Source organism: Balaenoptera physalus, assembly GCF_965194825.1.
Source record: "Balaenoptera physalus genome assembly, chromosome: 1".
Lineage (NCBI taxonomy): Eukaryota > Metazoa > Chordata > Mammalia > Artiodactyla > Balaenopteridae > Balaenoptera > Balaenoptera physalus.
Window position 1 is genome coordinate 55,438,352 of NC_138882.1, and position 72,089 is coordinate 55,510,440.

Here is a 72,089-nt window from a genome sequence, read left to right on the forward strand (position 1 = left end):
TTACAAAACAGAAACAGACTCACAGACTTAGAAATCAAACTTATAGTTACCAAAGGGGAAAGGTGAGGGGAAGAGATAAATTAGGAGGTTGGGATTAACATATACACACTACTATATATAAAATAGATAATCAACAAGGACTTACTGTATGGCACAGGGAACTCTACTCAGTACTCTGTAATAACCTATATGGGAAAAGAATCTGAAAAGGAATACACATATGAATATGTATAACTGAATCACTTTGCTGTACACCTGAAACTAACACAACATTGTAAATCAACTATACTCCAATATAAAATAAAACTTTTTTTTTAAATGAGTTAACACCTATCCTTTTGAAACCATTCCAAAAAAACCTCAGAGGAAGAGACACTTCCAAACTCATTCTATTAAGCCACCATCACCCTGATACCAAAACCAAAGATAGCACACACACACACACACAAATCACAGGCCAATATCACTGATGAATGTAGATGTAAAAATCATCAACAGAATACCAGCAAACTGAATCCAATGATACATAAAGATGATCATACACCATGATCAAGTGGGATTTATCCCAGAGATGCAAGGATTTTTCAGTATCTGCAAATAAATCAATGTGATACACCACATTAACACATTGAAGAATAAAAACAATATGATCATCTCAATAGATGCAGAAAAATCTTTTAATAATATTCAACATATATTTATGATAAAAACTCTCTAGAAAGAGGGCATAGAGGGAACATACCTCAACATAATGAGGGCCATATATGACAAACCCACAGCTAACACCATCTCAATGGTGAAAAGCTGAAAGCATTCCCTGTAAGATGAAGAATAAGACAAGAATGTCTGCTCTCACCCCTTTTATTCAACATAGTTTTGGAAGTCCTAGCTGCAGAAATCAGAGAAGAAAAAGAAATAAAAGCACTCCTAATTGCAAAGGAAGAAGTAAAACTGTCATGGTTTGCAGATGACATGATATGTCCAGGTCCTTTTATGGCTTGATAGCTGATGTATTTTTCACACCGAATAATATTCTGTTGTTTGGATGCACCACAGTTTGTTTATCCATTCACCTACTGAAGGACATCTTGGTTGCTTCCAAGTTTTAGCAGTTATAAATAATGCTGCTATAGACATCTGTGTGTAGGTTTTTGTGTGCACATAAGTTTTCAACTCCTTTGGGTAAATACCAAGAGCATGATTGCTGGATTGTCTGTAAGAGGATGTTTAATTTTTTAAGAAATGGTGAACGTGTCTTCCAAAGTGGCTGCACCATTTTGCGTTCTCACCAGCCATGAATGAGTGTTGCTCCTGTTGTTCTGCATCCTCACCAGCATTTAGTGTTGTCAGTGTTCTTGATTTTGGCCATCCTAACTGATGTGTACTGGTGTCTAATTTTTCTTTTAATTTTCATTTTGTTGATGACATACGTGGAGCATCTTTTCGTGTACTTATTTCCCATCTTTGTGTCTTCTTTGGTGAGGTGTCTGTTAAGGTTCTTATTGTCGAATTTTTAGAGTACTTTATATATTTTACATAACAGTCCTTTATCTGATGTGTCTTTTGAGAATATTTTTTTCCCAGTCTGTGGCTTGTCTTTTCATTCTCTTGATAGTGCTTTTGCAAAGCATACATTTTAAATTTTAATAAAGTCAAGTTCATCATTTCTTTCTTTCATGGTTCATGCCTTTGATATTTTATCTAAAGAGTCATCACCAAACCTAGGTCATCTATATCTTCTCCTATGTTATCTTCTAAAAGTTTTATAGTTTTGCTTTTTACATTTAGGTTTGTGATCCATTTTGAGTTAATTTTTGTGAATGTTGTAAGGTCTGTGTCTAGATTCAGTTTTTTAATATGGATGTCCAGTCATTTCAGCACCATTTGTTGAAAAAGCTATCTTTTCTCCATTGTATGGGTTTGAACCTTTGTCAAAAATCGGTTGAATATACAGCTGACCCTTGAACAACGTAGGTTTAAACTGTGGGAGTCCACTTCTACTACAGTACTACACAATCGTTGGCTGTTTAGATGCAGATGGGGAACTACAAATATGGAGGACTGCCTTTGGGACTTGAGCATCTGTGGATTTTGGTACACTCAGTGGTCCTGGAACCAGTCCCTCTCAGATACCAAGGGATGACTGTATTTGTGTGAATCTATTGCTGGGCTCTCTATTCTTTTCTGTTTTTTTAACATCTTTATTGGAGTATAATTGCTTTATAATGTAGTGTTAGTTTCTGCTGTACAACAACATGAATCAGCTACATGTATACATATATCCCCATTTCCCCTCCCTCTTGAGCCTCCCTCCCCCTCCCTATATCCCACCTCTCTAGGTCGTCAGAAAGTATTGAGTTGATCTCCCTGTGCTATGCAGCAGCTTCCCACTAGCTAGCTATTTTACATTTGGTAGTGTATATATATCAATGCTACTCTCTCACTTCGTCCCAGCTTCCTCTTACCCCTCTGTGCCCTCAAGTCCGTTCTCTACATCTGCATCTTTATTCCTGCCCTGCCACTAGGTTCATCAGTACCATATTTCTGAGATTCCATATATATGCATTAGCATACAGTATTTATTTTTCTCTTTCTGACTTACTTCACTCTGTAGGACAGACTCTAGGTGCATCCACCTCACTACAAATAACAATTTCATTCATTTTTATGGCAGAGTAATATTCCATTGTGTATATATCTATTCTTTTTTTTTAAATTTATTTATTTTATGTATTTATTTTTGGCTGCATTGGGTCTTCGTTGCTGCATGTGGGCTTTCTCTAGTTGTGGTGAGCAGGGGCTACTCTTCATTGTGGTGCACAGGCTTCTCATTGCAGTGGCTTCTCTCATTGCGGAGCATGGGCTCTAGGCCTGTGGGCATCAGTAGTTGTGGCACGTGGGCTCAGTAGTTGTGGCCTGCAGGCTCTAGAGCACAGACTCAGTAGTTTTGGTGCACAGGCTTAGTTGCTCTGTGGCAGGTGGGATCTCCCGGGACCAGGTCTCAAACTCACGTCCCCTGCATTGGCAGGCGGATTCTTAACCACCGCACCATCAGGGAAGTCCCTATGTCTATTCTTTTTATTTATCTGTTCTTTCACCAGTGCCACACTGTCTTGATTACTATAGCCTTTTAGTAAGTTTTGAAGTAGAGTAGTGTCAGTCCTCCAACTTTTTTCTTGTTTTACAATATTTTGTTGCTGTTTTGGGTCTTTTGCCTCTCCATATGAAATTTAGAACAGGTTTGTCAAATCCACAAAATAACTTACTGGAATTTTGATTTGGATTGTTTTGGTTTGGATCAAGTGGGAAGACCTGGTGTCTTGACAATATTGAGTCTTCTTATCCATGGACATTTATCTAGTTCTTAATTTCTTTCATCAGAGTTTTGTAGATTTTCTCATACAGATCTTGTGTATATAATTGTTACATTTATACCTAAATATTTCATTTTTAGGAGTGCTAAAGTAGATATTATCGTGTTTTAAATTTCAAATTTCACTTGTTCATTGCTGATGTATAGGAGTGCACTTTTGTATACTAACCTTGTATTCTGTAACCTTGTTATAATCACTTATTAGTTCCAGGAATTTTTTTGTTGATCATTCCAGATTTTCTACATAGATGATCATGTCACCTTTTATTGCTTACATTCCAATCTGTATGCTTTTTATTTCTTTTTCTTATTTTATTGCATTATCTAGGACTTCCTGTATAATGTTAAAAAGCAATGGTAAGAGGGGACAGCCTTGCCTTGTTTCTGATCTTAGTGGGAATGCTTTGAGCTTCTCACAATTGATTATAATGTTATCTGCAATTTTTTTTGTAGATTTTTAAAATCAAGTTGAGGAAGTTCCTCTCTATTCTTAGCTTACTGAGAGTTTTTATCATGAATTGGTGTTGAATTTTGTCAAGTGCTTTTTTTTGGCACATGTTGAAGTGATCTTTCGATTTTTCCTCTATAGTTTTTTGATGTGATGGAGTACAGTAATTGATTTTCAAATGCTGAACCATCTTTGTATACCTGGGATAAAACTCAATTACTTGTGATGTACAGCTTTTTTGCTACATTGTTGGATTCAATTTGCTAATATTTAATTGAGAACTTTTACACCTGTGTTCATGAGAGTTATTGTTGTGTAGTTTTCTTGAAATTTCTTTGTCTTGTTTGAGTATTATGATAATGCTGGCCTCATAAAATGAGTTAGGAAGTATCCCCTCTGTGGTCTATCTTGGCAAATATTCACAAATGTTTAAAAAGACTGTGTATTTGGCTATTCTTGGGTGAAATGGTCTTTAGATATTCATCATATTCAATTGAGTATTGGTGTTATTGAGTTCAACAGTGTCCTTACTGAATTTCTGCCTGCTGGATCTGTCCACTTTTGATAGCTGTGTTGAAATCTCCAGCTATAATAATTAATCTATTTCTCCTTGCTGTTCTATTGGTTTTTGCCTCATGTATTTTGATGCTCTATCTTTAGGTCCATACACATTAAGGATTGTTATGTCTTCTTGGTGAATTGACCCCTTTATCATTATGTAATGCCCCTCTTTATCCTTGGTAACTTCCTTTGCTCTGAAATCTGCTTTGTGTGATATTAATGTAGGTACTCTTATGTCTCTATCCATTTACTTTTAATCTGTATGTGTCTTTATATCTAAAGTGCATTTCTTGTAGACAACATATAGTGAGTCCTATCTCTGATAATTTGTGTCTTTTAATTGATACACCTAGACCATTGACATTGAAAATGACTGTTGATATAGTTGGGGTAATATCTGCCATATTTTTTGCTGTTCCTACTTTTTGCCCTCATTCTTTGTTCCTGTTTTTGTCTTCCACTCTTTTCCTGCCTTTTGTGATTTTAATTGTGCATTTTATATAATTCCATTTTCTTCCCTTTATAACATATTAGTTATACTTTTTTCTTTCTTTTTTGTTTTAGCAGTTGCCCTAGAGATTGTAATATATATATATTTACAACTAATCCAAGTCCACTTTCAAATAACACTATACCATTTCACAGTTAGTACTTAATAATAACAAAATAATCCTAATTTCCTCCTTCTCATTTCTTCTGTCATTCATTTTACTTACACATAATCATACACATCTCTCTCTTTCTCTCTCTTTATACATAATATTTAATGTGTATTTATATATACACAATTTGTTATTTATGTTTGTTATATATATTATATATAAAGCATACATAATCAAATACATTGATGCTATTATTTTGAAAAAAAACTGTTATCTGTTATGGTGATTAAGAAGCAAAGCTTTTATTATCCTCACTTATTCCTTCTTTTATGCTCTTCCTTTCTTTATGTAGATACAAATTTCTGACCTTTATCACTTTCCTTCTCTCTAAAAACTCCTTTTAACATTTCTTGCAAGAAAGTCTTTATTTCTCCTTCACTTGTGAAGCATAATTTCTCAGGGTACAGAATTCTAGATTGGTGTTTATTTTTCCTCTCAACTATTTAATTATTTTACTTCACTCTCTTCTTTCTTGTATAGTTTCTGAGGAGAAGTCAAATGAATTAAAAGGTTCTCCTCCTCTATAGGTTAGGTGTTTTTAATCCACTGGATTCTTTCAGGATTTTCTTCTTCTTTTTGATATTCTGTCTTTTGAAAATTTAATGCTTAGGTATAGTGTTTTTGGTATTTATCCTACTTGGTATTCTCTTAGCTTCCTGGATTTGTGGTTGTTGTCTGACATAAATTTGAGAAAACTCTCAGTCACTATTGTTTCAAATATTTTTTCTGTTCTTTTCTTTCTCTTTTCTCCTTCTGATATTCCCATTACATATATGTTACACCTTTGGTAGTTGTCCCACAGTTCTTGCCCACAGTTCTTGGATATTCTTTCCTGCTTTATTCAGTTTGCTTTTTAGTTTTGAAGGATTCTATTGAGATATTCTCAAACTCAGAGTTTCTTTCCTCAGCTATGTCCAATCTACTAATAAGTCCATTGAATGTATTCTTCATTTCTGTTACAGTGTTTTTAGTGTCTAGTATCTCTTTTTGGTTCTTTCTTAGAATGTCCATCTCTCTGTTTACATTGCTCATCCGTTCTTACATGCTGTCTGCTTTATCTGTTAGAGCCCTTAGCATATTAATCATCGTTGTTTTAAATTCCTGACCTGATCATTCCAAAGTTTCTGTCATATTTGATTAAGGTTCTGATGATTGCTCTGTCTCTTAAAAACTGTGCTTTTTTTTTTTTTTTGCCTTTTAGTATGTCTTGTATTTTTTTCTTGATAGCCAGGCATGATGTACTGGGTAAATGAGGATGCTGTAAATAGGCTTTTAGTAATATGGTGTTGGGGGAGGAAAAGCATTCTGTAGTCCTATGATTAGATCTCAGCCTTTTAGGAGTTTTAGTTCCTCTGGACTGAGAACTTCAAATGTGTTTCTCAGCCTTCCCCCACCCCCCACTGCCCTTAGGTGGGACATAGTAGTTAGAATGTGCTGGAGATGGATACTTCCCTTCTCTCATGAAAAAGATTAGAGGGGGATGGTGTTGAGTATTTCCTCTCCTCCATGTGGCAGGTTAGAGCTGGCTGCTTTTTAAATATTTCCCTTCCACCCGATCAGTTAGGCTCTGATAAAATCCCAATAGGTTAGGCTCTTGTTAAATAATTTCTCCCAAGAGCAGGCCTTGTCAAGTAGAACAGAATGCTCCGCCATTTTCCAAAATGGTTCCTTTCCCCTTCACTCTGCTGGAAGCTTGAGGAGTTCTGTCTCTTATATTCACTGTGAAAACCAAGTTGACCTCCTGGAGGTAAAACTCATAAATATGTGTGGTCCCCCATGAATGTGTTCCCCTGGTGTTTTTAACTCTCAGAGTTGTGCACACTAAGCCTCCAGCAGTTGTCAATTACAGTTCAGGTTTTCCTATCTGAGCATTGGTCCTTTTGGAGGTTTAAGCTCTTGGATAATCGCTCAGGTAAGTTGTAATTCTCTGATTCCACCTGTCAATTTCTGCAAGTTTTGAGGGCAGTGGTTTGTCCTATCACCTCACTCCTCTTATGGATCTAAGGAGACTTGTTGATTTTCCAGTTTGTTAAGCTTTTTTACTTGTTGGGATGTGGTGACAGCTTAAAAGGTTATTACATGCTGGACCAGAAACCAGAAGTCAAAGGTTTTTGGGGGTTCTTTTTTTTTTAACATTCTTGATAATATTCTTTGTTGCAGAAGTTTTGAAATTTTGATGCAGACCTGTTTATCTATTTTTTATTTTGTTTCTTATGCTTTGTGTGTCATAAATAATAATCCATTGCCAAATTCAAGGTCATTAATATTTACGTCTCTGTTTTCTTCTAAGAGTTTTATGGTACTGGTTCTTAAATTTAGGTTGTCTATCCATTTTGAGTCAATTTTTGTATGAGGTGAGAGGTAGGGGATCAAACTTCATTTTTTAGCATGTGAAAATCCAGTTGCCCTAGCATCATTTGTTGAAGACACTGTTTCCTCATTAAATGGTTTTGGCACCCTTGTCAAAAATCAATTGGCCTTAGATATACGGCTTTATTTCTGGACCCAATTGGTCTATATAGCTATCCTTATGCAAGTACCACTCTGTTTATTTAGTGTAGGTTTGTATTAATTTTGAAATTAAGAAGTGTGAGTACTCTTTGATTTTCAAGATTGGCTACTCAACCTCTTTTGTAATTCCATATGAATTTGAAGATAGACTTTTTGATTTCTGCAAAAAAAAAAAAAAGCCATTGGAACTTTGAAAGCAATTATGTTCAATTTGTGGATTACTTTGGGTAGTATTGACATCTTAACAATACTAAATATTCCAGTTCACGAATAGATATAGCCTGTCTTTTTATTTATTTAAGTTCTTTTAAAATTTCTTTCAGCAACGTTCTGCAATTTTTAAGGTACAAGTCTTTTATTTCCCTGCTTAAATTTATTTGTAGGTATTTTATTCTATTGGATGCTATTGTAATGGAATTATTTTCTTAATTTCCTCTTTGGATTGTTTATTGCTGGTCTGTAACAGCACAACTAATTTTTGTGTGTTGATCTTGTACCCTGCAATTTTGTTGAGTTCATTTTATTAACTCTAGTAGCTTTCTTGTGGATTCTTAGGGATTTTTTATATATAGTATTATGTTATCTGCAAATACAGTTTTACTTCTTCCTTTACAATTTGGATGCCTCTTACTTATTTTTCTTGCCTAATTGCTTTCACTAGAACTTCTAGTACAATGTAAAATAGCAGAGGTGAAAGTGGACATCCTTGTCTTCATCCTGACCTTAGAAGGAAATCTTTTAGTCTTTTACCATTGAGCATGATGTTAGTTGCAGGTTTTTCATGAAGCCCTTGACCTTGTTGTGTAGGTTCCTTTCCTTCCCTAGTTTTCTGAGAATTTTTATCATGAGACAGTGCTGGATTTTGTCAAATGCTTTTCCTTCAACAATTGAGGTGATTATCTGTTTTGTTTTCTTTCAGTTGTATTAATGTGGTGCATTACATTGATTGATTTTCTTATGTTGAGCCACCCTTGCATTCCTATGATAAATCACACTTGTGATTTAGCTAAGTCATGTCACACTTCTGTTAGTTTTTTGAATTGGCAAGTTTATGTTCTTTGCCTAATTTGTAAAGTTTTTAACTATTCTTTCCCTGAATATTTTTTCAGTCCTACTCTTTTTCTCATCTCCTGAGACTCCAATCACATGGATACTTTATATATATGGCCCCAAAGGTCCCTAAGTCTCTGTTCTATTTCTTTCAGTCTATTTTCTCTCTCATCAGAATATGTAATTTCTATTGTTCTATGTTCCAGTTCACTGATTCTTTCCTCTGCCTCATTCATTCTGCTGTTGAATTTTTAAATTTGGTTATTGTATTTTTCAGTTCTAAAATTTTCAGTTGGTTCTTCTTTATATCTTCTATTTATTTGTTATTTATTACTATTCTTTGTATAGATTTTATATTTTTTCATTTGTTTCAAGCATGCTTATATTTGATAATTGAAGCATTTTTATGATGGCTGGTTTAAAATATTTGTCAGATAATGATTCTAACATTTCTATCATGTTAATAATGGTACAAATTATGTTTATTCATTCAGTTCAGTATCTTCCTGTTTCTTGATATGTATGATGGTGATTTTTGACTTAAACCTGGGTCTTTTGGGTGTTATGTTATGGGACTCTAGATTTTATTTAAACTCTTGGTTTTAATTATTTTCCTATGAAACCCCTCTGGAATGGAATGGCAGTTCACCAGCTCATTACTTCCATATGGGAGTAGAAGTTCAGGTGCCCCACTAAACCACCACTGACAGTTGAGGGGAAGGCTTCTTGTTAATTCTGGGCAGGGGTAGGTATTCTAGCTTCTATCTATACCTCTCTGGTTGTGAGGACTAGAAGTTTATCATTACTGCTCCTCACATGGTCTCTACTACACAGTGGGGGTCACCTTGTTACAACTGGGCAGTGGTACAAGTCCTTATTCTCCAATAGACCTACACCAGTGGTGAAGTGGAGGCTTGCCTTGGTGGTACTGGGTGGAGGTGGAAGCCCAGACTCCTCACAATGTCTCTGATGATACTGTGGACAGGGGTGAGAAGAACTCATTACCACCCAACAGGGATGGAAGTTTCAGCTCCTTACTAATCCTTCTCTGACATCAGAACATTGGGTGAGTTAGGGCACCTCATTATAGCCTCGTCTAGGCTTTTCCACTTGACCTTTGCTGGCATGGGTATAGTTTTACCTGTTGTGTTTGGCATATAGTGTTTATTGTCTAAAAGGTTTATATCTTCATGGGCTTCCCCTTTCTTGGTCCTTTGTTTAGAGAGAGTTGACTTTTGTCTATATTTATTGGTATTTCCAGGTTGACAGCTTCTTCAGTTCCAAGTCTGAGATATATGAGGCAAAAAGAAAAGCCACGAAATCAGTAGTACATCATTCCTTGGGTCGCCTAGTCCCTAACCCGTCTTACTTCTTTGTCTTAACCTTTCATAGTCTTTATGTTTATTTAAATATAATTCCTAGAGTTTTTAGTTTTACTTAGTAGGTGGAATAGGATAAAGTACATGTTTTCTATCTTATCAGAACTCTACATATACTTTTAACAGAACTTAAACCTCCCATATACTTTAAAGTATGAACCTCATTTACTCCTTTTCTAGATTAGGGGCTCCTTATTAAAAATCTGGCTCAGTGTTTTTAAAACAATAAGCTGTGACCCATTAGAGTCATAAAATCCATTTTAAAGGTCATGACTAGCATTAAAAAGTGAAATATAATAGGGTGGAAATCAAGTACATAGTAAGGGCAAGAATTGTTGCATAACATTTTTGATAGTCTGTGTGTGTGTGCACGCATGTGCATGTATGTTTGAATACTGAGTTGCAAATTTAAATGTATTTTTTAAACTGTGGATTACAGTCAACAGAGTTTGAAAGACGCTCACTTATGTGGCAAAGAATGGTGAGAGGGAGAGAAGAGAAGAGGCATTTAAGCTGACTTAGATGAAGCCCCCTGCCACCCACAAGCATTAGTTGAGCTAGGGGATTGTATGTCAGCTAGGTTCAGATTGTACTAAAGGCTCACGTTTGCTACTTAAATATGCTTTTTCCCCCAGAAGCACTTGCCTGTAGGTTGAAAGGGGGAGACCTCAATGTCACTATTGGCTGTAAACCTGAGGTGTTCCTTCCAGCCCATGAGCTTGGCAGCAAGTAGGTTCTTATAAGGAATGTTTGGAGGAGACTCCTTTGTATTCCAGACACAGATTCCTCCAGGAAAATTCTCTTAGGAATAAAAAGTAAATTAGTGCCATCCTCATCTCAGCCCCTAATGCATCTCTGAGTTAAAAGCAAGGTTTTACTCCATAACTTTTGTGCTCTGTTGGCACTGAGTGAGGAAGAGGCAGTAGATAGTGACAGGAAACCAGAACTCTTGTGGGGAATCCACAGGACTATTCCTTGGTGGAGAGGGTAAAAATAAAATTTCAAAACAAAATAGTTGCAAGTTGAACTGTAGGACCTGTATTACCAAAGGATAAGCACCGGAGGTAGGAAATAAATCAGGTAAATCTTAAATGGCCAGAACACCTTAAATTGCCATGGAGTTCTCCATATTACTTCACACTAGAAGACTCCATGTAAATTATTAATTCATGTGATCTCATGCTATATAAATTGTGTGTGCCCTGAAGATTCTAATAATGAATCTTGATTGCCTATTTTGGGCAGGGCTCAGTGCTAGGCACATTTACATGGGTACCGCTGCATTGTCTCCTTAGAATAACTCTGTGGATAAGTATTATTAGCCCTAATTCACAGATGAGGGTGATGAGGCTCATAGAAGTTAAGTGATTTGCCCAAAATTATAGAGTTTGCAAGTGGCAGAGTCAGGATTTAGACCCAGGTAAACTGAGTCCAGGTTCAGCATGCCTCCCACTCTACTACAATTGCTTTTGTGAAATGAGGCCATGAGAGAATGCAACTAACCTCTATGAAAATTAAGAGGCCCAAATATATTTTTAAAGGTCTGCAGGACACACTGTTGCAATTTAGGTCCATTAAAAAATTTCATGATATAGGACTCTTTCTGCAACCTTACTGTTTAAAGGTATCTTTTACTCTAAAACAAGTTTTACTGGTTAAAAAGAGATCACTGTGAAATCTACCAAAGCATAAAACAAAATGTGAAATATGACAGGGGGCATAAGCTGTTTCATCTAACACTGAATGGTGCATTTTCAGAAACAGCTATAAATTAAATAAAGGAGAACACATTTGAAACTGTTTAAGCCTTTAACAAATATTTGGGATAGTGATGTTTTTAGAGGAACTTACTGCCAGTGATAAAAGAACCAGTAGAGATAAATTCTGGTTAATAAATCCTGTCATTTTATCAATGATGTAGAAAATACTTCCAGTACTTTCAACAAGAGGTTCATGATGCAGGAGACATTCCAGTGACCCTCTCTTCAGTATCTGCTCTAGGTGGCATGGTCTAAATCCAAACATCAGTTGTAGCTACCATTTCTGTTCTCCTCCAATGTTAAGCAACCAAAGAAAATCCAAACAGACACCTCAACAAACCCTATCCCAGCATCAGAAAAACAAAGTGGTTCCTGAGCAGATTAACAAGGATAGTATTGGAGGAAAGAGCAGACTGAGCAATACAGGTAGAAACCTTAATAATTGACTCTTTCCTGACTCTGAGTGGCTATAAAGGATTCTTTGGGGACAGTATTTTATAAGGCAACACAATTGCCTGAATCAGCTAGATGGGCTCTCTTAGCTGAGTTGGGAAGTTCTGGAAAGATTTGAATGTCTAAATAAGGTGCTTTATTCACTGTGCAGAGGTTTAATTAAGAAAGAAAAAAATTCATATGTCAGCTTTATGTAGGAAAAATGTCTTAAAAAAAATCACTCCAGTGACACCTGGATCATTACAGCAAAGAAGAATTTAGAATCTAATTACCTACAGGGTGTTTACATATGTTATCACAGGAGCTTAGAGAGCAAATTAAGAGAGACCTAGGCACTTTTTATTTAACCGGCAGTCAGTCCTCTCTTTTCAGTTCTCAGATGTAAATACAATATCATTAAAGAGTTGACCCAATTTACACAGATGTATTCCGAAAAACCAGATGTGCTGTGTGAAAACCAAATGGTTGTGGAGCAAATATTGTTTTATATCATTAGGGAACTTGTTATTTAAGCACCTGTGATGTTTGCTATGACTTAAAGGATTGTCATTTATAGGCCAAATGGTTACCTCTGCTAAGATGGTGTGTCTGTGTTGTAGTCAGGATCATGTTATGCTATGCTGTGGGGGAAAAAAATAGGTGTCAGTGACTTAATACAATGAAGATTTTTAAATTTTATTTTATGTTTTTATACAGCAGGTTCTTATTACTTACCTACTTTATGCATATTAGTGTATATGTGTCAATCCCTATCTCCTAATTCATTCTCCCTTCCCCTCCCACTTTCCCCCCTTGGTGTCCATATGTTTGTTCTCTATATCTGTGTCTCTATTTCTGCCTTTCAAACCTGTTCATCTGTACCATTTTTCTAGATTCCACATACATGCATTATTTTACTGTATTTATTTTTCTCTTCCTGACTTACTTCACTCTGTATGACAGTCTCTAGGTCCATCCACATCTGTACAAATGACCTAATTTCATTCCTTTTATGGCTGAGTAATATTCCGCTATAACATGTTGGTGTCCATATGTTTGTTCTCTATATCTGTGTCTCTGTTTCTGCCTTGCAAACTGGTTCATCTGTACCATTTTTCTAGATTCCACATATATACATTACTATACGATATTTATTTTTCTCTTCCTGACTTACTTCACTCTACATGACAGTCTCTAAATCCATCCACGTCTCTACAAATGACCCAACTTCATTCTTTTTTATGGCTGAGTAATATTCCATTGTATATACGTACCACATTTCTTTATCCATTCATCTGTTGATGGACACTTAGTTTGCTTCCATGACCTGGCTATTGTAAATAGTGCTGCATTGAACATTGGGGTGCATGTGTCTTTTTGAATTATGGATTATTCAGGGTATATGCCCAGTAGTGGTATTGCTGGGTTGTATGGTAGTTCTACTTTTAGTTTTTTAAGAAACTTCCATGCTGTTCTCCATAGTGGCTGTATCAATTTACATTCCCACCAACAATGAAAGAGGGTTCCCTTTTCTCCACACTCTCTCCAGCATTTATTGTTTCTAGATTTTTTGATGATGGCCGTTCTGACTAGTGTAAGATGATATCTCACTGTAGATTTGATTTGCATTTCTCTAATGATTAATGATGTTGAGCATTCTTTCATGTGTTTGTTGGTAATCTGTATATCTTCTTTGGAGAAATGTCTCTTTAGGTCTTCTGCTCATTTTTGGATTGGGTTGTTTGTTTTTTTGATATTGAGCTGCATGAGCTGCTTGTAAATTTTTGAGATTAATCCTTTGTCAGTTGCTTCCTTTGCAAATATTTTCTCCCATTCTGAGGGTTGTTTTTTCATCTTGTTTATGGTTTCTTTGCTGGGAAAAGCTTTTAAGTTTCATTAGGTCCCATTTGTTTATTTTTGTTTTTATTTCCATTTCTCTAGGAGGTGTGTCAAAAAGGATCTTGCTGTGATTCATGTCATAGAGTGTTCTGCCTATGTTTTCCTCTAAGAGTTTTATAGTGTCTGGCCTTACATTTAGATCTTTTATCCATTTTGAGTTTATTTTTGTGTATGGTGTTAGGAAGTGTTCTAAGTTCATTCTTTTACATGTAGCTGCCCAGTTTTCACAGCACCAGTTATTGAAGAGGCTGTTTTTTCTCCACTATATATTCTTGCCTCCTTTATCAAAGATAAGGTGACCATATGTGCTTGGGTTTATCTCTGGGTTTCCTATCCTGTTCCACTGATCTATATTTCTGTTTTTGTGCCAGTACCATACTGTCTTGATTACTGTAGCTTTCTAGAATAGTCTGAAGTCAGGAAGTCTGATTCCTCCAGCTCCGTTTTTCTTTCTCAAGATTGCTTTGGCTATTCGGGGTCTTTTCTGTTTCCATACAAATTGTGAAATTTTTTGTTCTAGTTCTGTGAAAAATGCCAGTGGTAGTTTCATAGGGATTGCATTGAATATGTAGATTACTTTGGGTAGTATAGTCATTTTCACAATGTTGATTTTTCCAATCCAAGAACATGGTATATCTCTCCATCTGTTTATATCATCTTTAATTTCTTTCATCAGTGTCATATAATTTTCTGCATACAGATCTTTTGTCTCCTTAAGTAGGTTTATTCCTAGATATTTTATTCTTTTTGTTGCCATGGTAAAAGGGAGTGTTTTCTTAATATCACTTTCAGATTTTTCATCATTAGTGTATAGGAATGCAAGAGATTCCACGCAATAGTTTTGTATCCTGCTACTTTCCCAAATTCATTGATTACCTCTAGTAGTTTTCAGGTAGCATCTTTGGGATTCTCTATGTATAGGATCATGTCATCTGCAAACACTGACAGCTTTACTTCTTCTTTTCAGATTTGGATAACTTTTATTTCTTTTACTTCTCTGATTACTGTGGCTAAAATTTCCAAAACTATGTTGAATAATAGTGCTGAGAGTGGGCAACCTTGTCTTGTTCCTGATCTTAGGGGAAATGGTTTCAGTTTTTCACCATTGAGGACATTGTTGGCTGTGGGTTTGTCATATATGGCCTTTATTGTGTTGAGGTAAGTTCCCTCTATGCCTACTTTCTGAAGGTTTTTTATCATAAATTTGTGTTGAATTTTGTCAAAAGCTTTCTCTGCATCTATTGTGATGATCATATGGTTTTTCTCCTTCATTTTGTTAATATGATGTATCACATTGATTGATTTGCATATACTGAAGAATCCTTGCATTCCTGGGATAAACCCCACTTGATCATGGTGTATGATCCTTTTAGTGTGCTGCTGGATTCTGTTTGCTAGTATTTTGTTGAGGATTTTTGCATCTATGTTCATCAGTGATATTGGCCTGTAGTTTTCTTTCCTTGTGACATCTTTGTCTGGTTTTGGTATCAGGGTAATGGTGGCCTTGTAGAATGAGTTTGGGAGTGTTCTTCCCTCTGCTATATTTTGGAAGAGTTTGAGAAGGATAGGTATTAGCTCTTCTCTAAAAGTTTGATAGAATTCGACTGTGAAGCCATCTGATCCTGGGCTTTTGTTTGTTGGAAGATTTTAAATCAGAGTTTCAATTTCAGTGCTTGTGTTTGGTCTGTTCATATTTTCTATTTCTTCCTGGTTCAGTCTCGGAAGGTTGTGCATTTCTAAGAATTTGTCCATTTCTTCTAGGTTGTCCATTTTATTGGCATATAGTTGCTTGTAGTAATCTCTCATGATCCTTTGTATTTCTGCAGTGACAGTTGTTACTTCTCCTTTTCCATTTCTAATTCTATTGGTTTGAGTCTTCTCCCTTTTTTTCTTGATGAGTCTCGCTAATGGTTTATCAATTTTGTTTATCTCTTCAAAGAGCCAGCTTTTAGTTTTATTGATCTTTGCTATTGTTTCCTTCAATTCTTTTTCATTTATTTCTGATCTGATATTTATGATTTCTTTCCTTCTGCTAACTTTGGGGTTTTTTGGTTCTTCTTTCTCTAATTGCATTAGGTGTATGGTTAAGTTTTTATTTGAGATGTTTCTTGTTTCTTAAGGTAGGATTGTACTGCTATAAACTTCCCTCTTAGAACTGCTTTTGCTGTATCTCATAGGTTTTGGGTCATCGTGTTTTCATTGTCATTTTTTTCTAGGTATATTTTGATTTCCTCTTTGATTTCTTCAGTGATCTCTTGGTTATTATGTGTTGTATTGTTTAGCCTCCATGTGTTTGTATTTTTTACAGTTTTTTTTCCTGTAATTGATATCTAGTCTCATAGCATTGTGGTCAGAAAACATACTTGATACGATTTCCATTTTCTGAAATTTAGCAAGGCTTGATTTGTGACCCAAGATATGATCTATCCTGGAGAATGTTCCATGAGCACTTGAGAAGAATGTGTATTCTGTTATTTTTGGATGGAATGTCTTATAAATATCAATTAAGTCCATCTTGTTTAATGTATCCTTTAAAGCTTGTGTTTCCTTATTTATTTTCATTTTGGATGATCTCTCCATTGGTGAAAATGGGGTGTTAAAGTCCCCTACTATGATTGTGTTACTGTCGATTTCCCCTTTTATGGCTATTAGCATTTGCCTTATGTGTGAGGTGCTCCTATGTTGGGTGCATAAGTATTTACAATTGTTATATCTTCTTGGATTGATCCCTTGATGATTATGTAGTGTCCTTCTTTGTCTCTTGTAATACTCTTTGTTTTAAAGTCTATTTTGTCTGATATGAGAATTGCTATTCCAGCTTTCTTTTGATTTCCATTTGCATGGAATATCTTTTTCCATCCCCTCACTTTCAGTCTGTATGTGTCCCTAGGTCTGAAGTGGGTCTCTTGTAGACAGCATATATACAGGTCTTGGTTTTGTATCCATTCAGCCAGTCTATGTCTTTTGGTTGGAGCATTTAATCCATTTACATTTAAGGTAATTATTGATATGTATGTTCCTATTACCATTTTCTTAATTGTTTTGGGTTTGTTATTTTAGGTATTTTCCTCCTCTTGTGTTTCCTGCCTAGAGAAGTTCCTTTAGCATTTGTTGTAAAGCTGCTTTGGTGGTGCTGAATTCTCTTAGCTTTTGCTGTCTGTAAAGATTTTAATTTATCTGTCATATCTGAATGAGATCCTTCTGGGTAGAATAAACGTGGTTGTAGGTTTTTCTCCTTTATCACTTTAAATATGTCCTGCCACTCCCTTCTGTCTTGCAGAGTTTCAGCTGAAAGATTAGCTGTTAACCTTATGGGGATTCCCTTGTGTATTATTTTTTTGTTTTTCCCTTGCTACATTTCATATTTTTTCTTTGTATTTAATTTTTGATAGCAAGATTAATATGTGTCTTGGCGTGTTTCTCCTTGATTTATCCTGAATGGGACTCTCTGTGCTACCTTAAGTTGACTGACTATTTCTTTTCCCATATTAGGGAAGTTTTCAACTATAATCTCTTCAAATATTTTCTCAGTCCCTTTCTTTTTCTCTTCTTCTTCTGGGACCCCTATAACTCGAATGTTGGTGTGTTTAATGTTGTCCCAGAGGTCTCTGAGACTGTCCTCAATTCTTTTCATTCTGTTTTCTTTATTCTGCTTTGCAGTAGTTATTTCCACTATTTTATCTTCCAGGTCACTTATCTGTTCTTCTGCTTCAGTTATTCTGCTATTGATCCCTTCTAGAGAATTTTTAATTTCATTTATTGTGTTGTTCATCACTGTTTGTTTGCTCTTTAGTTCTTCTTGTTCCTTGTTAAATGTTTCTTGCATTTTCTCCATTCTCTTTCCAAGATTTTGGATCATCTTTACTATCATTATTCTGAATTCTTTTTCAGGTAGACTGCCTCTTTCCTCTTCATTTGTTTGGTCTGGTGGGTTTTTTCCTTGCTCCTTCATCTGCTGTGTGTTTCTCTGTCTTCTCATTTTGCTTAACTTACTGTGTTTGGGGTCTCCTTTTCACAGACTGCAGGTTCGTAGTTCCCATTGTTTTTGATGTCTGCCCCCAGTGGGTAAGGTTTCTTCAGTGGGTTGTGTAGGCTTCCTCGTCGAAGGGAACACTGGTGCCTGTGTTCTGGTGGATGAGGCTGGATCTTGTCTTTCTGGTGGGCCGGTCCAAGTCTGGTGTTGTGTTTTGGGGTGTTTGTGTACTTAGTATGATTTTAGGCAGCCTCTCTTCTAATGGGTGTGGTTGTGTTCCTGTCTTGCTAGTTGTTTGGCATAAGGTGTCCAGCACTGTAGCTTGCTGGTCTTTGAGTGGAGCTGGGTCTTGGCATTGAGATGGAGATCTCTGGGAGAGCTTTTGCTGTTTGATACTACATGGAGCTGGGAGGTCTCTTGTGGACCAGTGTCCTGAACTTGGCTCTCCCACCTCAGAGGCACAGCCCTGATGCCTGGCTGGAGCACCAAGAGCCTGTCATCCACACTGCTCAGAATAAAAGGGAGAAAGAAAACAAAAGAAAGAACGAAGAAGATAAAATAAAATAAAATAAAGTTATTAAAAAAAAACAATAATTATTTTTTAAAAAAATTTTTTAAGTAAAAAAAAGAAAGAGAGAGCAACCAAACCAAAAAACAAATCCACCAATGGTAACAAGCACTAAAAACTGTACAAAAAAAAAAAGAAAGAAAACAGACAGACAGAACCCTAGGACAAATGGTAAAAGCAAAGCTGTATAGACAAAGTCACACACAGAAGCATATACATACACACTCACCAAAAGAGAAAAAGGGAAAAATATATATATATCGTTGCTCCCAAAGTCCACCTCCTCAATTTGGGATGATTCGTTGTCTATTCAGATATTCCACCAATGCAGGGTACATCAAGTTGATTGTGGAGATTTAATCCGCTGCTCCCAAGGCTGCCGGGAGAGATTTCCCTTTCTCTTCTTTGTTCGCACATCTCCTGGGGTTCAGCTTTGGATTTGGCTCCGCCTCTGCATGTAGGTTACCTGAGGGCATCTGTTCTTCGCTCAGACAGGACGGGGTTAAAGGAGCAGCTGATTCGGGGGCTCTGGTTCACTCAGGCCAGGGGGAGGGAGGGGTACGGATGCGGGGCGAGACAGCGGCAGCAGAAGCCGGGGTCAGCATGAAGTTGCACCAGCCTGATGCATGCCATGCTTTCTCCCGGGGAAGTTGTCCCTGGATCACGGGACTCTGGCAGTGGCGTGCTGCACAGGTTCCCGGGAGGGGAGGTGTGGATAGTGACCTGTGCTTGCACACAGGCTTCTTGGTGGCGGCAGCAGCAGCCTTAACGTCTCATGCCCATCTCTGGGGTCCCCACTGATAGCCGTGGGGACCCCAGCCATCTCGCGCCCATCTCTGGAGCTCCTTTAAGCGGCGCCCTGAATCCCCTCTCCTTGTGCACCGGGAAACAAAGAGGCAAGAAAAAGTCTCTTGCCTCTTCGGCAGATCCAGACATTTTCCCGGATTCCCTCCTGGCTAGCTGTGGTGCACTAGCCCCCTTCAGGCTGTGTTCACGCAGCCAACCCCAGTTCTCTCCCTGGGATCCAACCTCTGAAGCCCAAGCCTTAGCTCCCAGTCCCCGCCCGCCCCGGCGGGTGAGCAGACAAGCCTCTCGGGCTGGTGAGTCCTGGTCAGCACTGATCCTCTGTGCGGGAATCTCTCTGTTTGCCTTCTGCACCCCTGTTGCTGTGGTCTCCTCCGCTGCTCCAGAGCTCCCCCTTCTGCCACCCACAGTCTCCGCCCGCGAAGGGGCTTCCTAGTGTGTGGAAACCTTTCCTCCTTCACAGCTCCCTCTCACTGGTGCAGGTCCCGTCCCTATTCTTTTGTTTCTGTTTTTTCTTTTTTCTTTTGCCCTACCCAGGTTCGTGGGGAGTTTCTTGCCTTTTGGGAGGTCTGAGGTCTTCTGCCAGCATTCAGTAGGTGTTCTGTAGGAGTTGTTCCACCAGTAGATGTATTTCTGATGTATTTGTGGGGAGGAAGGTGATCTCCACATCTTACTCTTCTGCCATCTTGAAGCTCCCCCTTAAATTTCTTTAATTGCTTTAATTTCTCTCCTCCATCCTCACTTACATCTACCCCAGTTAAGCCTTCACCAGCATTACTCTTTTGAAACTGCACTTGTCAAGGTCACCCTTGATTTCCATGTTGCTAAATTCAATGGTTATTCTGCATCTTCATCTTACTTAAATTCACAACAGCACTTGACACACAGGTGTTCTGTTATTCTCTGTGAAACGCTTTCTCTTCTTGGCTTCCAGGTTACCACACTTGCCTGGTTTTCCTCCTACCTTTTAAAATGTTTCTTCTCAGTCTTTTTTTTTTTTTTTTCTGGTTTCTCCTCATTTCACCATTTCTTAAATATTAGAGTACCCCAGTGCTCAGCTCTTGGACCTCTTTTTTTTATTCTATCTATAATCACTCTGTAGTTGATCTAGTCCAGATTCATAGCTTTAAATAGCATCCATCTGCTGATATCATCCCAATTCTTACCTCCAATCCAGATGACTTCCCTGATTCATACCTATATATCTTTTAGCCTACTGGACATCACCACTTGGATGTCTAATCGGGCCTGCAAACTTAACATTTCTAAAGCTAAGCTCTGGATCTTTCTCCAGACTAGCTTCTCTTATGCTTTTTTCCATTTCAGTTAGTGTAGTTTCAGTCCTTAAACTGCTAGAATAAAAATACATTGACCTCAGCCTTAACTCTTCATTTCTCTTACAACGTTTATCTGAGCCATCAGAAAATCCTGACAAATTCTTCTAAAATTTCACTATTTCTCATCTCTCCGATCATGTCTCACCTGTGTCATTGCAGTAACTTCCTAATTGGTGTCTTGCTTCTGTCTTTGTCCCCCTTGCCTCCCTCAAATCTATCTTATCACAGCAGCCAGAGGGACCCTATAAAAATATAAATTAGATCATATCACTCTCTGAGTATTATTCTCACTGGAGTCCCATCTTATCAGACTACAACCCAAAGGCCTCACCTACAGGGCTCTATGGGACCTGGCTCCTGGTTATTTGTCTTCCCACCCCTAATCTTCCCACTTCAGCTACATTGCCTAACTGCTGTCCTTGGACATACCAGGCAGTCTTCTCTTCTCAGCATTGATCTTGCTCTTTCCTCTGTCTGTCATGCTAGCTTCCCAGCTATTCACATGGCTCAATTATTCACTTCCTTCATATTTTTACTCTAGTGCACCACCTCTGTGAGACCTTTCCTCATCGCTTTATCTGAAAATTGCAAGCATTTCCCCTGATATTTTTCTACCCCTCTATCTACGAAGATTTATTTTTTCCTTTACTATTGTCAATTTTCAACATACCTTATTTTTAAGCTTATTTTATCTTTTTATTTTATCTTCACCATTAGAATATAAGCTCCCAGAAGGCAATATATTTGACTGATTTGATTAATGTTGTATCTCGTGTGGCTCAAACAATGCCTGACATACAGTAAATGTTCAAGAATCTTTTGTTGAATAAAAGAATGAATCAGTGGTAGGATTGAGTCCCAAAGTTAATTTAAAATTCTGCTGTTTAGAACACTGTAACATTTGCTCAACATCTCAGTTCTACAATATGCAAGAAACTGAGCATTACTTGAGTTATCATACAATGTTTCCTAGCTAGCTACTGCCAGTGAGACACACTTGGAAACAATTGATTATGATACAACATTGTGAGGGCTCTAAAAGAGGAATTACATAATCCAGTGGGGGAACTCAGAAGAAGGAGTAGTGATTTTGGAATTGGAGTTAATTTCACAGAAGAAATGATATTTGCATTGAGTCTATAAGAATGAATGAAAGTATACCACAGAGAGAAAAGGGGAGAAGTATTAATAGGCAGAAGGATTAGCATATCAGATGACACAAGTATAAAATAATATGGTGTGTTTGTGGAAAGGAGAACAAGTTTTATGTGACTGGAATATTGGTGAGAGAGGCAGATGGGTCAAAGTAGTGAAAAATCCTATAAGCACAGTTAGGGAACTGAGAATTATTTTGTCAGTGCTAAGAAAGTTTTCTGAATTGAATGGAGGCCTGGAGACTGGTAAAGATGCAAAAGCTCATTTCTTCTCTGAGAAATTTTCTTAATGCTTTGTGGATTATAAATTGTGGTTTTCAAATGTTGCTTGGTTTCTAAGCAATTTCAAAATGGATTGGGCTACTTCAAAGTTTTGGTAATTTCTCTCTCTCTCTCTCTCCCATTTATTTTCAAAATGTCTGACCTCTGGACATTGACACTGTAATTTACTGTTTTACCCAAACATTACATTTATGATATCCATATACACCCTGACTAAATATTGCCAGGTTATATCTCTAGCCATAACCACTCAATAAAGTCAAGCTTGATCTTTAAGAAGAGACTGGTGACCTGGAAGAAGGCACAGGAAGTTTGCTTATCAAAAATGCAGGTGCCAGAGTCCTGGGAAAAGAAATTATAAGGGAAAAGATGACAGAATCAAGATTCAAAATTATCTTGAGCCTGAATCCTGAATGCTCAGTCCATATTAAGAAAAAATTTAAATATAGAAAAGCTTAATGTCCTGAATTTAGGTTCAAAAATATAATTATGTAAATCAAATTTTGGGGAGGCTTGAGCTGGCAGCTGATATGAGGCTGAGTACCAGGTATTATTCTAAGGGCTCTGAGTGTGTTAAATCATTTAATCATCATAGCATCCCTCTGAAGTAAAGGCAGTTATTCTCCTCATTCTACAGATGAGGAAACAGGCACTGAAACTTCCCTAACATCATATATCTGTAGCATAGTAGAGCTGGGATTTGAACTAACGTTGGTAACCACTATGCTACATGCCATGACAACATTTCATATGAAAAACTGTGGGTTTTTTTGTTTGTTTGTTTTTAGTGAGAATTTTAGAATTTTAGGGCTTGAAGGAAAATGAGAGATCAAGGTATCCATAGACTCCTAGGGTTTTCTGGACAAGGCCTTAATAACAACCCTCAGAGAGCAATAGGGTGGGGTACTGAGTAGGCAGGGATAAAATGGGCAGAGTACAACCAGCACACTTCTATTTGTTCTGTTTCCTTGTTGGAGATCCATATATGGTTTAATTTGAAGTAAGAGTTCATACAACTGAAAAAAAAGAATAGCTAAACAGTCTTGAGAAAGAACAGAGCTGGAGGAATCACACTCCCTGACTTCAGACTATACTACAAAGCTACAGTCATCAAAACAGTATGGTACTGGCACAAAATGACACATAGATCAATGGAACAGAAATAAACCCATGCACTTATGGTCAATTAATATATGACAAAGGAGGCAAGAATATACAATGGAGGAAAGACTGTGCTGGGAAAATTGGACAGCTACATGTAAAAGAATGAAATTAGAACATTCTCTAACACCATATACAAAAATAAACTCAAAATGGATTAAAGACCTAAATGTAAGACCGGATACTATAAAACTCCTAGAGGAATATATACACAGAACACTCTTTGACATAAATCTCAGCAATATAATTTTGGATCCATCTCCTAAAGTAAAGGAAATAAAAACAAAAATAAGCAAGAGAGACCTAATTAAACTTAAAAGCTTTTGCACAACAAAGGAAATAATCAACAAAACAAAAATGAATGGGAGAAAATATTTGCAATTGATATGACCAATAAGGGACTGACATCCAACATATACTAACAGCTCATACAATTCAACATCAAAAAAACAAACACCTCGGTTACAAAATAAACATAAGAAAATAAACATCAAAAAACCAAACACCTTGGTTAAAAAATAAGCATAAGAAATGAATAGACATTTTTCCAAAGAGCAAATGCAGATGACCAACTGGCACATGAAAAGATGTTCAACATCACTAATCATCAGGGAAATGCAAATCAAAACCACAATGAGATATCACCTCACACCTGTCAGAATGGCTATGATTAAAAAGAACACAAATGACACGTATTGGTGAGGATGAAGAGAAAAGGGAACCTTTGTGTACTGTTGGTGGGAATGTAAATTGGTGCAACCACTGTGGAAAACAGTATGGACGTTTCCATAAAACTAAAAATAGAACTTACCATATGACCCAGCAGTTCCACTCCTGGGTATATGTATGAAAAAAACAAAAACACTAATTCAAAAAGATACATGCACCCCAATGTTCATAGCAACATTATTTACAGTTGCCAAGACATGGAAGCAACCTAGGTGTCCATTCACAGGTGAGTAGATAAAGAAGATATGATACACACACACACACACTGGAATACTACTCGGCCATGAAAAGAATGAAATTTTGCCATTTACAGCAACATGGATGGACTTGGAGGGCATTATGCTAATTGAAATAAGTCAAACAGAGAAAGACAAATACTGTATGTTATAACTTATATGTAGAATCTAAAAAATACAACAAACTAGTAAATAAAAAAAAAAGAAGCAAATTCACAGATATAGAGAACAAACTAGTGGTTACCAGTGGGTGGTTGGGGGGCAATATAGGGATAGGAGAGTGGGAGGTACAAACTGTTGGGTGTATTATACAACAATTGTTGGGTGTATTATACAACACGGGGAATATAGCCAATATTTTGTAATAACTGTAAATGGAAAGTAATCTGAAAAATTGTATAAATTTTTTTAAAAAATCATTGATCTTGTAGCCTCAGCTCTTGTTTTGTAGATGAGGACACCATGGCCAAAGTAATGAGTATAATAAGAGCCAACAATGAAGTGGGGCTTCACAAACATAAATCCTATTTTTTTTATTTTTATCATTCCATAAAAATTATTTTATTGTGGTAAGAACAAAACATGAGATCTACTCTCTTTACAAATTTTTAAGTGTAAAGTACATTATTGTTGATGATAGGTAGAATGTTATACAGCATATCTTTAGAACTTATTTATCTTTAGAACTTATTTAACTGAAACTTTATGCCCATTGTTTAGTAACTCCCCATTTCCCTCTCCCTAGCCACATTCCACTCTTTGATTCTCTGAATTTGACTCTTTTAGATACCTCATGTAAGTGCAATCATACAGTATTTGTCTTTCTGTGACTGCCTTATTTTACTTAGCATAATGTCCTCAAGGTTCATATGTGTTGTCTCATATTACAGAATTTTATTCTTTAAAACTAAATATGTATTTATACACCACGTTTCCACTGTATGTATACACCACATTTTCTTTATGTATTCATCTGTCAATGGACATTTAGATTATTTATGCATCTTGGTGATTGTGAGTAATGCTGCAATGAGCATAGGAATGCTATTATCTGTTTGAGATCCTGATTTCAATTCTTTTGGATAAATACTCAGAAGTGGGATTGCTGGATCATATGATAGTTATATTTTTAATTTTTTGAGAAACCTCCATACTGTTTACCAAAGCAGCTGCACCATTTTTCATTCCCACCAGCAGTACAAAAATGTTCCAGTTTCTCCACATTCTTGCCAACCCTTGTTGTCTTTTGTTTTTGTTGGTAATAACCATCCTGATATGTATGAAGTAATGTCTTACTGTGGTTTTGATTTGCATTTCCCTGATGATTAGTGACTATGAGCATTTTCCCATATACCTGTTGGCCATTTATATGTCTTCTTTGGAGAAATGTCTGTTTAAGTCGGTCAAATGTCAGTCTTTGGAATTAAGAAGGACATCATGTGCCACCTACTGGGGGTGAGTGTTCCCTATTGCACCATTTTTGGAGTACTGTACTTAATTCAGGGACTACATTTTAACTGAGCTACAAAGTGGCCCCAGAGAATGAAGTCAGGATATTGCGGGGTCCAGAAATTTATATGGAGAATGACTGAAGTGATTAAGGTTGTATAGCATGGAAGAGAGATAAGAGGATGCTTGATAGTTGCTTCAAATATGAAGGGCCATTGTATTCAAGAAGAAAAATTGGGGGCTTAAAAATTTTTGGCTTCAAAATAAACATAAAAGAGTGCTTTAATATTAGAATTCCAAAAATGGAAAAGGTATCTTGTGAGGCAGTGAGGTCCCTGTCATGAGATATATTCAAACCAGGTTGTGAAAATTGTGGAGATACAGTAGAAGGGGTTCCTCCAATGGTTGGAAGATTTGACAAGTTGGCTTCTAAGATTCTTTTAAACTGTAAGAATATATGCATCTAAGAGGTCCTCAGTCCAAAGGGTAAGCCATTAAATCTTTACATTCCATTTGATGTTACAAAAACCATTTTAGATTATATTCTTTACCCAAGGTAATTTACCATAACCCTTTATATAAATCAATAGATGATATGATTTTAGCAATTCCCACCTGATCTGACAATATATCAATTTTAAACATAGAATACACATTAGATTTGGTTCATAGATCAAAGAGTTTTAGAGCTATGAGCTATAAGGTCCTTAGAGATTGTCTGGTTAAATCCTTTTATTGTAGAAATGACAAAATTGAAGCTAAGTGGCACTAAATTTACTACTGCCTTGCCTAGCTCCCTACAGGGGCATAAGGAATTCCTTTCCCTTACAGGCTCAACCCTGTTAACTTATGAGCCAATACAAGCTAGGGCAGGGCACTTAGCAGGACTCTGGCTCACATATGATGAAGCATAAAATTTGTTGAATAATGATAATTACAATTTATTAAGCACCAACTCTGTACCAAACACTGATATGGGTGTCTCTCAAACAATATAAAACTTAATTCTGTGAAAGCAGGATTACTATCTTTATTTTACAGGTGAGGAAAGTGATTTATCCAAGGTCATACAGCAAGTAAGGTAGCTGACTTCAGATTCAAATCTACAAAGGTTTGACCCAAAACCCTGTGTTCTTAGCCACTTTACATTGCCATTCAGTCATAGCCTGTACTTTTCTTACCTCACCTGGAACATTTCCTTTACTCAATAGATTGATTCTTCCTGATACAAGCATTCTCTCGGATCATGCCTCATCCTAGTACTCTTTTGGGGTATAGGGTATAGAATCATCGACCTGCTCCTCAGGGCCGGTCTTGGCAGCCAGAGCATCACCATGACTTTGAGATTGTGATTTCCACATAGTTTTCACCTCGAGTTAGGACAAGTGAAGTAACTTACTCAAGGATATGGAGGTTTTAAAGGGGAGATCTGGGACCTGGATCCCAGAATTCTAATACCCAGCATAGTTCATGTTGCTCTATACTTCATTCTGTTTCCCCATAAAGCCATAAATAAGATATATTTAAAATTCTTTTATATCAATCTTCACAAACTAATACAAAGTAAAAAGCCATGAGTCATTCTCCATTGTCTTCTGGCACTGACTGCTGCTGTGAAAGTATCTGGGATAGTGTGGGTTTCTAATCCCCTTATAGACAACTCAATATTTTTCTCCCCGTATAATGTCAATGTGCAGGTTCAAGTGTTTCTCATTCATGAAGGATTTTTTTAAGTATTTGTTCTGGACCATTTGGTGCATTCTAATTTATTATGAACACAAATTATGTATACGTTGGATATCCTTTTTCTTCCATATCTATCAGCTTCTCTTGAATCATTTTTATAAAAGATTTCTCTTCATTTTTCTCTCAGTTTCTTTATTTATATTTAGAAGCTGTTTAAAACTTAATTATACAGTGTGGAAGTCTCCAACTCTAATTTTGGGTTTGTGTATTTCTCCTTTCAGTTCTGTCAGTTATTACCTCAAGAATTTTGAAGTGCTGTTATTAGGTTCATGCATGGTTAGGATTGTTCTGTCTTCCTGAAGAAGTTATTATCATTAAAAAATGTCTCTCCTAATTCATGATAATAACCCTTATTCTGAAGTTCCCTTTTCTGATAGTAACATAATTATTTTTGATATTTTATCCTGAGTGATGCATATCTTTTTTCATTGTTTTACTTTAACCCAATTTACTTTGATTAACATTGGCCTGATATATCTTTTTCTATTATCTTACTTTCAACCTACCTGTATTGTTTTGTTTAAAGTGAATTTCCTATATGCAGCATGTAGTTGGGTAATTCTTTTCTTAACTCCACTCTGTTCATTTCTGTCTTTTAGTTAGTGTATTTGGACCACTTATATTTAAATTAATTATATAGGACAACTGGTATTTTCATGGTAGAGAGTATCCTTATCTATGAATATGGTATAAATTTCCATTTACATAGTTCTCTACATATTCTTTCACTTTAGGCTTATATTTTCTCCATGAAAATATTGCCCATGTTTTAATATATTTATGTCTAGGTACCTCATATATTTTATGGTATTTAAAATAATACATTTAAAAATATTTTCTGTTTATTGATGTTAAATAGAGGCACAATATTTGTATATGAATTTTAGTCTAGCCACTGCCAAATTTTCTTATTAATTCTAGTAATTAGTCTGGAAAATCATTTGGGTTTTCTATGTAGATAATTATATCATCTCTGAATAATGACAAATTTGTTTCTATCATTCTAATCTTTTTAGATTCTATTTTCATTAATACTATTTTCTGGCTATATTTGCCTCCAGTGCTGAATAAGAAGTTCTTTTATTGGGAAAGCTTATCCTGTTACTAAGTTTACAGAAAATAATTCTAACAATTCTCCATTGAGATGATGTTTCTTCCAGGTTTCTGGTAAGATGCTGTTTACTAGGTTTAGGGATATATTGTGTGTATATACTGTTCAGGTCTGTTTTCAGAATTAAGTTGACACCAATCCCATTAAGTGAACAGAAAGTCTACTATAGGTCAAAAATTGCTCTAAAGATTGGAGACATAGTGCAGAACAAAACAGATAAAAATCCTGTCCTTTGTATCTTACTGTTTCTTAAATATTTGGTAGAATTTATCTATAAAGAAGTTTGAGACCATTGTTTTCTTTGTGAAACATTGAAAAATTACTGACCCAATGTCATTTATGGTAATTATTTTTATATTCTTTTAAAGCTAGTTTTGATAAGTTATATTTATCCAAGAATTTGTTAATTTTCTCTATATTTGAACACATATTGGAACAAAATTAGTGATAACAATCTATATTGTTTACCTCTTTTCTGTATCGGTAGTTGTATCCCTTTTTTATTTCAAATATTACTGATTTTTCTGTTAATATCTTCTTTGTCTTGCTGTTTGAATTTTATTTTGCACATTTTTACATGGTAATATATTTACATGATTAAAATTCAGAAGGTAGAGAAAGATATGTAGCGGAAAATCTCTCTCTCATTCTTGCTTTCCTGACATTGCTACCCTCTAATAACTAATATTATCAATTTCTTGTTTATCCTTCTAGATAAGGTACAAATATATAAGTAAACATGAGTATATATAAGTGAATAATTTTACATTTTCTTAAATGGTAGCATATTATACATGCTTCTGTTCTCCTAACCTTTTGCACTGAATATTACCTGTTGGAGATCTTTCCATATCAGGAAGTAATGAGTTTTTTTCGATCTCTTTTGTGGGTGCATGGTGTAGTCCTGTATGGATATATATAATTTATTTTACCAGTTTTCTAAAAAAGAGGACATAAAATTATATCCAGTGTTTTACTGCTAAAACTTTAACTGCAGCAAATAACTTTGTGCATGTATCAGTTTGCATATTTGCAGTTGTATCTTGGGATAAATTCCTGGAAGTGAAATTATTGGATCAAATGGTGTAGGAAATTTATTTTACTCATTTTGGTTATGCTATATGTACATATGTTATAAAATTCAAAAGAAACAAAAGGTAAGTGGTGGAAAATAAGTTTTCCTCATATTCCTTTCACCAAGTTCCCCTTACCAGTGGCAATCAGATGTATCTTTCCAGAGATATTCTATGCATATACAACTATACTTGCATATATAGGATAAATTCATATATGTTTCAGATTTTGTTTCAGTCTGTGGGTATCAAAGTTCTTGCTAATTTGTTGGCTCAAATAAAAATCACCAGGTTTAGCAAATCCACTCATTTTAGGAATATATACTTTGTGTCTCAGTTCTCAGACTCATCCTTATGCCAGCATCCTTCAGATCTCATCAGGACAAATGATGTCTCTCCATTGACCTTAATCATGCCCATTTGTATATGTTAGAAGGAAGGGTGCCTATTTTTATGGGATCCTGAATTTTTCTTGTCCAAACATCTCAAACATGATCAAATTTGGATAGTTTGTGTCAGTATCATCTTGGGGATACCTTGCATCTTTCTTCTGCATTAAACTTTCATTTCTTGTATTTCTCTTTCTTGCTTTACTTCCTAGTTTTGAAGCAACACACTCTTTGGTAACTTTCTGAGAAAATGTATATAGCAGGGAAAAGTTTTAGATTATCTATTTCTGGAAATATCTATACTTTTTTCCCTCTATTTAATTGGTATTGGGTGGGTACAGAAATCTAACTTAGAAAATATTTTCCTTCATAATTTTGAAGGCATTGCTCATTTTCTACTAGTTTTCTGTATTGGTGTGGAAATATCTGAAGCCACTGTGGTTCTTGATCTCATCTATGTCACCTGTTTTATCCCTCTGTCATTTAAGGAACTTTTTTTGTCCTCAGTGGTCAGAAAGTTTACAATAATACGCCTTAGAGTGGGTTTATTTTAATCCATTGTGCTCTACACTTTTAATCTAGAAAATCATGTCTTTCATTTCTGATAAATCTTGAATTATTTCATATGATATCCTCCTTTATTTTATCTGTTCTCTCTTGGATGCTGGACACAGTGAAATTATTCTCTAATTTGATGAACTTTTTTTCTACTGTGATCAACTTACCCTCTTTTTACTTTATGGTTAATTTATCTACCTTCTTGATTTTTAAAATTCTGCCATCATACATTCAATTTTGTTCCCTATATATTGCTTTTATTCTAGCATTCTGTTATTGCATCATTAAAGCCTTGTCTTTCCTTAAATCTCTTGAGGATATTAATGATAACTTTTTCTGAAGTTCTTTTTTTGTCTCCTTTCTGAGTAATCTCCACATTATCCAAATTGCTTTTCCATTCGCCTTCCCCCCATTTGCTCAGTTTTATTTGCCTGTCATGTTAGAGGCTTTCCTTTTATATCTGACAATCCTTGGTTGTATGTTAATGACTGAGAGCTAGAGCCTAAACATTTATTTGGAAGCTCTGAACGCATAGGTGGGGTTGTCAGTTTAGAGCATCTCTATGGGCCAAACTGTCTGTGTGTGAAACTCTTGTTAATAACTTTGTTTCTATTTTCACTAACTCTACTTAAAAAAAAAAAAAAAACAATTACGTCCTTATACCTTATATGGGTGTATTTCTTCTTTTTATTTCTGGCTTGTTAAGTGGTTTTCTTATTAAGTTTCACCCTTTCCACTTTCCTATCCTAAGTATTTAAATCTATAATATTTTCTTTAAGAATCACCTTGCCTATGTCCTACAAGATTTAATGCCTGTAAGTCTCATTGCTATTCAGTTCTAAGTATTCTATAATTTCCATTAGGGGTTCTTCCTTCTTTACACATGAATTATTTAGAAATGTATATATGTGTGCATATGCATGTACACACCCTTGTTTTCCATTCATATGCAATTTTTAAAATTGCATCGTGCTCAGAAAAATTTGGTCTTTATGATAGTAATTCTTGAAAATAGTTGGAATTTGCATTATGGCTTAGTAACTGATCGTTTTCATAAATGTTCCCTGTGTGTTTGTTAAAAAATATGTTACAATATGCAACCAAATTGTTGGTTGCATATTCTATATATGTCTTAAAGAACCCAAGTTTGTTCACTATGTTGCACAAATATTTATTTTAATATCTTTATTGCAGTATAATTACTTTACAATGGTGTGTTAGTTTCTGCTTTATAACAAAGTGAATCAGCTATACATATACATATATCTCCAGATCTCCTCCCTCTTGCGTCTCCCACCCACCCTCTCTATCCCACCCCTCTAGGTGGTCACAAAGCATGAGATGATCTCTCTGTGCTATGCGGCTGCTTCCCAAGCTATCTATTTTACATTTGGTATTAAATATAAGTCCATGCCACTCTCTCACTTTGTCCCAGCTTACTCTTCCCCCTCCCCATGTCCTCAAGTCCATTCTCTACATCTGCATCTTTATTCCTGTCCTGCCCATAGGTTCTTCAGAACTATTTTTTTTTTAGATTCCATATATATATGTTAGCATATGGTATTAATTTTTCTCTTTCTGACTTACTTCACTCTATATGACAGTCTCTAGATCCATCCACCTCACTACAAATAACTCAATTTCATTTCTTTTTATGGCTGAGTAATATTCCATTGCATATATGTGCCACATCTTCTTTATCCATTCATCTGTCGATGGACACTTAGGTTGCTTCCATGTCCTGGATATTGTAAATAGAGTTGCACTGAACATTGTGGTACATGACTCTTTTTGAATTATGGTTTTCTCAGGGTATATGCCCAATAATGGGATTGCTGGGTCATATGGTAGTTCTATTTTTAGTTTTTTAAGGAGCCTCCATACTGTTCCCCATAGTGGCTGTATCAATTTACATTCCCACCAACAGTTCAAGAAGGTCCCCTTTTCTCCACATTTATAGTTTGTAGATTTTTTGATGATGGCCATTCTGACTGGTGTGAGGTGATACCTCATTGTTGTTTTGATTTGAATTTCTCTAATGATTAATGATGTTGAGCATCCTTTCATGTGTTTGTTGGCAATCTGTATATCTTCTTTGGAGAAATGGCTGCTTAGGTCTTCTGCCCATTTTTGGATTGAGTTGGGTTTTTTTTTTTTTGATATTACACTGCATGAGCCGCTTGTACATTTTGGAGATTAATCCTTTGTCAGTTGCTTCATTTGCAAATATTTTCTCCCATTCTGAGGGTTGTCTTATCGTCTTATTTATGGTTTCCTTTGCTATGCAATAGTTTTTAAGTTTCATTAGGTCCCATTACTTTATTTTTGTTTTTATTTCTATTTCTCTAGGAGGTGGGTCAAAAAGGATCTTGCTGTGATGTATGTCATAAAGTGTTCTGCCTATGTTTTCCTCTAAGAGTTTTATAGTGTCTGGCCTTACATTTAGGTCTTTAGTCCATTTAGAGTTTATTTTTGTGTATGGTGTTAGGGAGTGTTTTAAGTTCATTCTTTTACATGTAGCTGGCCAGTTTTCCCAGCACCACTTATTGAAGAGGCTGTCTTTTCTCCACTGTATATGCTTGCCTCCTTTATCAAAGATAAGGTGACCATATGTGTGTGGGTTTATCTCTGGGCTTTCTATCCTGTTCCATTGATCTATATTTCTGTTTTTGTGCCAGTACCATACTGTCTTGATTACTGTATCTTTGTAGTATAGTCTGAAGTCTGGGAGCCTGATTCCTTCAGCTCCGTTTTTCTTTCTCAAGATTGCTTTAGCTCTTCGGGGTCTTTTGTGTTTCCATACAAATTGTGAAATTTTTTGTTCTAGTTCTGTGAAAAATGCCAGTGGTAGTTTGATAGGGATTGCATTGAATCTGTAGATTGCTTTGGGTAGTACAGTCACTTTTACAGTGTTGATTCTTCCAGTCCAGGAACATGGTATATCTCTCCATCTGTTGGTATCATCTTTAATTTCTTTCATCAGTGTCATAGTTTTCTGCATACAGGTCTTTTGTCTCCTTGGGTAGGTTTATTCCTAGGTATTTTATTCTTTATTTGCAATGTTAAATAGAAGTGTTTCCATAAATTCTCTTTCAAGTTTTTCATCATTAGTGTATAGGAATGCAAGAGATTTCTGTGCATTAATTTTGTATCCTGCTACTTTTCCAAATTCACCGATTAGCTCTAGTAGTTTTCTGGTAGCACTTTTAGGATTCTCTATGTATAGAATCATGTCATCTGCAAACAGTGACAGCTTTACTTCTTCTTTTCCAATTTGGATTCCTTTTATTTCTTTTTCTTCTCTGATTGTTGTGGCTAAAACATTCCAAAACTATGTTGAATAATAGTGCTGAGAGCGGGCAACCTTGTCTTGTTCCTGATCTTAGTGGAAATATTTTCAGTTTTTCACCATTGAGAACAATGTTGACTGTGGGTTTGTCATATATGGCATTTATTATGTTGAGGTAAGTTCCCTCTATGCCTACTTTCTGGAGGGTTTTTACCATAAGCGGGTGTTGAATTTTGTCAAAAGCTTTTTTTGCATCTATTGAGATGATCGTATGGTTTTTCTCCTTCAGTTTGTTAATATGGTGTAGCACACTGATTGATTTGCATATATTGAAGAATCCTTGCATTCCTGGGATAAACCTCACTTGATCATGGTGTATGATCCTTTTAATGTATTATTGGATTCTGTTTGCTAGTATTTTGTTGAGGACTTTTGCATCTATGTTCATCAGTGATATTGGCCTGTAGTTTTCTTTCTTTGTGACCTCTTTGTCTGGTTTTGGTATCAGGGTGATGATGGCCTCGTAAATTGAGTTTGGGAGTGTTCCTCCCTCTGCTATATTTTGGAAGAGTTTGAGAAGGATAAGTATTAGCTCTTCTCTAAATATTTGATAGAATTCGGCTGTGAAGTCATCTGGTCCTGGACTTTTGTTTGTTGGAAGAATTTTAATCACAATCTTAATTTCAGTGTTTGTGATTGGTCTGTTTATATTTTCTATTTCTTCCTGTTTCAGCCTCAGAAGCTTGTGCTTTTCTAAGAATTTGTCCATTTCTTCCAGGTTGTCCATTTTATTGGCATATAGTTGCTTGTAGTAATCTCTCATGATCCTTTGTATTTCTGCAGCGTCATTGTTACTTCTCCTTTTTCATTTCTAATTCCATTGATTTAAGTTTTCTCTCTTTTCTTCTTGATGAGTCTGGCTAATGGTTTAACAGTTTTGCTTACCTTCTCAAAGAACCAGCTTTTAATTTTATTCATCTTTGTTATCGTTTCCTTCATTTCTTTCTCATTTACTTCTGATCTGATCGTTATGATTTCTTTCCTTCTGCTAACTTTGGGGTTTCTTCGTTCTTCTTTCTCTAATTGCTTTAGGTGTAAGGTTAGGTTGTTTATTTGAGAGGTTTCTTGTTTCTTGAGGAAGGATTGTATTGCTATAAACTTCCCTCTTAGAACTGCTTTTGCTGCATCTCTTAGATTTTGGGTCATTGAGTTTTCATTGTCATTTTTTTCTAGGTATTTCTTGATTTCCTCTTTGATTTCTTCAGAGATCTCTTCGCTATTAAGTAGTGTATTGTTTAGCCTCCATGTGTTTTTATTTTTACAGATTTTTTTCCTGTAATTGATATCTAGTCTCATAGTGTTGTAGTTGGAAAAGGTACTTGATACGATTTCAGTTTTCTTAAATTTACCAAGGCTTGATTTGTGACCCAAGATATGATCTATCCTGGAGAATGTTCCATGAGCACTTGAGAAGAAAGTTTATTCTGTTGTTTTAGGATGGGATATCCTATAAATATCAATTAAGTCCATCTTGTTTAATGTATCCTTTAAAGCTTGTGTTTCCTTATTTATTTTCATTTTGGATGATCTGTCCATTGATGAAAGTGGGGTGTTAAAGTCCCCTACTATGATTGTGTTACTGTCAATTTCCCCGTTCATGGCTGTTAGCATTTGCGTTATGTATTGAGGTGTTCCTTTGCTGGGTGCATAAATATTTACAATTGTTATGTCTTCTTGGATTGATCCCTTGATCATTATGTAGTGTCCTTCTTTGTCTCTTGTAATAGTCTTTGTTTTAAAGTCTATTTTGTCTGATATGAGAATTGCTATTCCAGCTTTCTTTTGATTTCCATTTGCATGGAATATCTTTTTCCATACCCTCAGTTTCAGTCTGTATGTGTCTCTAGGTCTGAAGTGGGTCTCTTGTAGACAGCATATATACGGGTCTTGTTTTTGTATCCATTCAGCCAGTCTGTGTCTTTTGGTGGGAGCATTTAATCCACTTATATGTAAGGTAATTATTGATATGCATGTTCCTATTTCCATTTTCTTAAATATTTTGGGTTTGTTATTGTAGGTGTTTTCCTTCTCTTGTGTTTCCTGTCTAGAGAAGTTCCTTTAGCATTTGTTGTAAAGCTGGTTTTGTGGTGCTGAATTCTCTTAGCTTTTGCTTGTCTGTAAAGGTTTTAATTTTCCCATCGAATCTGAATGAGATCCTTGCTGGGTAGAGTAATCTTGGTTGTAGGTTTTTCCCTTTCATCACTTTAAATATGTTCTGCCGCTGCCTTCTGGCTTGCAGAGTTTCTGCTGAAAGATCAGCTCTTAACCTTATGGGGATTCCCTTGTATGTTGTTTTTTTTTTTTCCCTTGCTGCTTTTAATATTTTTTCTTTGTATTTAATTTTTGATAGTTTGATTAATATATGTCTTGGCGTGTTTCTCCTTGATTTATCCTGAATGGGGCTCTCTGCGCTACCTGGACTTGACTATTTCTTTTCCCATATTAGGGAAGTTTTCAACTATAATCTCTTCAAATATTTTCTCAGTCCCTTTCTTTTTCTCTTCTTCTTCTGAGATCCCTATAATTCAAATGTTGGTGCATTTAATGTTTTCCCAGAGGTCTCTAAGACTTTCCTCAATTCTTTTCATTCTTTTTTCTTTATTCTGCTCTGCAGTAGTTATTTCCACCATTTTATCTTCCAGGTCACTTATCCGTTCTGTTGTGTGTTCCTGTCTTTCTAGTTGTTTGGCATAGGGTGTCTAGCACTGTAGCTTGCTGGTTGTTAAGTGGAGCTGGGTCTTAGCATTGAGATGGAGATCTCTGGGAGACCTTTCACCATTTGATATTACGTGGATCTTGGAGGTCTCAGGTGGACCAATGTCCTGACCTCGGCTCTCCCACATCAGAGGCACAGGCCTGACACCTGGCCAGAGCACATATACTCTGTCAGCCACACGGCTTTCTCTTGTGTGTCATAGTCTAGAGGAAAATGGTGTGACAATAGATGTCATTATGGTGTTCCAGATCCCCTCTTCTGAGTCAAGGGCAATGAGAAAGAGGAAAATCCGTAGCATCCATGGTGTCGCTGGCAAAGCCCACGGTGTCCCCAGGAAAAATATGATGGAATCTACGTAATAAAGTCTACCTTCTTTTGTGCCTAAATATTTCATACCCTTACTATCAGTTTCTGAGAGAGGTGTGTTAAAATTTCCCAGTAACATTGTAGATTTTTTTTTCCTTGTGGTTCTTTTATTTTTTTACTTTATGAATTTTAAACTATTTTATTGCATATATTCAAATGTAAAATTATATCTTTCTGGAGAGGTGAACAGTTTTACCATTATGAAATGATTCTCTTTTTCTCTGGTAATGCCTTTGCTTTAAAGTTTATTTTTGCCTGATATGAACATAGTTATGCTATTTTTCTTCTCCTTAATGCTTGTATCTTATATATAAGTTTTCTGTGTTTTTACTTTCAACATTTTTTGTGTCTTTATGTTTTTTGTATATCTCTTATAATCACCACAGAGCTTAAAAATCCTGTCTGACAATCTATGCCTTTTAACCAGATAGGCTAATTTTATTTATTGTAATCACTGATATATTTAGCTTTATTCTCTTTTATTTTATGCTTCCTGTTTTTTTAGGGGGTAGATATTGTGTCCTTGTACCCTCTTTTCTTTCCTTTATTTGAATTGATTCAACTTTTTTTTTCTTTTTACTGGTTTCAGAGATATTAATTTTATTCCATTTTTTCAGTGGTTACCTTTGAAATTTTTATACTGTATTCATAACACAATATAAAGTTAATTAATAGTTTTACTTTTCTTCCCTCCAAATATAAGACCTTAGAATTGTTCATTTCTAACCACCGCTAACAAGTGTCTACATGACCATCCTTTCAGTGTCTATTAGATCATAAATTAGACACTTTATTATTGTTTTATAGATTCAGCTTTTATTTAAATTTATCTATATAATTACTTCTTTAAAATTTTTATTTATTTATTTATTTGGCTACATTGTGTCTCAGTTGCAATGTGCGGGATCTTTCATTGCGGCATGTGGAATCTTCATTGCGGCGCACAGTCTTCTCTCCAGTTGTGGTGCACAGGCTCTCTATTTTTGGTACACAGGCTCCAGATTGCATGGGCTCAGTAGTTGTGACATGCGGGCTCTCTAGTTGTGGCACACAGGCTCTAGAGTGGGCGGGCTCAGTAGTTGCAGTGCACAGCCTCAGTTGTTTTGGCGCATGGGCTTAGTTGCCCCATGGCTTGTGGGATCTTTGTTCCCTGACCAGGGATCGAACCCACATCCCCTGCATTGGAAGGCAGATTCTTAGCCACTGGATCACCAGGGAAGTCCCTATATTTACTATTTATTTCACTCCTATTCCTTCCTGAATGTCAGAGCTCCTTTCTGCTATTTTCCTTCTTCTTGAGATACATATTTTAAATTTTCTTTATTACAGGTCTAATAGTGGTAAACTCAGAATTTTATAGCTGAAAATATCTTTATCTCATCTTTGTTCCTGAGATATAGCTTAATATTAATGTACAAATTTAGGTTAATACAGTAAAACCCTAACATAATACAATAAGCCTGAGCCCAAATATTCATATTTATAAAATGCAAGTTCACATTATTTTAGGGTTGAAATGACTTGGTTGAACCTAGCTGCCTGGGAGTTCCCAAGTTTTAGCCATATGACCAAAATCTATCTGTATTCCAACATTAGTTAGGCACAGTCTTGTGGCCTTTATGTGTATTTCAGCTTAAAAATTGATGGGCACAGTTCTGGGTTCAAAGTCTGGCTGAGATTTCCAAGAGAGTAACAGTGTTTCTAATGATCTCCTAGTTAGTTGGGGAGATTGGGATTCATCTTTTTTCCACTCTCCCCACCTCTTTAACCTTTAATCTATATAAGGTAAGAAACTGAGCCAGAGAAGGAGCCTATCTTCCATTGTATTACTTATGTATTACACTATATGAAGAAATGCATTATTGCATGAGATTTTACTGTACTTATTTTTTGTCATTACTTAAGGAAAACTGAAATATTATACTGTCTTCTGGCTTCACTGCTGCTGTTGAGATGTTAGCTGTCAATTTAATTATTATGACTATGCAAGTAATTACTCTCGTCTCTGATTGCTTTTGAGGTCTACAATTTATCTTTGGTGTCCTGCAGTTTTACTATGATGAATCTTGGAATTGTTGAGATTCCTAAAATGAGTTTTTTTTCTTTCAGCCATTCTGGAGAATTCTCATCCATTGGCTTTTAAATGTTGTCTCTTTTACTTTCTAGTTTCAGTGTCCTTCTGAAACTTTGATTAAATCTATATTTGACCCTCTGACTCTATACTCTTGAATTTATTAGTTTTCCTTAATATTTTTAAAATATCTCTGAGCAGAATTCTCCATTTTTCTTATTCTCCTATTCTTTCTTGGATGCATTTCAATTCTTTCATTGATTTATTTTTAAATTGAGGTATAATTAACATACAATAAAGTGCACAATTCTTATGTATTTAGTTTATGAGTTTAGGCAATACAGCCATCTAACAGCCAACCGTAATAAACTAGAAAACATTGCCATTACCCCAGGAAGTTTCCTGGTGCCTCTTTCTAGTCACTTGCATTGAGCTTTTCAGTTATTTCATTGTTTATTTCAATAAATTGTATTTGGTTGTTCTTCAAATCCACCTGTTCATGTTTGATAGTCTATTGTCCCTTATTTTATAAATTATTTTCTCTAATTCTTTAAACATACTAAAAATAGTTATTTCATAATACTCTGTATGATAATTCCAATATCTGGAGTCTGTTTTATTGTTGTCACTATTGTTTCTAGCTGATTTTCACAAAAATCTTAACCCTGAGTTTTGTGACTTTTATTGTGAACTCATATTTATTGGGACACACTTTGTGGGAGATTTATTTATTTATTTATTTATTTTGGGGGGGGATATGTTTACATGTGTTTTTTTCCACCCATGAATTTGGGGATTTGTGTGTGTCTAATGATGGATTTGGAAGGATTATCTGCATATGCATAAGGGCAATGTCAGGAAAAGTAGTGGTGTACATTACTTTGGGTGTTCAGTCTGTTTACTTTGTATATTTGGGGAATGTAGGATGATCATTTGTGTATTCACGACATGTTGTGTGGTTATGGGGTGTTTGTATGTGTGCATTTTCAGGAGCTGTCTATGTATTTTTTTTTAACATCTTTATTGGAGTATAATTGCTTTACAATGGTGTGTTAGTTTCTGCTTTATAACAAAGTGAATCAGTTATACATATACTTATGTTCCCATATCTCTTCCCTCTTGCATCTCCCTCCCTCCCACCCTCCCTATCCCACCTCTCTAGGTGGTCACAAAACACAGAGCTGATCTCCCTGTGCTATGCGGTTGCTTCCCACTAGCTATCTATTTTATGTTTGATAGTGTATATATGTCCATGCCACTCTCTCACTTTGTCACAGCTTACCCTTCCCCCTCCCCATATCCTCAAGTCCATTCTCTAGTAGGTCTGTGTCTTTATTCCTATCTTGCCACTAGGTTCTTCATGACCCTTTTTTTTTTTCCTAAGACTCCATATATATGTGTTAGCATACTGTATTTGTTTTTCTCTTTCTGACTTACTTCACTCTGTATGACAGACTGTAACTCCATCCACCTCATTACAAATACCTCCATTTCATTTCTTTTTATGGCTGAGTAATATTCCATTGTATATATGTGCCACATCTTCTTTATCCATTCATCCGATGATGGACACTTAGGTTGCTTCCATGTCCTGGCTATTGTAAATAGAGCTGCAATGAACGTTTTGGTACATGACTCCTTTTGAATTATGGTTTTCTCAGGGTATATGCCCAGTAGTGGGATTGCTGGGTCGTATGGTAGTTCTATTTTTAGTTTTTTAAGGAGCCTCCATACTGTTCTCCATAGTGGCTGTATCAATTTACATTCCCACCAACAGTGCAGGAGGGTCCTCTTTTCTCCACACCCTCTCCAACATTTATTGTTTCTAGATTGTCTGATGATGGCCATTCTGACTGGTGTCTCTGGGAGATTTATGAGGCCTGAATTGAGGACCTTTTTTCCCCCAGAACATTTTGTTTGCTTTTATTGTTTTATAGTATTTTTTTGAACTCTTTTCTCCTTTGAACATATGTATCAAAAATTTAATTATTATTTAGCAAGAGACAGATTAGTTGTGTATAAGTTTTTGAAGATAAGTAGAAGAATTACTTATTTAAAATAACATTTCCTCTCTTTTGGTGACTCCTCTTTGAATGCATAATATAATCTTCACATGTTTTTGTTCATACTCCTTTACTTAATTCTTTATTTTGCTCCGGGAATCATAGCTGCCCACATTTTTCAGCTTTTAAGACGTTGGTTTGGCTTAGAATAAGTTCTCAGTAAGTTCTGGTGATCATGTCATCTTCACCTTGTTTCACCCCAGTGATCTCCCTTGGCTAGGGGTTAAGGTCCGAGATTTCAGCATTGTTTCTTCTTAAATTTTTCCTCCCCTGAGTACTTTAACATTCATCTGCTTCTCCCCAAAATTGTTGTGCAGTGGTTTATTAACCAGCCTTTCCTAGATACTTGCTTTTAAGGATCTTATAGAAGAACTGAGGAGCTATGTCAGCTCCTAGATTCTTCCTTCATCTTAGTCCAGATTTCTCAATATTAGGCAATATGCCTCATTGTTTATAGCTATTTGCTTATTTTGTAGACAAAGTTTTTATAAATTCCCTTTTTGTTGTTCTTGTGACTTTAGAAAGAGCCTTGTGGTGTATAAATGCCCTTACTCTGCCAGCTTTACGTGGAGATCCCCTTATAATGTTTACCAGCTCAAAAGTTAATCAAAATGAAGTAACCAGTTTGGGAACAAGAACCATGGGAAAAGCCAAAGGATTAAAGTTTGTTGGATTATTTTAATAGCTGTCTTACCTCTTCCCTGAAGTCACTTATCTCCTCTTAACTAACAAACAATAATTGATAACATGTTGACCACCCTATGTGTAGACTGACCAAGTCAGATCATCCTGGTTTGCTTTGGTATATATCTCTGAGGCAGAGATGGCAAACTTTAAACCAAAATTCATGCCTGTCCTTCCATATTATTGAGTTGTCCCTGTAAAGCAGGTTCATATCTAGAAATTCTAGTTCCCAGTTCTTCTGCACCTAGGGAGGCCATGTGGCTAGTGCTCTCCAACTGGAGTATAAACAGAAATAATGATGTCACTTCTAGGCCAAGGATATTAAGAAGAAGTGTGGCTTTTGTGCCTCCTATTTTTCCCATCTGCCAGAGTAGAACATATGGCTTCAAGTTTCCAAAGAATTAACAAAGCCATAAGATGGGTCTTTCAATCACCAAATGGAGAAAAGCAGCTTATCTACCAGGAACACCCACATTGGAATGCTATTTAAGTGAGAAATATACATACTTTTATTTTTTAAGGGTACTGAAATTTTGGAATTGGTTTGTTAAAGGTGCTTGCATTACCCTAACTTATATAATCTAGGTATTCATTTGAAAAGCTCTATTCCCTTTCTTGGAGAGTCAAAAACACTAGGAAATCACACTAGATATTTCATACTGCATGTTTCTAAGTATATCAAGGCCTTCCATCATCTTTTTTTTTTTTTTAAACATCTTTATTGGAGTATAATTGCTTTACAATGGTGTGTTAGTTTCTGCTTTATAACAAAGTGAATCAGTTATACATATACATATGTTCCCATATCTCTTCCCTCTTGCATCTCCCTCCCTCCCACCCTCCCTATCCCACCCCTCTAGGTGGTCACAAAGCACCGAGCTGATCTCCCTGTGCTATGCGGCTGCTTCCCACTAGCTATCTATTTTACATTTGGTAGTGTATATATGTCCATGACACTCTCTCACCCTGTCACATCTCACCCCTCCCCCTCCCCCTCCCCATATCCTCAAGTCCATTCTCTAGTAGGTCTGTGTCTTTATTCCCGTCTTGCCACATCATCTTTAATGCTCATCCAATTTTGAGTCCTTGAATGAATGGCTTTATATAATGACATGTACCTCTTTAAGGTTTTATTTTATTTTATTTTATTTTATTTTATTTTATTTTATTTTATTTTATTTTTATATTGCCTGGGAGATGTTTTCCTAATATAGTAGTTAAGGAAGTACATTCCTATAGAGTCCACAATATTTCTGTGTAAGTGCAGGAATGCAGCTTATCTTCCACTTGAAACATTTTACAAAATACATTTTTAAAATCTCAGAACTCCTAGATATTTTGTCTGCTAAACTTCTTTGTACCAAAAGTTCTTTTTCTTTCATTTCTTCCTGAGACTTGACCCATGGTCTAGAGCTATGATCTTGAATCCTGCAGTGTTCTCTTCCAAGGGTTTTGCTGAAACGTGATGTTTTTCTTACTTTCATCCCAGTTCTGAAGTGAGTGCATGGTGGATCCCTGGCAAAGATCTTTCTACCCATATAATAATAGCTTATCATGACAATTTTAAGAGAGGATAATCTGACAATTAGTCAATTGTGGACTCTTGCTGTAATTGGATATAAATAAAGGGTTTCATAGAGCTGGTCAGATCCCAGGCTCACAAATTAGTGCAGGTAGGAAGGAAGGGGAGCTAGAAACCTCACTAGCTGTTGGAGGTGGGAGGGCCACTGGACTCTATCTGACATTCCAGACTCTTCCTGCAGTCACTGCTCACATAAGACTCTGTGCCCTAGAAAGCGAAGCACAAAATGGATTGTGTGACAGCAGCCAAGAATTTTCTTATATGCCTTTACGAGGTGACTAAGTAAGCGTGGTTTACTGTTCTTGGCACAAAGACTTAGCAGGTGCAAATAGATGAAACTGGGGAATTTGTCCTGAGAATGACAGAGGGGACTGGCAGTGCTTGGCACAGACAGACTTAGAGGGCTAGTGGTTCCGCTGTGCCCTGGCAGTTTGTCTTGATGGCTCTCCTTGGAGCAGCTAAAATGACATGAGTGCTCCCTAGAACTGGTGCGAAGGAAGTCTATGCTCTTTCCTGCCTCCTTCAGGTTTATGGAGGGGCTACCCATTCCTTCATTTTAAAGTTTCAACTGTTCAATTCATGTATCTCTCATCTTGAAGCGTTTCCCACTGGTTTGACAAGGCACGAGGGTTAATTAAAGCTGCAGAAAGAGACAGGCTTTTTGGCTGTTCCTCACAGCTGGGCTGGGAGGCCGCAGTCTGGCCAGTTTGAGCACAAACTTGGAGAGCCTCCCAACTGGAATGGAATCAAAGACTTCTGTGGCCTCAGGTTTGTTTACTTTTGGTATTATCCAAGGTTTTCTGGCCCTCTGGTTGTTTGAGAGACAAGAGGCTCTGAATGGCTCTGACCCAGAGTCAGTTTTAGCACTGGGAAGAATTACATGCAAGTGCGATGAGCAACATACTGGTTCTTTACCCTGAAACACACAGGGTTTGAGGGCTGGGCCAGCTGTCTGAGACATCCCCTGAAACCCCCAGTGCAGCTGGATTTTCCCCTCCCTTGTGCCAAGCAGGCCTATCATTACTAGACCGTACTGCTCTGGGCCATGTGACAAGCATACTATGAAGCAAATAATACAGTAAAGAAGAATGATGTAAAAGGAGCTGCATTTTCCTTTCTTTCATTCTCTTTGCAGAAAGCCTGCAATGTTATTCTAAAATCTGCCTATTGATTTGAATATAAATAGACCCCTTTTTCTAATCCAGATGCAGCCATGTGCCCCTCTGTATAGGGTTGGAGATTCTCTGTTGTGTCTTGGGAGTAATAAGAAGATTCCACTGGAAAGAATGTAGGCAAATCAGCCCAGCTGAGATTACATAATAGGAGAAGGAAAATTGGAAAAAGTATGTAATAAACTTCAATATCTAGTTGAGTGTGATTCTTAACAAAAGGCTCTTGCATTTAGCTCAATGACTTAAGATCTTTATATAGTAGCTAAATGCATTTTATTCAAACTTCTCCAGCCCTGGGCAGGAGCCATTTCAGTAGGTAAGTTAATTCTTCTGGAAAGGCATAAGCTGCTAAAATCAGAGGCTTAGGGGTGGATTTCTGCTCCTTGGTGATTTGTATTTAGAACTTCAGAGGATTGGGCCCTGCTAATGAACAACTAGGCATCTTATGGGGGAAGTTCCACTTTCCAGATCTAGGAGAGAGGCCTCTTGTCTTGAAAGATCTGGTGAATCTTTGATTCATGCTTATGTTTTTACTATTCCATAGCTCCACTGTTCTTGGACTTCTGTGACTCCTTTTTTTTTTTTTTTTTTTGGTATTTATCTTAGTTCCTGCTTTTTTTCTCCAATGCTACGCATAGCTCTTTCCCTCCTACCCTTAGATATTTTGGCCCTGTAGAGAAGTATTTCCCAAAGATGTTCTCATCAGATCTATGAGATGCTTCACAGTAAAAGGTTTCATGGTCAATTTAGATTCAGAAATGATGCATACTATACACCTCTCTTGGAAATGTGTAATGAACTTTTTAAAAGACACGGAAGGAAAGTTATTTACATTTGTTTATGTAAATATATACATACTTATTTATTTAATATCAAAGTGTCTATTAGCCTCCGAAGAATTACTAGTTTTCAGAATTTGCTTTAGGCATTGCTACTATAATGTCCACAGGCTAAAAATTCTGTCTAGACCACTAGACATTCAAGTTACTGAGACATGGCCATGGATCATAAAACCCTCCGAAAAGGCTTACTTTTGAAGGTAAAGGATGAGCACTGGCTAATCATGTAAATAGAATTGAAAGGAATCAAATGTTCACTAAAGCATAGACTAGCTAGAATAAACTGGATTGGCTGCTGTCCATGTGCAGAGGTGCTGAAACAGGAATACACTGTGAAAAATGGATCACTGACAGAGCCCTTAAAAAGGAACTGTTCAGAGAGTGAATTTTTGGTGCTACATGGAACACCTAGGCACAAAACCTGTGTAGTAAAACTGCACAGAGACAGAATTGGGAAAAAGACGCACATACTGGGTAGGAAAATAACAGAGATGGGATTTGATTTCACTGCTCCAACTAATTGGGCATGTGAGCCTGGGTAAGCCATTTAATCTCCCATGCCTTATTTTCAAATAAGATGATTGGACAGGATGCGAGTTCATTCCCAGTTCTAAAAGTTATAATATATAATAACTCTTCAAGTTGGTCTTCATATGAGCACGGGAGAAATCAAACTGATGCATATTTGCCCCAGGTCTCTGGGGTTCTCTAGTCCCCTTTTATTCTTAGGAGATGATATGCTTCTAAACCATATGTGTTGCACTAATTGGTAAGAACGTTCAATCTTGAGTCAGTAACAAACCACAAGTTTGGGAAAGTAGAGAATGCCTGAAACAAATGTTACAAGCATCTTACAAATTTCAGTTACTGTTATTGAGAAGAAAAGTTCTCCTCCTTCTGACTTCTAAAAGGAGACCGTTTTTAATAATGTATTTAATTATTAAATACCTATTAAGTACCAGGCTCTGTTCTAGGCACTTGGGTTACTCTGTGTGTGTGTGTGTGCGTGTGCGTGTGTGTGTGTGTGTGTGTGTGAATGTGTAAGGGAGACAAAAAAGACAAAATTTCCTACCCTCAAGAAGTTTATATTTTAGTAGAAGGAGACAGATAATAAACAGTACACCCAATAAATAAGTAAAGTATATAGCAAAAAGTAAATTATATAGTATGTGAAAAGATGATGATTCTATGGACAGGGGTAAGGGAGCATGAAGGGTTGTAATTATAAATAGGGTAGTTAGGGTTAGCCTCATTGAGAAAGGAACCTTTGAGTTAAGACCTGAAGGAGGTAAAGGAGTGAAACACATGCCTATTTGGAGGAAGAAGGATGCAGGCAGAGGAAACATGGCAGAGGCAAGAGTGTGTCTGACAGGTTCCAGGAATAGCAAGGCAGGCTGTGAAGCTGGAGTGGTGTGAGTATGCAGGTGTGTTATAAAGATGGGGTCTGGGCTGCTTTGTCTGGCTGGAAGAAAGACATTGAACCTACGAGAGCAACTTCCATGCCTAATAGCAGCATGGTCTGACCTCAGTCTTCTTTTCCTTGTAGGAAGTCCTGTAGGAGTCCCAGTGTGATGAGACTCCGTGCCTGGCCTGAGACACCCAGTTGGCGCCTGCGAATCAGGATTTCCTCTCCCAGCAATAAAACATCCAGGCTTTGCATCTGTAACAGCCTCCCCTGTAATTTATGCATTCTATGGTGAGTTTACATGCTGACTCTGTCATTATCTGAGTTTTAATACCATTGCCATTTGCATATGTTTGATGGGGATGGGGTGGGCAGGATACCTCTGGACAGATTCCAAGTTGGAAGTCTGCATGTCTCTTCTCACCCTTACTTCTTCCCCAGTCCTATGCCTTTTGCAGGGCCTCAGCCAAGGCCAACGTTACATATTGCTAGGAAATAGGTGAGTGTTCTCAGTAGCCATGTTGCCCTCTTCTGTGTCTGCCTCATTTCTTGTCCCTACTGTGCCTCACTCCCAACATTCCTGACTTCTCAGTACCCAGCACAGTACGGTGAACCTGCCTCCCTCCCCACCCGCATCAACCACCAACACTGACTCTCAACGAGGAACTGATACATTTGCTCAAATTAACATAAGCCTGGGGGTTACCTCTTGGGGGGCAGGATCCTCCTTTTTGACAGAGAATAACAGAATTTCTCTTTCATTATGCCATTTCATCTATCATCAAGTTAGAATGGAGAGGGTTTGGGGGTGTTGGGGAGGCTTCTCAGCATCCCGGAACCCTGAAAATTATTACCAAACGGTAGGCAGTCACCTACTCCAACTTTGGTTTCTGCTGCCCACTTACCCCTAGCTCAGCTCTTCCTGTTTTCCCTAAATCACTTTTCTGCACAGAAGTTTGCTGACATTTTTTTGGGGGGTGGGGGGCTAGGAAACCTTCTGTAGATAGTAAGATATACAGGCATACCTCATTTTATTGCGCTTCGCAGATACTGCATTTTTTACAAATTGAAGGTTTGTGGCAACCCTGTGTCAAGCAAGTCTATCGGTACCATTTTTTCAATAGCATTTGCTCACTTCGTGTCTGTGTGTCACATTTTGATAATTCTCATAATATTTCAAACTTTTCATTATTATTATATTTGTTATGGTGATCTGTGATCAATGATCTTTGATGTTACCCTTGCAAAAAAATTAGTACTTATTGAAGTCACAGGTGATGATTAGCATTTTTTAGCAAAAAAACATTTTTAATAAAGGTATGTACATTGTTTTTTAGACATAATGCTATTACACACTTAATAGATTACAGTATAATATAAACAACTTTTATATGCAGTGGGATACCAAACAATTTGACCTGCTTTTGGTGGTGGTCTAGAACCAAACCTATAATATCTCCCAGGTGTGCCTGTATAGTGAAATGTTTATGTGAGCCTCTGAATTGCTCTTAGGAGCCAGGAAGCAGTTCAAGCCATAAGGAGGGGGTGGAAGGAATTGTTGCCCAATGACAAGCAATTAGGTTTATTTTACAAGATTGTGTTTTCCATGTTGCTTGCATTGTGAAATAGTGTGCACAGGTGCCCCCATTAGATTCAATTTCAACTCTCATCATGATTGATAGTCCCACCTGGTCACAGCCAGATCACTTTGCGGTTTGCCCTTGTCTGCTGGGCTGTGGTCTGAGTGGGGAGCCAGGGCCAGACATTTTAAGGACTCAGAATGAACAAACATGTCTGCCTCACCCTTCCCCCCAGATTTTCACCACTTCAGATTTGTTTTATTCAATCGACAAAAGTCTAATCCACATTTCTTTGTAAAGAGGCACTGCTAGCCTACAGACAACATGAAACTGAATGGAGGAATTACAAATGTTAGAGATGCAAAACTCTTGAAAGAGCTAAAAAAGAAAAAAAAAAAAGGACACATTAAGACCCATTTATGATCTTGTGTCCCTTTGTTCATGTCATTGCCATCACCAATACCATCATCATATCAGTGGTATCATCATCAAGTTAACACAATAACCATCAATTATTGAATATGTATTATTTTGTCACTTTGACAAGTATTTTATGAGAATAGATTGTTATCTCAACCACCTTAAAAAGTCACCTTAAAAGTCCCCATATTACAGATTAAAAAAACTGAGGTTATGAGATGGTTAGTAACTTGTCCCAGGTCTAAGCCAACCAAATAGGCAAAAGTCTCTATAATCAAACAAAGATAAATAGTTAAAATGTGTATGTATAAATAAAGATAGATTTTAAGGTAGTAATTTACCTTTGCAAGATTCTAAAGAGCTTTTTCACCTAGGAATCTTTCCTGGTGACTTAAGATGGGACTCTGTCCCATGTTGACTGCTCAGGATCACATCTCCTGCTCATATAAACCATTTATTTTTTCATAAGTTTATCAAAGTATAATTGATTTACAATGCTGTGTTAATTTCTGCTGTACAGCATATATTCTTTTTCAAATCCTTTTCCATTGTGGTTTATCACAGGATATTGAATATATTTCCCTGTGCTATACAGTAGGACCTTGCTGTTTATCCATCCTATATACAATAGTTTGCATCTGCATATAAGCCATTTCTACATCACCTTGGCCTGACCTCTTGTCTCTCTTTGTTGGGTCCCTTTCTCTCTCTTCTGTATCCCAACAGTGACATTTGGTTGGCTCCTGGGTAGGTGCCTACAAACAAAGGATGCAAAGACTTCTTTATCAGTGAGTCAAATACCACCTCCTCTGTGAAGCCTCCCTATCACTAAGGCACAGAACTCCTTCCTCTGTGCTTGCAAAGCACACTGCTCCTAGTTCAATTAATAATACATTTCATATTATTAATAGTATGTCCTATGCAATGCTCACACAGCCCTTCTTTACAAGTACCAGGCTTTGTTCTAAGACTTCAACATTTATTGACCCATCTAATCTTCCCAAGAACCCTGCGTGGTGGGTACTATCCCCATGATACAGATGAGGAACCAAGGCACAGAGAGATCAGTAACTTGTCAGGGTCATCTGGCTAGTGGCAGAGCTAGCATGATGGACCTAGACAGTTTGGAGCTAGCACCTAGGCCTTAGTCACATCCCCTTTCAGTGGTGGGCTTTACTTGCTCACATGGCTGTTTCCTAATGAGGCTGTGACCTCAAAGGCCCAGTGCATCTTTTGTATCTCTTTGTCCTCAACCCTGTGCTCATTGCCTGTCACCCAGCAGGCACTTAAGAATTACTTGTCAAGAGAGTGAGTGAAAGAAAGGTGACCACTGGGACAGACTGAGAGACAACCAGGTCAAACCACCCAGGTTTGTCTTTGCTTTAAGGCATCTAATTGCTACCAGGACAAAGAGAAAGTGAGAGAGGCAGGAGAGGTAGTGCAGAACAAGCCTTGTTTGACCTGGATCTTCTCTGACTCCATCCCTTTTCTCCTCTCTTCCATTTGTTTCTATGCACCTGCCCTGAATTTTCCCCACTTGGGTTGCATTTATCTCACCCTCCTTTGTCCTCTCAGCTAGATCTCCATTGTGGCACCAGTCACACCTCATCAGACAGTCTACATGTGTCTGCCTCCCCTCCCTCCCTGAAACCCTGACAGCGAACAACTTGAGGGAATGACCTTGTCTGCATCATCTTGTGCCCAGTGTCTAGAAGAGGGCCTGACCCACCAGAGTCCCCCAGGCCATGCTTCTTAAATGAAAGGATGCTTAGCCATTGCTAGACCTGGTCCAGGTGGGCAAAGAAAGTACAGGAAGGAAGTAATTGTCAAGCATTTGAAAAACAAAGCAGAACAAAACACAACACAAAATTAAGACTGTAATCTCTGGCCCAAGGAACTGAGAATCATTTAGAACTTGTTTCTCATCCTCTTCCTTCTCTCTTTCCCTCTGGCTCTTGTCATTTGGTAAATGATGCAGACAAATTCTTTTCTCAGAATTGGTTAAGAGAGGCTGAAAATGTTGTTGGACTGTGTGGGGGTTAGGGTTAGAGGAAACATAAAACAATAAAGATGGTTTAATTTATATCTGATCACAGCAACCAGCTGGCTATGCCATCAATTATTACACCCTCAAAGTTATTAAAGAGCACCTCTGTCATAGGTACCTTATTAGCGAGGGATTTATGGAGCACAGAACCACAGCAGGAAATACTGATATTTCACTCACAACATCACCCATGGATGTCTGGGTTGTCTGTCTCTCAGCCCTATCTCTTCTCTTATATCCTCATTCATAGGCCCCATAGCCTCAGGCTCAACTCCCAGAATGTTTTGTTCCTAAAGTATGCATGATAGTAAACAGTCTCACTCACTTGTGCTTCTATTCATTTTGCATCTGTTTCACACCTATGGCTATAATATTCCTACTTTCTAGGCAGAAGGTGTTCTGGGCTCTGTCAAATATTTGATTTGAGCAATTTCTGTGTCATAAATCACCTCCTGTTATAGGACTTCTGGTTTCAATCTACTTTTTAAGAGAAGAAAATTGGACATTGGATTTCATTTATCCAGGTCTCGTGCTGTGCCATGAGTCCCAGAACCCGAGCCCTTAGTTTCCTCGGCCTCTGTTTTCCCTCGAAGCCCCAGTGTACACGGGTCTTACCTGTCACCTAAGGAACTTCCAGGTTTCTTGTTCCTGTCTCTGGACAAGGTAAATAAGTTGCCTCAACATTAAAGGCACACTTTATTTTAAACACAATTAGATACTTTACTCATCCCTAGAAGCAACTTATTCCTAATTATAACCAATTATTATGTGTGATATCAGAAAAAAACACCAAATTGCAGTTTAAAGTTGGAAATCTGTGTGGGGAAGAGTAGTGATACGGAGCCATTTGTGTCAACTCAAGTCAGAGAATTTTCCTTTGAAGGTAACATTTTTAAGAACTAAAAGAGTTTCCACATCTTGATCCTTTGAAGTACCAAAGTGACAACACAGGAAGAGATGACATAAGGAAAGTGGCAATTTAGTTATTTACCCAGAAACGCAGAGTTAGGTGTTAATAATGAGTAGCTAGATCACACCTGACATTTTACAAAGTGACTTGCAATCACATCTGTGTGAACGGGTGCATACACACACACATACACGCACACACACACAGGCACACACCTGAATATATACTCCATGTGGAATAGAATGAGAGAAGAGGACAGAACTAGGTATTATCCTCAGGGGCAGAATTTACTGTAAATAGTGTCTGTCTTGGTAAGATGGGATAAGAAAAGTACAAGCAGGAAATGGAGAGGTAAGGAATTAAATCCATGAATGATGAGCATTAGCTGGGTGAAGCTTATATGCATACACATAAGTTAAATCACTCCATTCACACAGGCATATGCAGTTATGGTTTTTTACAGCTCCTAAGTGGGTCTAGATTGCTACTGCTGCTCCAAACTTAAAGGTTGAAGGAATCAGCCTTTGGGATTGTCTATGGGAATAATGTCCAATGTAGCATTACATGTTGGAGCTCCAGATATTTATGCTTTCAATTGGCTGTTGAGCTTATGGTGTCTCACATAGCAGCTAGGAGAGATGGGTGGTGGGTTTGACTCTTTATTTATTATTATTTGTTGTTTTATTTTTTCCAGCATTATTGAGGTATATTTGACAGAAAATTTGTATATGTTTAAGGTGTACAATGTGATGATTCGATATATGTATATATTGTGAAATGATTACCACAATCAAGCTAATCAACACATCTATCACCTCACAGTTATCTTTTTTTTCTATAAAAATGTTTTAACATCTTTATTGGAGTATAATTGCTTTACAATGGTGTGTTAGTTTCTGCTTTATAACAAAGTGAACCAGCTATACATATATCCCCATATCTCTTCCCTCTTGCATCTCCCTCCCTCCCACCCCTCTAGGTGGTCACAAAGCACCGAGCTGATCTCCCTGTGCTATGTGGCTGCTTCCCACTAGCTATCAGTTATGTATTATTTTTTTGATGAGAGTACTTAAGATCTACTCTCTTTGCAAATTTCAATTACATTATACAGTATTGACTAGAGTAAGCATACTTTACATTAGATCCCCACAACTCACTCAACTTATAACTGAAAGTTTGTACACTTTGACCAACATTTCCCCATTTGCCCCACTCCCCAGCCCATGACAATTACCATTCTGTTCTGCTTCTGTGAGTTTGACTTTTTATTTTCCACATATAAGTGAGATCATATAATGCCTGTATTTCTGTGTAGGATTTCCTTCTTTTTTATAGCTGAATAATATTCCATTGAATATATATGCCATTGTGTGTGTGTGTATATATATAAAAGATGGATATATATATATTTATTTATTTACTTATTTATTTATTTATCCGTTCATCCGTCAATGGACACTTAGGTTGTTTCCATATCTTGGCTGTTGTGAATAATGCTGCAATGAACATGGGAGTGCAGATATCTCTTCGGATACTGATTTCATCTCCTTTGTATATATATCCAGAAGTAGAATTTCTTGATCATACAAGAGTCCTATTTTTAATTTTTTAGGAACATCCATAATATTTTCCATAACGGCTATACAAATTTACATTCTCACCAAAAATGTGCAAGGGTATAGTTTTTTCCATATCCTTGTCAACACTTGTTATCTTTTGACTTTTTGATAATAACCATTCTGACAGGTGTGAAGTGTTATATCATTGTAGTTTTGATTTGCATTTCCCTGATGATTAATGATATTGAGTACCTCTTTGTATACCTATTGACCATTTGTTTGTTTTCTTTGGAAAAATGTCTATTCAAGGTTCTTTGCCCATTTTTAAATAGAGGCCTTTGGTTGTTATTACTGTTTGCTATTGAGTTGTATGAATTCTTTTTATATTTTGGATATTAAACTCTTATCAGATACATGTTTTGAAAATACTTTCTGCCATTCATACATTGCCTTTTCATTTTGTTGATTGTTTCCTTTGTCATGTAGAAGCATTTTAGTTTGATGTATTCACACTTTTTTATTTTCACTTTTGTTGTCTTTGCTTTTGGTTTTATTTCCAAAAAAATCATTGCCAAAACTAATGTCAAGGAGATTTTTCTCTGTTTTCTTCTAGGAGTTTTATGGTTTCAGGTATTACACTTACATCTTTAATCCATTTCTGATTAATATTTGTGTGTGGTGTAAGATAAGGTTCCAATGCTATTCTTTTGCATGTGGATATCCAGTTTCCCTAACACCATTTATTGAAGAGACTATCCTTTCCCCATTCTGTATTCTTGGCACCCTTATCAAAGATTAGTTGATCATATATGTGTGGTTTTATTTCTGGGCTCTCTATTCTGTTTCATTGGTTTATGTGTTTGTTTTTATGTCAGTACCACACTATTTTGATTACTATAGCTTTGCAATATAGTTTGAAATCAGGAAGTATGATGTCTCTAGCTTTGTTCTCTCTCAAATTGCATTGCTGATTTGGGATTTTTTTTTTGTTCCTTACAAATTTTGGGAATTTTTTTCTATTTCTGTGAAAAATGCTATTGGAATTTCGACAAGGATTACATTGAATCTGTATATTGCATTGAGTAATATGGACATTTTAATAATATTAATTCTTCCAGTCCATGAGCATGGGATATCTGTCCATTTATTTGTGTCTTTTTTAATTTCTTTCATCAATGCTTATATTTTTCAGTGCACAGATCTTTCACCTCCTTGGTTAAATTTATTCCTAAACATTTTATTCTTTTTGATGATGTCATAAATTGGGTTGTTTTCTTAGTCTTGGGGGGACAATTTGTTGTTCGTGTATGGAAATGCAACTTATTTCCATATGTTGATTTTGTATCCTGCAACTTTACTGAATTTATCAGTTCTAAGAGTTTTTTGGTGGAGTCTTTAGGGTTTTCTATATTAAAATAAGATCATATCACCTGCAAACAGATAATTTTACTTCTTCCTTTCTGATTTGGATGCCTTTTATTTGTTTATTTTTTACCTAATTGCTGGGGCTAGGATTTCTAGTACCATGTTGAAAGGAAGTGGCAAAAGTGGGCATCCTTGTTTTGTTCCTGATCTTAGAGGAAAAGCATTCAACTCTTCACCATTGAGTATGTTAGCTGTTGACTTTTTCTATATGGCCTGTATTATGTTGGGGTACATTTCTTCTATACCTAATTTCTTGAGAGTTTTTATCATGAAAAGATGTTGAATTTTGTCAGATGCCTTTTCTGCATCTACTGAGGCAATCGTATGATTTTTATCTTTCATTCTGTTAATATGGGCTATCACATTTATTGATCTGTGTGTGTTTAACCATCCTTGCATGGCAGGGATAAATCCCACTTGATCATGGTGTATGATCCTTTCAGTGTGCTGTTGAATCCAGTTTTCTAGTATTTTGTTGAGGATTTTTACATCTACCTTCATCAGGTATATTGACCTATAATTTTATTTTCTTGTAGTGTCCTTATCTGGCTTTGGTATGAAGGTAATGCTGGCCTCTTAAAATGAGTTTGGAAGTGTTCCCTCCTCTTGAATTTTTGGGAGGAGTTTGAGAAGGACTGGCATTAATTCTTCTTTGAATGTTCAGTAGAATTCACCAATGAAGCCATCTGGTTCTGGACTTTTCTGGGAAGTTTTTGATTGCTGATTCAATCGCTTTACTAATAATTGGTCTGTTGAGATTTTCTATTTCTTCATGATTCAGACTTGGTAGGTTGTATATTTCTAGACATTAATCCATTTCTTCTAGGTTGTCCAATTTGTTGCATAACTTTTCATAGTAGTTTCTTGTGTATTTCTATGGCATCAGTTGAGTCTTTATTAATGACCCTTTGGACTCCTAGGCGTGTTCCTTTCCCCCAAACAGGTGGCAAAACCTATTAAAGCCAAAGATAACTAATCCCCTCCTTTTAAAGAGAGGGAAACTGGGTCAGAGAGGAGCCAGATTTGTATAAGTTCCCATAACCTTTTAGTGCCTGAAGCTAGACCTTCCTACTAAAAGCTCTTCCTATCATTGAATGGCACTTTCTAGGCTTGTAGGGTACCCAGCTGGCAACACTGATACTGGTGACAAAGGTGATGAGTGTGCACCACTCTCCATCACTCTCTTCACTCTGAAAGTGGCCCTCAATTATGAAATGAAGTGCCCTGTGGTTGAAATGAATATCGATACACAGTTCCCCTTGTTCCAGAGCAATCAGATGTACTGTATTCCTTTAATAGATCAAGGACTATCTTTTACACTGAATATAGAATACACTGTAGAGCTTTCAAACTGGAAGCTTCATTCATTCAGAAAATATTCATTGAGTGCCTACTATGTGTCATGCCCCCTTCATGCATAGGAAATGCAACAGGGCACGTGACAAAGTCCCCACACTCGTGGAACTTATTTTCAGAGAGACAGAATCCACAGCACCCACTGGCTGTAGATGAGGAGCAGCTGCTCCTTTTAGGGTGACATGTGGCCCCTGTGGTCTACTGTAGTTCCCCACATTCACTTGAGATATTGGTATGTCCTAATATCTACCAACTTCTCTTGTTTCAGTTCCCTGCCTGGCCTCTGTGAGATTTTAAGTTTAAACCCTCCAAGCCACAACTCTACCATCATAGAGTAAGAACTTGTTGACTTTCAACAGTAAGAACAAGCATGATTTCAGGCCCTCAACCCCATCCAGCTGGGTACAGTCTCTGGCTATTAAAGGATTTAATGTCAGGCTTTATGATTGTGACATATGCATGAGGAGACAAATTTAGACTGAGCAGGGGTTACTGCAGATCACAACTGAGGGACGTCTGAGGTGTAGAAGTTGGGGTAGGAGGGAGGACAACGTTAATCAGAGAGAGTGATTATGGAATCTAATTAGCCTCTTATTTTCATTTGCTGAAGGAACATTCAGTTCACTTAACACCACTCCACAGATCCTTCTACTCTCATCTGTACCCAGGGAAAAACAAATTCCAGTGTAATAGAGCATTTGGACAGCAGCAGACTTCAGCAGGGAAAGCATGTAGCTGAAAATGTGGAGCCCTGGGTCCCAGTCTCAGCTCTACTCTACTAGCTGTGTGACCCTGGGCACAGTGCCTCACCCTGAGGGGACCCAGGGCCCATCTGCTGAGTACGGAGATTGAATTAAAGCATTTTTTTTTAAGAGCTCCTGACTTATTTATTTGTTTTACTTTATTTTTTTGGCTGCGTTGGGTCTTTGTTTCTATGCGAGGGCTTTCTCTAGTTGTGGCCAGCGGGGGCCACTCTTCATCGCGGCGCGTGGGCCTTTCACTGTCGCGGCCTCTCTTGTTGCGGAGCACAGGCTCCAGATGCGCAGGCTCAGTAGTTGTGGCTCACGGGCCTAGTTGCTCCGTGGCATGTGGGACCTTCCCAGACCAGGGCTCGAACCCGTGTCCCCTGCATTGGCAGGCAGATTCTCAACCACTGCACCACCAGGGAAGCCCCTGAATTAAAGCATTTTAATGGTCTTTTTAACTCCAAAATTCTGTGTTTGTTTTTCAGTGCAGAGCTCCATACTATGGCTTAGTAAGGCATGCAGTTACAATTTTGTAATTACTTATTACGGTTCTCTCGATAAGAGTTTGAGCTTTGGAATCAGACAAACCTGAATTCCAATGGAGACCCTATTCACTTAACTGTGGGCCAGTTACTTAATCTTTCTAATCTTCAATTTATAAAACCAGGACAATAATAATAGTATTTATTTTACAGAATTTTTTGTGGATTAAATGGACTAATGTATTTGAAGCACTTTGTACAGTGTTTGGGACATAGTAAGACTCAATAAATGTTTAGCTGTTATCATCTGGTTTTAGAATAACTTGACTACTTTATCTCATTCTTGAAAAAGAAGGGACGTGTCTCTTTTTTAAAAAAATTGCTTGATGACATAGTGGGTAAGCTAAGTAATGGAGTGAGACTGAAATAGCTCCACAGAAATAAAGCATTTAATATGGGAATAAATGAAGTTGCCACCCAGAACTAACAGCCAGAGTCCTGGTTGGTCTGTAATTAATGAATACGATGGTCAAGATTTATAAGGATATTATAAGAAGTAACCGCACTGCACGGAGCCCTGGGTTTTATGCCTGGGCTGAAGGAAGATCAATGGGAAACTCATTAGGCCCAAGATTTAATGGGTGGGGATGAAGTTTTGTCCCCAGTGTTAGGGCTCTGTGCATGGCAGCTACTAGGCATGTTTTCTCAGAGGTGGAGGCCAAGGAGATGTGAAAAAAGTTGTTGCTCACTTGAAGCCAAATGAAAGAAATGATGGCCTCTACCTCTTTGCCTGTTAGAAAATGCAGAGAAGAGACTCCCAACCCAAACTTTTCTAAAGAGCTTTCTCTTTTAATACCTTAGACACAGCCCAGCTAGCAGGTGGGAAGTTTCCTCAGCCTTCCTTTTTGAGGAAGACTTTGGACAGAGCTGCCCTGAACACAGGGCACACTCCACTGTGAGAAGCTTGGGCACCCTGAAACTGTAATTGCTGGGTACCTGAGATAGTGGATCGGCAAATGGCAGACCTCTGCAGATGGCTTTGCTATCAAGAGGGACATCTTATGCTGGTCCAAAGTGCATTCCAGGTGGCCCTTCGCACCCCAAGGCTCTGTAGTAAGCTGGGATTTGCTTTGTGGCTTGCCTCGCTTTTATCAGTAGCGGAGAGAGGTGGCTCATAAAATCCTATGAAGACCTCTGTTCTGCACTGGGATTTGAGGATAAAAAGTACATATATGTTTTCAGTTCCCCTTTTACTCTGTGCTCAAGGAAGACTGAAAATCAGAGCACAGCTTGCTGAGTCTCCCTGGACTCTAATTCTGAGCACACTAGGCCAGGGAAACATCTAATTCAGGCTCACCCCTGGGAAAGGGATTTTCTGTTTTCCCTTGGTCCATGTGTAATGCTTTCATGCTGTGCCAGCTTTCTGTTGTTACTTCTGCTTGCGTGTCCTTCTTCCAGGAGCCCAGCTTAGTTCTTTTAAGGGTCCTCTCCTGGGATAGCAATGACCTTGGCTGAATATAAACCTGGCACAGTTTGTTCTCATTGTTCATGGATTTAATACATGGTCCCTTCCATTTCACTTGCTTGTACTTTATGTAGCTGCTTGGCCCCTTCTTTTTATAGTTCACTCATTCTTTAATCCTGCCTTTTATAAATACTTCTTAAAAATACTCATCATCTACTTCCAAATTTCAGTTGTAGACTTTTTGCTTTGTTTTCTGGATATGATCCTTATATTTCTCCCTTAATAATGGTATACTCTGTGGTCAGAGTATCTGGGTGGTGATATCTCTCCCTCCATCAGTCCCAAAGATATATTCCATGCATTTGTATGATATTTTACATTTTACTAATAATTGTAAAATCATTATCATTCATTGTATATTTACTTTTATCAGGTGCTGTGCTGAATACTTTGTATACGTCATCTCATTTTTATCACGTCACGCCCTTATTCCCATTGTACTTTATTAATTTGATTTTTTTAAATTATTTTTTTCCAGTTCTGTTGAGATATAATTGACATACAGTGCCATATAACTTTAATGTGTACAGCATAATAATCTGAAGTATCTAAATCATGAAATGATTACCACAGGAAGTTTAGGGAACATCTATCATCTCATCTAGATACAAAATAAAAGGAAAAAAATTTTTTTGGTGATGAGAACTCCTAGGATTTATTCTCTTAACAACTTTCATATAGAACACACAGCAGTGTTTAATCATGTTGTACATCCCATCCTTAGTACTTATTTATCTTATAACTGGAAGTTTGTACTTTTAATTAATTAATTATCTTCCTGTTTCATTGAGCTGTAATTGACATACAGCACTGTATAAGATTAAGGTATAGAGCATAATGATTTGATTTACATGCATCATGAAACAATCATCACAGTAAGTTTAGTGAACATGCATCATCTCATATAGATAAAAAAGAAATAGAAAGAAAAATCCCTGTGATGAGAACTCATAGGATTTGCTCTCTAAACAACTTTCATATATAACATACAATAGTGTTAATTATATTTATCATGTTGTACATCACATCCCTAGTACTTATTTACATTATAACTGGAAGTTTGTACTTTTGACTACTTTCATCCAATTCCCCATCCCCCACCTCTGGCCTTTGGTAACAACAAATCTGATCTTTTTTTCTATAACTTTGTTTGTTTGTTTTTGAAGTATAATTGACCAAATATACTATGTTAGTTCTGTTATACAGCATAATGATTTGATAATTCAATACATTTAAAAATGATCACCATGATAAGTCTAGTTACAATCTGTTACCATAACAAGAAATCACATAGTTAGTGACTGTATTGCCCACACCATACATTTCATACACATGACTCACTTATTTTGAAACTGGAAGTTTGTGCCTTTTCATCTCTCTCACTTATTTCATTCATCCCCAGCCCCCTTTCCCTCTGGCAACCACCTGTTTGTTCTATGTATCTGTAACTCTTTCTGTTTTGTTATGTTTGTTTACTTGTTTTGTCTTTTAGATTCCACATATAAGTGAAATCATACAGTATTTGTCCTTCTCTGTCTGACTTACTTCACTTAGAATAATACCATCTAGGTCCATCCATGTTGTCCCAGATGGCAAGATTTCATACTTATTTTATGGCTGAGTAATATCTCATTATATAAATATATATGCATTATACATATATATGCATGCTCCATTTTCTTTAGCTATTAATCTATTGATAAGCACTTAGGTTGTGTCCATATCTTGGGCATTGTAAACAATGCGGCAATGAACATAGGGGTACAAATATCTTTTCTAATTAATGTTTTGCTATCTTCGAATAAATACTCAGGAGTGGAATTGCTGGATCATATGGTAGTACTATTTTTAAGTTTTTAAGGAATCTCCACACTGTTTTCCATAGTGGCTGTACCAATTTACATTCCCACCAATAGTGCACAAGGGTTCCCTTTTCACCACATTGCTGCCAACACTTGTTATTTGTTGTCTTTTAATAATAGCCATTCTGACAGGTGTGAGGTGATACCTCATTGTTGTTTTGATTTGCATTTCCCTAATGATGAGTATATTGAGCATCTTTTCATTTGTCTGTTAATCTCCTGTATGTCTTCTTTGGATAAATGTCTATTTAGATCCTCTGCTCGTTTTTTAATCGGGCTGTTTGTTTTTAAGACATTGAGTTGTATGATTTCTATGTATACTTTGGATATTAACCCCTTATTGGATATATGGTTTGCAAATATCTTCACCCATTCAGTGGTTGACCTTTTCATTTTGTTGATAGTTTCCTTAACTGAGAAAAAGCCTTTTAGTTTGATCTAGTCCTATTTGTTTATTTTTGCTTTTGTTTCCCTTGCCTGGGGAGACATATCCAAAAAATATTACTAAAACTGATGTCTAAGAGCATACTGCCTATGTTTTCGTCAAGAAGTTTTATTGTTTCAGGACTTACATTTAAGTCATTAATCCATTTTGAATTTATTTTTGTGCATGGTGTGAGAGAGTAGTCCACTTTGATTCTTTGTGTGTAGCTGTCCAGTTTTCCCAACACCATTTATTGAAGAGGCTCTCTTTCCCGCATTGTATATTCTTGCCCCCTTTGTCATAGATTAATTGCCCAAATGAGCGTGGGTTCATTTCTGGGCTGTCTATTCTGTTCCATTAATCCAGTTTTCTGTTTTTGTGCCAGTACCATAGTGTTTTGATGACTGTAGCTTAGTAGTATAGTTGGAAATCAGGGCGCATGGTACCTCCAGCTTTGTTCTTCTTTCTCAAGATTGTTTTGGCTATTTGAGGTCCCTTGTGTTTCCATACAAACTTTAAAATTATTTGTTCTAGTTCTGTGAAAAATGCCATTGGTATTTTGATAGAGATTGCTTTGAATCTGTACATTGCCTTGGATAATATGGTCATTTTTAACAATATTAATTCTTCCAATCCATGAACATGGTATATTTTTCCATCTGTGTCACCTTCAATTTCTTTAATCAGTGTCTTACAGTTTTCTGAATACAGGTCTTTTACCTGCTTAGTTAGATTTAGTCCTAGATATCTTATACTTTTTGATGTGATTGTAAATAAGATTGTTTTCTTAATTTTTCTTTTTGATAGTTCATTGTTAGTGTATATAAATGCAACAGATTTCTGTATATTAATTTTATATCCTGCAACCTTACTGAATTAGTCGATGAATTCTAGTAGTTTTCTGGTGGTGTCTTTAGGATTCTTCTATGTGTAGTATCATGTCATCTACAAACAGTGACAGTTTTATTTTTCCCTTTCCAATTTGGATTCCTTTTATTTCCTTTTCTTCTATGATTGCTGTGGTTAGGACTTCCAATACTATGTTGAATAAAAATGATGGGTGGGCATCCTGTTTTGCTCCTGATCTTCGAGGAAATGCTTTCGGCTTTTCACTGTTGAGTGTGATGTTAGCTGTAAGCTTGTCATACATGGCCTTTATCATATTGAGGTATGTTCCCTCTATACCCACTTTGTTGAGAGTTTTTATCATGAATGGATGTTGAATTTTGTCAAAAGCTTTTTCTTTATCTAATCAGATGATCATATAATTTTTATTCTTCAATTTGTTAATGTGGTGTATAACATTTATTGATTTGCAGATATTGAAAAATCCTTTCATCCTTGGGATAAATCCCACTTGATCATGATGTATGATCCTTTTAATGTATTGGTTGAATTTGATTTGCTAATATTTTGTTGAAGATATTTGCATCTATGTTCATCAGTAATATTGGCCTGTAATTTTCTTTTTTTGTGGTATCTTTGTCTGGTTTTGGTATCAGGGTAATGCTAGTCTTGCACAGTGAATTTGGAAGCATTCCTTCCTCTGCAATTTTTGGAATAGTTTGAGAAGGATAGATTTAGTAGATGTTTGGTAAAATGTTTGGTAGAATTCACCTGTGTAGCCATCTAGTCCTGGAGTTTTGTTTGTTGGGAGTTTTTAACTTACTGATTCAATTTCATTACTGGTAATTGGTCTGTTTATATTTTCTATTTCTTCCTGGTTCAGTCTTGGGAGATTGTACCTTTCTAAGAATTTGTCCATTTCTTCTAGGTTGTCCATTTTATTGGCATATAATTGTTTATAGTAAGCTCTTATGATCCTTTGTATTTCTGTGGTATTGATTGTGACTTCTCATTTTTCATTTCTGATTTTATTGATTTGGGCCCTCTCTCTCTTTTTCTTGATGAGTCTGGCTAAAGGTTTATCAATTTCATTTATCTCTGCAAAGAACCAGCTCTTAGTTTCATTGATTTTTTTCTATTTTTATTTTAGTTTCTATGTCATTTATTTCTGATCTTAACTTTATGATTTCTTTCCTTCTAGTAACTTTGGGTTTTGTTCGTTCTTTTTCTAATTCCTTTAGGTGTAAGGTTAGGTTGTTTATTTGAGATTTTTCTTGTTTCTTGAGGTAGGCTTGTATCACTATAAATTTTCCTCTTAGTACTGCTTTTGCTGTGTCCCATAGATTTTGGATCATCGTGTTTTTGTTTTCATTTGTGTCTAGGTATTATTTATTTCCTCTTTGATTTCTTCAGTGATCCATCGATTGTTTAGTAGCATATTATTTAACCTCCATATGTTCATATTTTTTACATGTTTTTACTTGTAGTTGATTTCTATTCTCATAGTGTTATGGTCAGAAAAAATGCTTGATATGATTTCAGTTTTCTTAAATTTACTGAGATTTGTTTTGTGGCCTAGGACGTGATCCATCCTGGAAAATATTTCATGTGCACTTGAAAAGAATGTCTATTCTTCTGCTTTTGGATAGAATGTTATCTATCTATATCTATATCTATCTATATCTATCTATAGGTCAATTAAGTCCAACTGGTCTAATGTGTCATTTAAGACCAGTGACTTCCTTATTGATTTTCTGTCTGATGATCTGTCCATTGATGTGCTGATAAGTGGGGTGTTAAAGGTCTCTATGATTACTGCATTACTCTTGATTTCTCCCTTTATGTCTGTTAATATTTGCTTTATGTATAGGTGCTCCTGTGTTGTAAATATATGTATTTACAATTGTTATATCTTCTTGGATTGATCCCTTGATCATTATGTAATGTCTTTCTTTGTCTCTTATTACAGTCTTTGTTTTAAAGTCTATTTTGTCTGATATAAGTATTGCTGCTCTAACTTTCTTTTGATTTCCTTTTGCATGGAATAGCTTTTTCCAATCCCTCACTTTCAGTGTGTGTTTGTCTTTAGATCTGAAGTGAGTTTCTTGTAGGCACCATATGCATATCTTGTTTTAGTATCCATTCAGCTGTCCTATGTCTTGATTGAAGCATTTAGTCCATTTACATTTAAGTAATTATTGATAGGTATGTACTCATTGCCATTTTGTTAATTGTTTTCTGGGGTTTTTTTTTTTTTGGTAGTTCTTTTTTCTTCCTTTTATTGTCTTTTGATCTCTTCCCTTGAGATCTGAGGACACTCTTTAGTATTATGTTTGGATTCCTTTTTCTTTCTCTTGTGTGTATCTATTATGAATTTTTGATTTGTGGTTTTCAGGACCTTGGTAGTCCCAGGGCTAGTGTCTGCTGGCTGGTAGGCATGGCTGTGGCCCAAGGCATCTTGGAGTTGGTGTCCACCCACTGGTTGGTGAAGCCATGCCCTGGGGTCTCTGGCTACAGGGCCTGGGGGTCCCAGAGCTGGTGTTGTCCCACTGGTGGGTGGGGCCAGGGTCCAAGGGGTCCTGTGCTTGTCCCTGCCTCCTGGTGCTTGGGACTTTGTCTTGGGCCCTCTGGTGATTGGAGTCAGGTCCTGGGTTGCTGGGGGCTCAGGGAGTCCTAGGGCAGCTGGCCTACTGATGGGTGGGGCTGTGTCTCTCCCAGCTAGGTTCTTGACCAGGGACATCCCAGGGCTGGTGCCTACTAGCTGGTGGGCTATGCCAAGTCTTTGCCCCAATAGGCTAGCAAGAGGGTTCCAAAATGGTGCTTGCCAGCACCAGTGTCCTCGTGATAGGATGAGATTCCAAAAATGACTACTGCCAGCATCTATGTCCCTAGATTGAGTCCCAATTGCTTCCTGCTTCTCTGGAGGCTCTTCAAGATCAGCAAGTGAGTCTGACCCTGGCTCCCTTCAAATTACTGCTTCTGCCCTGTGTCCCAGAACATGTGAGATTTTGTGTGCACCTTTAAGAGTGGAGTTTATTTTCCACAGCCCTTTGGCTCTCCCTAAAATAAGCCCCACTGGCCTTTAAAGCCAAATATTCTGGGGGCACATCTTCCTGGTACAGTACCCCCAGGCTGGGGAGCTGATGTGGGGCTTGGACCCCTTGCTCCTTGGGGAGGACCTCTGCAGTAATTGTCCTCCTGTTAGTAGGTCTTGACAATATTGCCTCTCTGTCCCTCCTATCTATCTCATTGTGGTCCCTTTAGTTGCATAAGATCTTTTCTGCTAGTCTTCACGTTGCTCTCATCGATAGTTGCTCTGTAAATATCTGTAATTATGGTGTGTCTCTGGGAGGAGGTGAGCTCAAGGTCTTCCTACTCCACCATCTTGGCCAATCAATTAGGTCTGCATTTAGAGGAGGTGAGAGACTGGAGGCAGAGCTCTGTGAGGGCATGTGCCAGGTCTGTTTCTCCACTGCAGACTTGCATGTGTTTGCAGAGGGCAGCACAGGATGACATCTAGATAGACAAACATGGTTGATGAAGATGTTATTAACTGAGATGGGAAATTTGGAATGAAGGGAAATTGTGAGGTTGGGAGCGAGGGAAAGGTAGAATAGAGATCATGAATTTCAAACATATCGTGTTGAATTTGAGATGCCTTTGGGAAATCCAAGGGAATGTATTCAGGAGATAAATTGTGACATAAGACTGGATTTTTGGAGAGAACTGGGATCTAGGAATTTATATTTAGAAATTATCAGTGTATAGGAATTATGTAATGTTGGTATGAATAAAGTCACTTTTGGAGAGCATTATGAGGGCTTGGAAAATGCCTTCTTGGAGTTAACCATCTCTTAGACTGATAAGGCAGTCTAGAGTATCGAGTCCCCTTTGTGTAGAGCATCTTTTCTGATAATGTTGAAAAGATAAATTTTATCTCTGACTCAATGAGACAGAAAATCTTGAGAGTATTTTTGTGAACTTTAAAGAGACTCTCTCATTCATTCCTTCATCCTCACTAATACCATTCAGGTCAATTCAGTTCAACACCCTGACAGAGCCCCTAGTGTATGAAATTCACTATATTAGGTTCCGTAGGGTTTATGAAAGGAGTTAGCCCTCCCTTCAAGGAACTTCCAACATCTTAGAGAATAGTAAGCAAGGGTATAAGTGACTAAAATACAAGGTGGAAGAAAGTAAGTACCATTTTCATTAATAAATTGAATGCTATGAGTCTTCAAAAGATGGAGGATTTAGTATATTTGTAGAGATCCGGAAATGTTCTATAGAGAAGATGGTCTTGAAGGATGAACAGATTAATGATCAACAAAGACAGAAATTATTGACAGAAGAAACAGTAAAATGAAAGTGACAGCGGATTATGTTTGGCTGACTTGTAAAGGAACATTGAGAGGTAAGCCTGAGAAGATGGAGTAAGGCCTTGAATGCCAGGGTGAAAAGATTCTATTTGATTTCATAATTCATAGTGCTTCAGCTCTCTTTCAACAATATTTCAGAGGTCAATGCTAGGCCTTTCTCAATTTCAGAACAAATGGGTATTAGAAAAACTGTGATCCTTATTCAAGAAGAAAGTTAACTGATTGGTACTACAGAGTCATCATATATGGACAAGCCAAAATTGGAAATCCACTTCTGAAGACAGATACTCGTTGTTTAGACTGAAGCCACAGCCCCAATTCCCATTTCCTTAGATCCAGGTCTGTATTTTTCTCAGCTCACGATTCCCTTGAGGGAACTGCTCTTGTTTTTCTCGTGAGTCATTTGTTATCTTAAATATTGGCATCTATGAGATAATAGTTTTCTAAATCACTTTTACAGAATGCTTGTAAACACTCATGTTTAGAGCAGGTTTCTTCATTGACCTCGTGCCATTGATGTGTTCCAAGCTACTTCGGGGCATTAAATTCCCTGAAGCTTTACCATGGAAACATACTTTCAGGTCATAACTCTTTCTTGTGCCTGGGCGTGGGCCTCAGTTATTTATGTGGTGGCTCATATAACCAATCTAACAGGATTTTCAGTAAAACCTGAGCTTCCATAGGGATATAATATTTCTTTTCCTAATTGCTCATAATTTCATCCTATTTCTTCTAACTGCAATTGAAGATGACATTACTCTCCCTTTTATGTCAGTTGATGATACATAATTCTCCTGCAACAGCTGACGACTGTATTTACTAACACATTAAAAAACATCGATATGTATTCAGGTCAGAGTCATTTTTACATCAGTATTTTATGTGTGCGTCAGATGGTGGAATGTTGAAAAGGGGCTTCATTCTTATAAAAACTACCTCGCACCCTTGCAGACAAAATGTACAACTGAAAGCCTGTGAATCACCAGATGTACTGGTGATTCTCTGTATCATCCCACACTGACCTCCACCCCAGTCCCAGATTCATTTTCTGTCCTTCCCTGCCTTGCTCTGTACTTGAGAGTCTGTCTATTTTAGACCATATCTCCAGGGCCCCTTTGCCCACTGGCTCCTGATTGGGTTTGGATAGTAGGAGTCATCAGCAAGAGACCAGAGGAGGGGAGGAGAGTAATATGGTATTTCTCTCTTGCTCTTTCCCAGCTTTAGTTTGGTGTTTTTGGCAATAGCTATTTCCTGCCGTGACTGTAGCCTTCACTGGCTTCTGGTTACGCTACTTCTTCCCCTTGCCCATTCTTCCTTGGAAGTGTAACAGCTTTCATCAGTTGCCAGTCCCTGGGTGCCTCAGTATCCTGACCCATTACTCTGTGGGTAAGCCCTTCATGTAGGTGTCTTCATTTGATCCATTTGTGGTTGTACTGCATTTCCTGTTGGAATTATGTTGAAAACACCAGATATTGCAGTTTCCAAATAAATTGTTTGGCAAATGAGCTATCTGTTCACCTTGACTATAACCTACCTGGGTCTTTCTTTCATGGCCATCAAGGGGCCCACTGTGGAAGTATCACCAGAAGTAAGTAATTATAGAACACTGAAGCTCACTTCTGAAAAAATGGGGCCAGAATATTCTATTTGGAATGGAGACACAATATATTGTAGATTTTATATGCATAGCTTATGGAAGCACATAAGATGATAAAGTTTTGATATGAATAATGTGCTCACTGATGAAAGAAAGATCAGAGGAAGAGCCACAGTGGATCAGCTCCATGTGATTCAGCAGACTTATATTTTTAAGTGAGAAAGAAAAGGTGGGGTAGATGGAACATTGAAAAATACTAAAGGCTTTTCCTACATATACTGATTCCTGATAAAGAATTGCTACAACTGATCTGTGTGATTAAGATAGGATGGAAGTCATCAAAACTACATGCAATACCAATGGCTCTTTTGTAAGAAATACACAGCTGCTTCGCTTGAGATTTCTAGAGATCTCGATCCATTCTCACTCAGTTCTACCACTGTGAGAACTTCACCAAGTCAGTGAGCCTCAATTTACCATGGGTAAATGGGAATAATTATAACCAATTTAGCTATTTCATAGGATTGCTATGATGATAAAATTTAATTATAGATATGAAAACACTGGGGTATACATATGTGTTATCTACTACCATAATAAGATCTTTATTTATCTTATTAGTAGAAACTAAGGTGAATTTTTTTCCCTTTAATGTGAAAAATATATATGATTTGGAAGCCAAACTTGCTGTCTGAGGCTATGTCTGATGAGGCTCACCAGGACTCAGAGCTCAGATGTAAACCACAAAACCATTTTGCCTCTATGGTGCCCTGTACACACAGGAGACTCAATACATGTTTGTAGACTAGATTTATTTTATCTAGACTGGTTTGGGTATAATTAACATTTTAATGACTGCAATGGCATAGACCAAAACACTAGGTGACTTTTCATGTAACACCTTACTTTTGACTGGATCACAGCTAAATTAGTGGATAAGTCATTTTTAGAGCTAAGGAGTAAGAGTGGTGGACAATTCCCACTAGGCTTCCATAATGATTAACAATACAGAATGTGCTAGAAACTCTATTGGGTTCAGTCACTCTGTAGAGCAAGTAATGAGGCAATATGGAAAAAATTCTGAATTTGGTAGAGAGAATAGTCAGCTTTCAGTAAAGAAAAGTGAATGTAATTGAGGTAATCGCTTCCTACCAAAAATGGAAAGGGGGAATCTTTACCATGAGAAAGACATAAAGTCACTGAAGTAGCATAAACACTGGCATCAGAAAATCTTCACCACTGACTGCTTGACCTTGGAGCAGCTTTTTGTAAACCTCTCTGAGTCTCAATTCTCCCATTTGTAAAATGGGTATGAAATGCCAAGGTTGTTTATACACACACACACACACACACACATGCTTTCATACATCATACATATAGTGCTGAGCAGTGCCCAGCATAGAGAAGGTTCTTTTTTAAAAAAAATTTTATTGGCGTATAGTTGATTTACAATGTTGTGTTACTTTCTGCTGTACAACAAAGTGATTCAGTTATACATATACATATATCTACTCTTTTTTAGTTTAGTTTCCCATATAGATCATTATAGAGTATTGAGTAGTGTTCCCTGCGCTATACAGTAGGCTCTTATTCATCATCTATTTTATATACTGTAGTGTGTATATGTCCATCCCAATCACCCATTTATCCTTCCTCTCACTTTCCTCCGGTAACCATAAGATTTTTTTCTACATCTGTAACTCTATTTCTGTTTGAGAAGGTTCTTAATAGCAGTTATTATTAATGAAAACAATAATCTGACTTCAATTTGCTATCTTTTCCCCAGTATGAATTAATCAGTATAGGCTACACTATGTTAAAGTAATAAATAAACTTTGAAATATCTGTGGCTTAACATGAGAAAGGTTTATTTATTGCCCATGTCAGTTTCTGATGTGGATTAGGTGACTCTTCTTCAGGAGGTGACTCAGAAATCTGGGATTCATCCATCATGTAGTTATGCCAACTGGGACTCATGGTTTCAATGGAAAGAGAAGCAAAAGATGGAAGATGTTGGCATGATGCTTTTTAGGGCCAGGACTTACATCTCTTCCATCTACCATTCATTGGTCAAAACCTAGTTGCATGGCCTCTAATCAAACGGCAAGAGAGGCTGGAAATCTTAATTTTCATATATCTTCAAGAAAATAAAAATGCTATATGTACTACACATAGCAGGTGTAAGACTCAGTGATCCTAAGAAACTGGATTGATAAAGTTCTTCTTTGGTATATTTGATAGTTTTCCTAATTTTTTATATTATAGTATGTCAAGATCTTGGTTTGTAAACCCTCCCAGCCCTTGGAAAGGACTGAGCATGTTCTAGTCTGCCATGAAAAGTACAGCTTAAGAGGAGCTGAGGTTTGAGCCTTTTCCGGCCCCTGCCCTGGGCAAGCTGCAGTAGAAGAAGGAGTGAAGGTTATCTAACTGGAGAATGGGAAACATGTGGTGAGCAGTTGTTTGGCTGCAGGGATGTGCCAAGAAGAGCAGTGATGTAAAGCTGCTTTGGGCTTTAGCAGATGAAGCAAGAGTCCCAGAAGATCCTTAGAGATTAAGAAGGAAAAAAAACGGTCTTAATGATCTGGGGTTATCACGGCAGTTAAAGGAAGGAAAGCTGTCAGCTCACCTTGTTGGGGGTGGGGCTGTAATGGCAAGGTGCATCAGAGTCATGACTAGGAGTAAAATCTCAGGAAATAGTTATTATAAAACCTAGAAGGAGCCTTTAGCTTAGAAAAAAGTTTTAATTGTTCTGTTCCTTTTAAAAAATTATGTTGGATCAATAATCTTTTACAATTGTTTTTACTACCAATAACATTTACATTTGAGATATTACTGGTAGAGAGACCTGGACTTTACATTTGACATTTTATTAATATAATTTTTTTGTATAAAATGCATGGACTCCTTGGGCCTCAAACTCACAAGCATTGCTCACTCCTATCTATGTGCTTATGTGGATTGTGTTTCTGAGACTCTTTGTCTGTTCAAATCCTTTCTTAAGTCTCTAACTCAAGTACTACCTTTTCCATTAAGCCTTCCCTGGGATTTCTGCCTACATGGTCTATAGCTAATGAACTAATGTCCACCTGCCATTACCAGACATTTAGGGCATTTAATCACTCACCACATTGTAATGTTTCTTGGTTTGTTTCATATTGCTTAATTCCAGAACTCTTATTGAGCTTCTGTTGTGATCATATCTGGGCTTTACAACCTGAGACCCAGCACACAGTATACAGTAGATGCTCTATAAATATATATTGTTTTCATGAATACGTGCCATAGCCAGAGAAATGAGGGGTAGAGGCTGAATTATGTAGCACGAAATGAAAACATGCCCCCAAACACAGTTGCCTTTGTAAGAGTTCAGACTTGGAGATGTGGTATTGGATTTATCTCTTTGGGTAATTTTCTGCATTACTGAAAGGAAAGATATGCTGTCCACAGACAACATCATTCTTTTTTCTTTTGTTAAGTAAAGTGGCAGGGAATTAAGCTGGAACCTCATCAAGCTCAACTAGAAACACACAGTTGTCAATCGCTTATTGGGAGAATGAGTCATGCTCTTGTACTTTGTGAGTACTTTGTGAGTTTAAGAGGAAATGAACTCTATAGACATGTACAATTTTGTCTGTGGTGGTTGTTATTATTGTTCTTGGGATAGCTATAAAGGTAAATAGATCTGTACTCTGATGGGAATAGAATTTTCTGGGGGCACCTGGAGATTGGAGAAAGAGCCTATAGGATAGGCAGGCATCTGTCTACCTACCTAACAGACCAGTGACTCCAGTGTCCACTGGATTTTAAATCATGCAGCTGACTCTGTGTCAGGGCCCAGTGCTGACACTTCATCCTCAGAGGAGCAGCCCCCTTTAGATTCTGATCAACACCAGAGGGAACAATCTGACCAGTCACCTGCAACTTGGACTCATCTGCTTTTATTTTGATTGAATAAAAGTATGTTGAGCATCTACTGCACATATGAGGTACTGGGGAGAGAGAGCTGATTTGGGCCCCAGTGAAAAGACACATCAGGGAA